At 46.6% G+C, this 60,948-nt stretch overlaps 1 long non-coding RNA gene across 3 annotated transcripts; it reads left to right on the top strand.

The window, feature by feature from the left end:
• The first annotated feature begins 4,794 nt into the window (after window positions 1-4,794).
• LOC148509489 (uncharacterized) lies at window positions 4,795-51,465 on the top strand. Of its 3 annotated transcripts, none has more exons than XR_015869427.1 (5): window positions 4,795-4,844; window positions 38,812-38,876; window positions 40,618-40,730; window positions 43,775-43,867; window positions 51,355-51,465. It is a non-coding gene; the product is annotated as an uncharacterized LOC148509489 (long non-coding RNA). The 3 variants fall into 3 exon arrangements; XR_015869428.1 differs by lacking the exon at window positions 51,355-51,465 and adding an exon at window positions 47,206-47,276; XR_015869426.1 differs by lacking the exon at window positions 51,355-51,465 and adding an exon at window positions 46,608-47,079.
• Window positions 51,466-60,948: the final 9,483 nt, after the last annotated feature.

The following is a 60,948-nucleotide window of genomic DNA, read 5'->3' as shown; positions in this document are numbered from 1 at the left end:
CAACTCAAACCATAATACTAACCCTAATGGCAACTCAAACCATAATGCTAACCCTAGCGTCTACTCTAACCCTAACGCTTACCCCGCTTACCCTAACAGCAACTCTAACCATAATGCTAACTGTAACCCTAATGGCTACTCTAACCGTAATGCTTGCCACGCTTACCCTGAAGGCAACTCTAGCCATAATTCTAAGCGAACCGTAATAGCTGCTCTAACCATACCGCTTACTACACTTACCCTAACAACAACTGTAATGCTAACCGTCACCCTAACTACTACTCTAGCCGTAACACGCTTATCACGCTTGCCCTGATGGCAACTCTAACCGTAATTCGAACCATAACCCTAATGGCTGCTCTAACGATAATGCTTACCACACTTACCCTATCGGCAACTCTAACTGTAATGCTAACCGCAACTCTAGCCGTAACGTTTACCCTAATGGCAACTTTAAACGTAATGCTTACCACATTTACTCTAACGGCAACTCTGACCGTAACGCTAACCTTAACTGCAACTCTGACCGTGACGCTAACCCTAATGGAAACTCTAACCACAATGCTAACCCTAATGGCAATTCTAACCATAACGCTAATCATAACGGCAGCTCACACCATAATGCTAATTCTAATGGCAATGCTAACCGTAACGCTAAGCCTAATGGCAATTCTAACCATAAAGCTGACACAATTTGCTATGATTATGTCATGGGGCAGGGCCACAATTATTGGCTTCACACCACCACTCCTTCCTTGACCTCCTCTCCCCCTTCCCCCATCCTCAATGGAATCGGTATGGGGTGTCAGCAGTCGGGATCCTGGCTGTTAGAACCCCGACACTGGCATCCCGACATGGCTATCATACCGACACTTGTTTGGTATGCTAACCCTCCCCCTCTATCTACCCTAACCCTCCCTCTTTGTCGCCAAACCCTAGCCTCCCCCTTAATGCCTAAACCTAATCCCTCCTCCTCGCACCCTAAACCTAACCCTCCCACCTTAGTGTCTAAGCCTAACCCTCCCCCTAGTGGCTAACCCCACACCCTAACCCACTTACCTTCCGTATCCCAGCGGTCGTGATGCGGCGCCAGGATTGTGATAGGCGTCGGGATTATGGCGCCGGTAATATCAGTGCTGGCAACGCAGCCGCCAGGATACTGCCTGTATCCCCTCCTCGAAATTGTGGGCGAGCTTCTGGCATAAAACCATGCTTTGCAACGGTTAATCATCACTGCATTCAAATTATTTTATGGTAGAACCATCACAACGCAAGAAACCCGTTTTGCGCATTGGGTGTATCATACTATCGGAAGACCATTGCTTCTATACCATTTGATGGTAGCTAACCTCAAAAAGACCCCATAGAATGGAGAAAACACTGCCATCACAAATATACCATCACCACCAGCTACTATCAGTGTCCATCCCTAGTAAGTGTGCCTGGGGCTGTAGTGGTGACTACAACTACTGATGAAGCAAAATAAATGTTTTGAGGAGCTGCCATGTGCTCAGGGCCGGTGCAAGGTTTCTTGGCACCCTAGGCATTTTTTCAGCCTTGCGGCCCTCCCACCCCCACCCTTGGATAGCTACACAAGCCCTTATACAGTGCCCCCAGCAGTGGTCCCCTCTATGCAGTGCCCCCAGTAGTGCCCCTTATACAGTGCTCCCAGTAGTGGTTTCCCTATGCAGTGCCCCTTATATAATGCCCCAGTAGTAGTCCCACTGATGCAGTGCCCCTTATATAGTGCCCCAGGTAGTGATCCCCCTATACAGTGCCCTTTATATAGTGCCCCCAGCACTAGTCCCCCCTGTGCAGTGCCCCTTATATAGTGCCCCCAGTACTAGTCCCCCCCCTTTGCAGTGCCCCTTATATAGTGCCCCCAGTACTAGTCCCCCCCTGTACAGTGCCCCTTATATAGTGCCCACAATACTAACCCCCCCAGTGCAGTGACCCCAGTAGTGGTTCCCCGATGCAGTGCTCCCAGTAGTAGTCCCCCCCAGCAGTGCCTCCAGTAGTCTCCCCCCAGTAGTGCCCCCAGTAGTAGTCCCCCACCTATGCAGTGCCCCCAGCAGTAATCCCCACCTTTGCAGTGCCCCCAGCAGTTGTTCCACCAGTGCAGTGCCCCCAGCAGTGCCCCAAGTAGTAGTCCCCCCCAGTAGTGCCCCCAGTGGTAGTCATGCCCGCAGTAGTAGCCTCCCCCAGCAGTGCCCACAGTAGCAATCATGCCCCCAGTAGTAGCTTACCGCAGCAGTGCCCCCAGTAGTAGTCGTACACCCGGTAGTAGCCTCCCCCAGCAGTTCCCCCAGTAGTAGCCTCCCCGAGCAGTGCGGTAGTGATACAGATCCACCGGCAGTGGGCGCAGCAGCCGATGAGAGACTGTCTGACTCTCATCGGCTGCTAAAACAAACACACAACTGCCGGTGCCGGCAGCTGCGTGTTTGTTCCTAGTAGTGTAGTGCAGGCTGCACTTATGTGCGGTCCACACTACACATCAAGCCAGTGGCGCCCTGCAGTGTCCGGCGCTCTAAGGCAGCTGCCTAAGTTTGTCTAGTGGTAGCGCCAGCCCTGCTGATGTGCTCTGTCCACAGAAACAACATAAATTTGTCTTATTTCAGTGTACCCCAAAGAGGGGGATGGGAGGTAGTGGATACTAATCACCCCAAGGGCATGTCTGTGTAGCTGTATAGGAGAAATGCCCCCCCATGGTTGCATGCATATAGTATTTTCATTTAGTGTTTTGAGAGGGGGCATGACCAGTGGGGTAACTAGGGCAGGGCGAGCGGGGTGCTTGCCCTGGGCGCCGTGGGACCAGCGGCGCGGGGGGGTGCCACCGGCCAGCCCTAGTTAGCCACCAGTGTAGCGCCGACCGCAATGAGGGCGGTCAGCGCTACACATTTACACAGGACCGGTGCTATGCTTCCAGCGCCGGTCCTGTGCTGCACACCTGAGCCCGTTCCCTCCCCCTGAGCGCTTGCCCAATAGCGCCAGGAGGCGGGCTCAGGCTGTGCATAACACACGCATCGCCGCCAGCGCTGGCGGCGATGCGTGTGTTAAACAGCAGCCAATGAGAGTCAGATAGACTCTCATTGACTGCTGCAGCACCCACTGCAAGAGCCGGACTTCCGTCCGGCTCCTGCAGTGGGTAATGGGACTGACGTTATGACGTCTGTCCCATTATGTTGAGTGCGCCAGCCCGGGAGGACTGGCGGGCCGCGGCGGCGTCGCGGACTGGAGGAGCAGCAGCAGCAGCGTGGATTCAGGTAAGTATGTTTTTATATATATATTTTTAAAAACCTGCCAGCACTACTGGGGGCACAACGGGGGTGGCTACCACTGGGGGCACCATTATTAGGAGGACCTCTACTGGGGGGGTATTACTGGGGGCACCATTATTGGGAGGACCGCTTCTGGGGGGGCTATTACTGGGGGCACCATTATTAGGAGGACCTCTACTGGGGGGGGGCTATTACTGGGGGCACCATTATTAGGAGGACTACTGGGGGGGGCACCATTATTGGGAGGACCTCTACTGGGGGGGCTATTACAGGGGGCATTTAATCGGGAGGGGGAACCTCAACTGGGGACCACTACTTGGGGGGGGGGGGACTACAACTGGGGGCATTATAAAAGGGGCCTACTACTAGGGGCACTGCACTGGGGGGACCACAACTGGGGGCAATAACAGGAAGGACCACTACAGGGACCACTGGATAGGGGGGGGGTCACTACTGGGAGCCTGCATCAGGGGGACCACTACTGGAGGCACTGCATGGGAGGGGGGGGGGGGGACTACTACTGGGGGCACTATATAAGGGGCTTACTGCTAGGGGCACTGCGGGGACCACTACAGGGGGCACTAGATAGGGGGGATCACTACTGGGTGCCTGCATAAGGGGGACCACTACTGGGAAACCTGCATGGGGGGGGGACTACTGCTGGGGGCACTATATAAAAGGCACTGCATAGGGGGGGGACTACTACTGGGGGCTCTATATAAAGGGCACTGCATAAGGGGATACCACTACTGGGTGCACTGCATTGTGGGGACTGCTACTGGGGGCACTGCATAAGGGGGAACACTACATAGGGCACTGCATTTGGGGGGACCACTACTGGGGGTACTGAGTAAGGGGAACTAATTGGGGGCTGTATAAGGGGAACCACTACTGGGGATACTGTATAAGGGGCACTACTATGGGCCTGCATAAGAGGGACCACAACTGTATACTGGGGGTACTGTATAAGGGGTACTACTGGGGTTAAGGTGCATATGGATAGGAATGTTCAGCGTGAAAATAAAGGGGTGTGTCATGTTGACACGCCCAATTTTTAAGTGACCACGCCCATTTCTTTCCGCGCGCGCCTTCGGCGCACGCACATATCGGGGTATTGGGGGGGGCTCCCTTTTCAAATTTTCCCTGGGCTCCAAATACCCTAGTTACGCCACTGGGCGTGACAAGACCTCACAGATTTGCCCATGCCCCCTGCATTAACCAGGCTCCTCCGTATCTCTTGTCGGCCCTGTCCACCATTGAAATACAGTAAACAAAAAAATCTATGGATTATTTGCTGTAATGTATTTACCTTAATAGAATGCTATGGAAACCTCAGCAGGACAGGTCAGCTGTTCTCCCTCCATATAGTAGTAATTTTAATTAGCTAAAGCAAGTATTTGAATGCTCTGCTTGTATAATAGCAGTTTCTGGCAGATGACATTGTGTTATGATTAGTCACATGTGGTGCACATATTTTGTTTACTTCTAACTCAGCGTACACTCTTCCCTCCATAGTGGATTACTTTAGCCCTGCAGGTGCTGCGGGGGATCCCTGCCAGCGAACAGGTAACACAAAACTCTCAGTGTCCCGACCTGAGCCACAATCTAGCTGGGTCGACCGCAAATACACGTGCCAACCTCTCTGCGCTCATTCCACGCCAAATCCCTGGAGCCGTTACAGACGATCTGGCAGGCAATTCATAACACAGAACAAGCCGTATCACAGTATGGAAAACATACCCCACTTACCCTCAGCAGCCGCTTGGTTTATTTCTTTTACAGGCCTCGTCTGATGAGGCTGCAGCGCTCCGCGTTAGGGCGTGCGTGACAGATCCTGCATTGTAACAACTGCCGAAATTATTTTATTTTTAACATTTTGATGTGGGGAGAAGGCCAGATGGGTTTGGAACCCGCTGCTGGGAGACACATTCCGTGTCCTGGAAGGTTTCAGATGTCGCTTTTGAAGTGGATGGGGGTCAAGTTTAAAATACTTTTAGTGGGTGTGAGTTTGACAGAACGTGTATTGTACTGCGAAGGCTGCTTTTTACATCTGATAGTAGGAGAGACAGCTGGCGTGCCGCTTCAGCTGCTGCGCCCATAAAAGCATCTTAAACCATCTCTCCACTGTCATTTGTACAAATGAATTTTCCGACCGAGCCGGTGTTAACAAATAGTAAATATCAGGGACAGATACGATGCAGCAAGTGTTGTGCTGAGCAGGGTTTCTTGTGTTAGAACGGCAGATTGGCTGGATGTTTGGAAGGCGTCCCAGCTGTACACGTGTACTGTTTATTTAGTCTGGCTAGGTTTGTGTGTTTGCGAAGGTTACGGACTAGTCCAGAGACGCTCTCTACAGCGTCTTCAGCCTCCAAGCCAATTTATTTGTAGCATTGCATTTGCAATCAATAAAAGATCGGAAAAAAAATTTAATAGTTGAAACTTTTTTTTTAACAAAGGGGACTGTACAGTATGTTTCAATTACATTTTCTGAGTACTGAAAAGCCTGAAGATTAGTTGCCTTATTTAAAAGAGTTGCCAGTTACTTTTTAAAAAAATCTATATGTAAAAGTTTCCCCTCTTTGATAGAAATATTGGGGCTGATATAGGTCCGGACGGTGTTGCGAGTGTTTTCGCAGTTTTCCTGATTATCGTAAAACTTTGCAACCGCATAGGAGCCTTTCTGTGCATCATGTGAGGAATGGGTCCAGCGATCTTGCTGTCAGATCCACCGAGCAACAGCATGATTGACACCCTGCGGCGTTTGGGGAGCAGAGCAAGGGCTCCGCTCCCCAAACATCGGGAGTGCCAAGGTCAGTCTGCGTCTGTGGATGCAGATTTCCTGGCCTTGTAGGCTGCCAGCCTGAGTAAGGTGAAGCTTACTTAGACTGGCCGCTGCTGCCGCCATCGCGGCTGTTGGTCGCGATGGTGAACATAAGCAGTGTCTAGGGACGTTACAGTAAGATCGCTGTCAGGAGGCATCTGCTGGATGGTACTGCCCAGCCGCTTCCATGAGGCTGTGCAATACCGTCCGGACCTGAATCAGGCCCATTGTATTTTGTATTTACGTATGCTTTGCAAGTCATTCTCCTGCCGACGATAAGCTTTGCCGGGTTTTGCCAGCGATTGATTCTGGAAGTCTGTTTGACAAGGATCTCAAGACGGCAGGGAAAAAAGAGCAATGGAAAGTAGCTAAGCTATTATTGCAGAGGCAGCTGAATTTCGCTCACTATTAATCTAACGGCTGCTCAGAATTCCTTTTAATAAAGGAAGCAGGAGCCACACAGCTGTTACCCATGGAGAAAGGAGTAACGTTCCTCCGCCTCTGATGTCAGATGTCCAGCATTGTGCGGATGAGGTCATGTGATGCGGAAATTTGATGCTCCAGACAAAAGAACGCTGGTTTATAACACAGCACTGCCTTTTACCTACTGAATACAATCTGGGTCATTATGGCTGACCCCTGGGGCACCCTCATGTGCTGCAATACCCCTGTCTCTTATCTAGAGGGCAGTTGGGGGTGGCATCGTTTTCTTCTTGGAGCAGGAGTGCGGTTTTGGGCTGTCACATCATAGTGCAGCGCCAAACTCCCCGCCGTTTACCGAAATGAAAGAGCAGCAGTCGACTGTTGGGTTAATAAGAACACTGAATGAGTGACATTATTTCATCCGCCTGCTTGTATTAGCGGTCAAAATGGGAGCAAATTCAGAAGACAAAAAGAAGGAAAAGGAGAAGAGTCCCCAGTGGGAAGGTGAAACAAGGAGACACCAGAAGATGCTCCCCCGTGGTGTGGGGGGTAGGGCGCCATTTAGCCCCGTCCTCTACCCTCAGACTCGTGATTCATGTTTTATCTCCCCCATTCTGCCTTTTACACTAGGAAGTGGGCAGGATGCAGGAGATCCGACTTCTCTTCCGGGGATGCGAGAGGCTACCTGGAAAATCGGAAACCCCCTGCAACTTCCGGGACAGTAGGTAAGTCATACATAACGACTTTCTGGCTGCCCCTTCCGGGAGGTGGCAGCTTCAGGTGGGTATGGCAGTGGCAATGGTGGGTGACGCAGGGGTGGCGATGCAATTGCGTCATCGCAGCCCCACCACCGCTATACAGTGCAGAGTTTTCCTGCATCATATAGCAGGGGGCGGGGCTACTATGACGAGATTCAGCTGGAATTTGTGACATTGGCCCCCCAAACGGAGTCTCCTTAAAGTTTTGCAACTGAGCTACATTGTGCTTACTCCTGGAAGAGCAATCAGCTGATTTATAATCATAAACTCTACGTATAGACTCTTTCAAGATCCTATATGCATATTTATTTGTGTTTTATTTTCATATACTTGATTGTATTTTAATCTTATTTTTATATATCTGCATTTTATTTCTTTACATTTTTCTTTGTATAATTATTAATACTCGCCAACTTATGTATTATTAAACTCATACAATTAAGCCATTTATTTTCATAAACTCCATTTCTATTTATAGAATATACTAGATGTGCGCCCGTTAAGACCCAAAACCCATAACCCACGTTGCTACTGTTAGTGATCAGGAAAGGGATCACTGTGGTCTGTGGCAGCCTCTTTATTTTCTCTTATTCCCCCTCCCTTAGCTTTGGAAATAGCGCAGAACACATCTCCTATACTTAAAATCTAGGCCCCCCCAAACCGCCCACTTTCACTTGTTAAGCGGGTGGCTTCAGGGAGGGTGGGAGGAATTTTACTGTGATGGCGGCTGCACCAGGAAACTTGCCCTTGCGTGCAGGTGGCCAGGAGCACCACCACCCAATTTTCAGCAGCCTCCGGCCATTGCGGGAGTGTTGGCAAGTATGATGTAAGTATGGTGCAGTGGCGTCACAAGCGGGTGCGGGGGGTGCGGCCCGCACCCGGGTGTCACCTGCCGAGGGGTGACACCAAGGTGCAGGATCCCCCTCAGTGACAGGAGCCGGGTGCTGCACTATAGGATTAAGTGCAGCACTCGGCTCCTGTCAGTGAGGGAGCCGGCACTGCCCATGCCCGCACCTCCTGCACCCCCCGCCGGCACCACCCCATTGATACCTAATGTATCATACATTTAGTTAACCACGGGCCGGGTTCGTGCCGCGAGGCCATGCCCCTCCCGAAGGCCCGACATGCGAGGCCACGCCCCTGACACACCCCCTCCCGAAGGCCCGACATGCGAGGCCACGCCCCTGACACACCCCCTCCCGAAGATCACGCCCCCATTTCGGCAGGTGCTGCGCGCATGGCATCCCTCCCCGCACCGGGTGTCACCGTGGGGAGGGACGCCACTGGTATGGTGCAAACCCACTGTGTCACCTGTGATACATTGGCCTAGAATGCAGTCCCCATTAGCTTACCTAATGCAGGCCAATGGGGTCTATTTAATAAACCTTGGATAATAAGGTGAATGGAGATAAAGTACCAGCCAATCAGCTCCTAACTGCCATGTCACAGGCTATGTTTGAAAAATGACAGGAGCTGGTTGATTTGTACTTTGGAGTCAATGTCTTGGATGAAGAGAAAGTGAACTAGATAAAGTACCAACCCATTATCTCCTAACTATCATTTTTCAAACACAGCCTGTGACATGGCAGTTAGGAGCTGGTTGGCTTGTACTTTATCTGCATCCACTTTATCTCCATCCAAGACTTAGTAAATAGACCCCTCTCTCTGACATCTCCTACCGTAGGCTTTTCTTAAATAGGCATTGTACTTAAATCTAGTGGAAACTGTGCTTTCTGCCTGATTTCCAGCTTAATAAACAGACCCCTAATAAAACAGCAGCATAATGGGCACCTCTGACTTATGTTGAAAATATTAAAAGACATTTAAATGTCCCATCCTCTCTTTTTTGTCACTAAGGGTTAATGTTTTTACTGAGCGCAGGAACAGTCTTAGCAAAAAAAAAAAGTTTACAGTAAGTTGTGGCTGGATGGCAATATTTTTGCACTGAAATGGGAAGTGATGGAGATGTTACATCTCAGTGTATTATTTTTTATATTTATAAATTTAAAACTGGTCTCATTTCAAAGTTTTTTAGTTTTACTGTTCTCCAGTGCAGCAAGAAATATTGGGCCTGATTCAGACCCACTCGCGAGCGGCTGTCCGCTCGCAAGTGGGTCGATGTTCTGCACTGAGCATGCGCACGACGGAGGGAGCTCCGTCGTGCGCATGCGCCAGACGCGACGAGCGAAGGAAAGTCCTTCGCTCGTTGTGTCTGATCAAAGGGGGCGTGCTGTCGATGTTGATTGACAGCACGCCCCCTTTGGTGGGCGTGCCGGGGGCGTGCCTCCCTGACGGGGGCGTTCCCACGGGAACGCCTCCCGTCAGAAGCCGGCCCACTGACATCACTAGTGATGTCAGTGGGAGTGATTTTGGCTCTGATAGAGCCAAAATCACTCCGGGGCTTGCGGTTGAAAACCTCAACCGCAGGCTCCGGCTCGCAGTTTCGATGGTCACGACCATCGCGGCCATCAAACTGCACGCTCTTATAGGCTGTGGGTGGTGACCCACAGCTATACGAGCGTCCAGGAGGACGCTCCATTTTTATGGAGGGCGGCCCTCATTCAGAGCGTGCGCTCTGCTCAGAGCGTACGGCTCTGAATGAGGGCCATTGTCTGTTACTATTGTGTGGGTCAGGGATGGTGTAGAGTGGCATGTAAAAGATGCCTGTTAGCATATGTCTAAATTGAGTCTATACACTAAGGGGCCTATTTATCATAGAGGATCAAGTATCTAATTCGATGCAAGTTGTGGTGATGGATACATACACAATGACGGAGCAATTCCGTAGTGCTCCGCAAAGCAGCTGTCCCCACGATCCGCTAACACTGTAGCAGTGTAAAGCTGGGTACACAATGAACAGATATATCTGCAGATGATGGTCGTTCATACACACTGACCAACCATCATCTGCCTCTGGCTGCGGGTCCCGGCCCCTCCCTCCCCGAGGCCTCTGCTGCAAGTGTACGGGCGGTCGGTAGGCCGACTGGCACCCAATATATTGGGCGATCAATTGATCGGCCAATATATCTGTCAGTGTGTACCCAGCTTTACTTACCCTTCTGCGCATGCGTGACCTAAGGTGAGTAGGCATCTCTGCAATGTTTTATGCATTGTGTGACTGGCTGCACCGGATCTACCACTGGAGAGGCCTGGAGGAAGTAACTTATCTAAAAGAAGTTGCTGTACCTTGCCTAGGAGGAGTCACCGATGGAACTGTTGCCAGGGAGGTAGGCCACTTGGGGGCAATCTGCTGACTTCATAACCCAGAGTTTTAAGTTCATCCAGTAGGGGGCAAAATCAAGCTCACCAGCAGCAGTTTCATTTTAGTTCCTTGAAGGGTCAGTGGTGACTCATACTCCGCGGCACACGCCACATCCTCCTGCTAATATTAGCAATCACAAGGGTAGCAAATTTAGAAGACACAAAGACAGAAAAGGAGAAGAGGGCCAAATTCAGATCTGCTCGCAAGCGGGTCGATGGTGCCCTGGTGCGCATGCGCACGATGGAGGGAGCTCCGTCGTGCGCATGCGTGAGACCCGCATAGCGACAGCCAAGCTGTCGCTATGGGTCTCGCACCAAAGGGTGCGTGCTGTCGATGGTGAGTGACAGCACGCCCCCTTTGGTGGGCGTGCCGGGGGCGTTGTTGCCCAGACGGAGGTGTTCCCATGGGAACGCCTACCGTCTGGGGCCGGCCCCACTGATATCACTAGTGATGTCAGTGGGAGTGTTTTTGGCTCTGATAGAGCCAAAAGCACTCCTGGGATTGTGGCAGCGAGACCCTACCGCAGGGTCTCGTCGCAAGCCCGATGGTCGCGACCATCTTTTTGGCCGCTCGCATAAGCTGTGGGTGGTCACCCACAGCTATGTGAGCGGCCAGGAGGCCGCTCCATTTTTAGGTAGGAGGGCCCTGATTCAGAGCGAGCGCTCTGGTCAGAGCGTCCGGCTCTGAATCAGGCCCAGAGTCCCCAGTGGGAAGGTGAAACAAGAAGAAGCCTGAAAGATGCTCCAACGTGGTACCAGCATTTTGTGACGCTAACATGCTCCAGTCTGGAACATGTGTAAGTGGCACAAAATGCTGGTAACACGAGGGAGCGACAATGCCACCACTTGGCCACCCTACAACTCCCACCCATAGTTAAGGCCCTGCTGATATAAAGTTTAGATAAGTCTCCCTGAGACCCAGCTATACAGGTTCCCTTAGTCAGGCACCTAGTAAAGGTAGTCTAGGATCATTGTACTGTTGGACCTGTAATTGCTGCTGCATTGTACTGTGCCTATGATATTGCAGCTACATAGAGCATTACACAATAACTGCTGGTAGTTTTATTGCATGCTTCAAATGGCCATATAGATTGTTGTTAGGATCAGAGCATGGGTTGCTACTGTTAGCATGGTGAGAACAGATAGTAGTATCAGAGAAGTATGGTGACATCTAATAGTAGTATCAGAGAAGTATGGTGACATCAGATAGTAATAGCAGTGTAGTGTGGTGACAGGAAATAGTAGTAGCAGAGTAGAATGGTGACAGCAGATAGTAGTATCAGAGAAGTATGGTGACATCAGATAATAATAGCAGTGTAGTGTGGTGACAGGAAATAGTAGTAGCAGAGTAGAATGGTGACAGCAGATAGTAGTATCAGAGAAGTATGGTGACATCAGATAGTAATAGCAGTGTAGTGTGGTGACAGCACATAGTTGTATTGTAGTGTGGTGAGAACAGATGGCAGTAGCAGAGTAATATGGTGACAGGAGATAGTAGTACCACAGTAGTACGGAGACAGCAGATAGTAGTAGTAGTAGAGTAGTATTGTAACAGCAGATAGTAGCAGAGTAGTAGGGTGACAGCAGGTAGTAGTAGTAGTAGAGTAGTATTGTGACAGCAGATAGTAACAGAGTAGTATGGTGACAGCAGCTAGCAATAACAGACTAGTAAGGTGACAGCAGATAGTAGTAGCAGAGTTGTATGGTGACAGCAGATAGTAATAGCAGAGTAGTATGGTGATAGCAGAAAGTATTAACAGAGTAGTATGGTGACAGCAGCTAGCAGTAGCAGAGTAGTAGGGTGACAGCAGATAGTAGTAACAGAGTAGTAGGGTGATAGCAGATAGTAGTAGCAGAGTAGTGTGGTGACAGCAGATAGTAATAGCAGAGTAGTGTGGTGACAGCAGATAGTAATAGCAGAGTAGTAGGGTGGCAGCAGATAGTAGTAACAGAGTAGTAGGGTAACAGCAGATAGTAGTAGCAGAGTAGTAGGGTGGCAGCAGATAGTAGTAACAGAGTAGTATTGTGACAGTAGATAGTAGTAGCAGAGCAATATGGTGGCAGCATATAGTAGTAGTAGAGTAGTATGATGACAGCAGATAGCAGTGTAGTACGGTGACAGCAGATAGTAGTTTCAGAGTAGTAGGGTGGCAGCAGATAGTAGTATCAGAGTAGTAGGGTGGCAGCAGATAGTAGTAGCAGAGTAGTAGGGTGACAGCAGATAGTAGTAGTAATAGAGTAGTATGGTGACAGCAGATAGTAGCAGTACAATAATAGGGTGGCAGCAGATAGTAGTATCAGAGTAGTAGGGTGGCAGCAGATACTAGTAGCAGAGTAGTAGGGTGGCAGCAGATAGTAGTAGTAATAGAGTAGTATGGTGACAGCAGATAGTAGCAGCACAGTAATAGGGTGGCAGCAGATAGTAGTAGTAGGGTGGCAGCAAATAGTAGTAACAGAGTAGAATTGTGACAACAGATAGTAGCAGAGTAGTATTGTGACAGCAGATAGTAGTAGCAGAGTAGTATGGTAACAGCATATAACAGAGTAATATGGCAACAGCAGTAGCAGAGTAGTAGGGTGACAGCAGATAGTAGTAGTATTTGAGTAGTATGGTAACATCAGATAGTAGTAGCAGCATAGTATGGTGAGAATAGATTGCAGTGGCAGAGTAGTATGGTGAGAGCAGATAGTAACAGAGTAATATGGCGACAGAAGTAGCAGAGTGACAGCAGATAGTAGTAATAGCAGAGTAGTATGGTAACATCAGATAGTAGTAGCAGCATAGTATGGTGAGAAAAGATGGTAGTACCACAGTAGAAAGGATGACAGCAGATAGTAGTATCAGAGTAGTATTGTGACAGCAGATAGTAGTAGCAAAGTAGTATGGTTATAGAAGATAGTAGTAGGAGAGTAGTAGGGTGATAGCAGTAGCTGAGGTAGTATGGTGACAGCAGCTAGCAGTAGCAGAGTAGTAGGGTGACAGCAGATAGTAGTAACAGAGTAGTAGGGTGATAGCAGTAGCAGAGTAGTGTGGTGACAGCAGATAGTAATAGCAGAGTAGTAGGGTGGCAGCAGATAGTAACAGAGTAGTAGGGTAACAGCAGATAGTAGTAGCAGAGTAGTAGGGTGGCAGCAGATAGTAACAGAGTAGTAGGGTAACAGCAGATAGTAGTAACAGAGTAGTATTGTGACAGTAGATAGTAGTAGCAGAGCAATATGGTGAAAGTATAGTAGTAGTAGTGTAGTACGGTGACAGCAGATAGTAGTTTCAGAGTAGTAGGGTGTCAGCAGATAGTAGTAACAGAGTAGTATTGTGACAGCAGATAGTAGCAGAGTTGTACGGTGACAGCAGATAGTAGTAGCAGAGGAGTATTGTAACAGCAGATAGTATTAGCAGAGTAGTAAGGTGACAGCAGATAGTAGTAGTATTTGAGTAGTATGGTAACATCAGATAGTAGTAACAGCATAGTATGGTGAGAATAGATGGCAGTAGCAGAGTAGTATGGTGAGAGCAGATAGTAGTACCACAGTAGAAAGGATGACAGCAGATAGTAGTATCAGAGTAGTATTGTGACAGCAGATAGTAGTAGCAAAGTAGTATGGTTATAGAAGAAAGCAGATAGTAGTAGCAGAGTAGTAGGGTGACAGCAGATAGTAGAAGTATGGTGACAGCAAATAGTAGTAGCACAGTAAGAGGGTGGCAGCAGATAGTAGTAACAGAGTAGTATTGTGACAGCAGATAGAAGTACCAGAGACGTACGGTGACAGCAGATAGTAGTAGCAGAGTAGTATGGTGAAAGGAGATAGTAGTAGCAGAGTAGTATTGTGACAGCAGAAAGTAGTAGCAGAGTAGTACGGTGACAGCAGTTAGTAGTACCAGAGAAGTACGGTGACAGCAGATAGTAAAAGCATAGTGGTAGGGTGACAGCAGATAGCAGTAGCAGAATAGTAGGGTGACAGCAAATAGTAGTACCAGAGTAGTAGGGTGGAAGCAGATAGTAGTAGCAGAGTAGTATGGTGACAGCAGATTGCAATAGCAGAGTAGTAGGGTGACAGCAGATAGTAGTAGCAGAGTAACAGGATGGAATCAGATAGTAGTAGCAGAGTAGTATTGTGACAGCAGATAGTAGCAGAGTAGTATTGTGACAGCAGATAGTAGTAGCATAGTGGCAGGGTGGTAGCAGATAGTAGTAGCAGAGTAGTAGGGTGACAGCAGATAGTAGTAGCAGAGTAGTAGGGTGATAACAGATAGTAGTAGCAGAGTAGTATGGTGACAGCAGATCACAATAGCACAGTAGTAGGGTGACAGCAGATAGTAGCAGAGTAGTAGGGTAACAGCAGATAGTAGTAGGAGAGTAGTAGGGTAACAGAAGATAGTAGTAGCAGAGTAGTAGGGTGACAGCAGATAGTAGTAGCATAGTGGTAGTGTGGCAGCAGATAGTCTTAGCAGAGTAGTAGGGTGACAGCAGATAGTAGTAGCAGAGTAGTAGGGTGACAGCAGATAGTTGTAGTAGAGTAATATTGTGACAGCAGATAGTAGTAGCAGAGTAATATTGTGACAGCAGATAGTAGTAGCAGAGTTGTAGGGTGACAGCAGATAGTTGTAGTAGAGTAATATTGTGACAGCAGATAGTAGTAGCAGAGTAATATGGTGGCAACATGTAGTAGTAGGGTGACAGGAGATAGTAGTAGCAGAGTAATATTGTGACTGCAGATAGTAGTAGCAGAGTAGTAACGTGGCAGCAGACAGTAGTAGCAGAGCAATATTGTGACAGCAGATAGTAGTAGCAGAGTAATATGGTGGCAACATGTAGTAGTAGTAGGGTGACAGCAGTGTAGTACGGTGACAACAGATAGTAGTATCAGAGTAGTAGGGTGGTAGCAGATATTTGTAGCAGAGTATAAGGGTGACAGCAGATAGTAGTAGCAGAGTAATATTGTGACAGCAGATAGTAGTAGCAGAGTAATACGGTGGCAGCAGATAGTAGTAATAGAGTAGTTAGGGTGACTGGAGATAGTAGTAGCAGAGCAATATTGTGACAGCAGATATTAGTAGCAGAGTAGTAGCATGGCAGCAGACAGTAGAAGCAGAGCAATATTGTGACAGCAGATAGTAGTAGCAGAGTAATATGGTGGCAACATATAGTAGTAGTAGGGTGACAGCAGACAGCAGTGTAGTACGGTGACAGCAGATAGTAGTAGCCGAGTAGAAGGGTGACAGCAGATAGTAGTAGCAGAGTAGTAGGGTGACAGCAGATAGTAGCAGAGTAATATTGTGACAGCAGATAGTAGTAGCAGAGTAATATGGTGGCAGCCTATAGTAGTAGTAGGGTGACAGCAGATAGTAGTGGAGTACGGTGACAGCAGATAGTAGTAGCAGAGTAGTAGGGTGGCAGCATATAGTAGTAGCAGAGTAGTAGGGTGACAGCAGATAGTAGTAGTAGGGTGACAGCAGACAGTAGTAGCAGAGTAATATTGTGACAGCAGATAGTAGCAGAGTAATATGGTGGCAGCATATAGTAGTAGTAGGGTGACAGCAGATAGTAGTGTAGTACGGTGACAGCAGCTAGCAGTAGCAGAGTAGTGTGGTGACAGCAGATAGTAGTAGCAGAGTAGCATGGTGACAGCAGATAGTAATAGCAGAGTAGTAGGGTGGCAGCAGATAGTAGTAGCAGAGGAGTAGGGTGACAGCAGATAGTAGTAGCAGAATAGTAGGGTGGCAGCAGATAGTAGTAACAGAGTAGTAGGGTAACAGCAGATAGTAGTAGCAGAGTAGTAGGGTGGCAGCAGATAGAAGTAACAGAGTAGTATTGTGACAGCAGATAGTAGTAGAGTATTACGGTGACAGCAGATAGTAGTAGCAGAGTAGTACGCTGACAGCAGATAGTAGTAGCAGAGTAGTATTGTAACAGCAGGTAGTAGTGGCAGAGTAGTATGGTGACAGATAGTAGTGACAGAGTGGTATGGTGACAGCAGATAACAGTAGCAGAGTAGTAGGGTGGCAGCCGATAGTAGTAGCAGACTAGTAGGATGACAGCAGATAGTAGTAGTAGGGTGACAGCAGACAGTAGTAGCAGAGTAATATTGTGACAGCAGAGAGAAGTAGCAGAGTAATATGGTGGCAGCATATAGTAGTAGTAGGGTGACAGCAGATAGCAGTGTAGTACGGTGACAGCAGATAGTAGTAGCAGAGTAGTACGGTGACAGCAGATAGTAGTAGCAGAGTAGTATTGTAACAGCAGGTAGTAGTGGCAGAGTAGTATGGTGACAGTAGATAGTAGTAACAGAGTTGTATGGTGACAGCAGATAACAGTAGCAGAGTAGTCGGGTGGCAGCCGATAGTAGTAGCAGACTATTAGGATGACAGCAGATAGTAGTAGTAGGATGACTGCAGACAGTAGTAGCAGAGTAATATTGTGACCGCAGATAGTAGTAGCAGAGTAGTGTGGTGACAGTAGATAGTAGTAGCAGAGTAGTATGGTGACAGCAGATAGTAATAGCAGAGTTGTAGGGTGGCAGCAGATAGTAGTAGCAGAGTAGTAGGGTGACAGCAGATAGTAGCAGAGTAATATTGTGACAGCAGATAGTAGTAGCAGAGTAATATTGTGACAGCAGATAGTAGTAGCAGAGTAATATGGTGGCAGCATACAGTAGTGGTAGGGTGACAGCAGATAGCAGTAGCAGAGTAGTGTGGTGACAGTAGATAGTAGTAGCAGAGTAGTATGGTGACAGCAGATAGTAATAGCAGAGTTGTAGGGTGGCAGCAGATAGTAGTAGCAGAGTAGTAGGGTGACAGCAGATAGTAGCAGAGTAATATTGTGACAGCAGATAGTAGTAGCAGAGTAATATTGTGACAGCAGATAGTAGTAGCAGAGTAATATGGTGGCAGCATATAGTAGTAGTAGGGTGACAGCGGATAGCAGTGGAGTACGGTGACAGCAGATAGTAGTAGTAGTAGGGTGGCAGTAGATAGTAGTAACAGAGTAGTATTGTGACAGCAGATAGTAGCAGAGTTGTACGGTGACAGCAGATAGTAGTAGCAGAGTAGTATTGTAACAGCAGATAGTAGTAGCAGAGTAGTATGGTGACAGTAGATAGTAGTAACAGAGTGGTATGGTGACAGCAGATAACAGTAGCAGAGTAGTAGGGTGGCAGCAGATAGTAGTAGCAGACTAGTAGGATGACAGCAGATAGCAGTAGATGAGTAGTAGGGTGACAGCACATAGTAATAGCAGAGTAGTATGGTCACAGCAGATAGTAGTAACAGAGTAGTATGGTGACAGCAGTAGCAGAGTAGTAGGGTGACAGCAGATAGTAGTAGTATTTGAGTCGTATGGTAACAGCAGATATTAGTAGCAGCGTGGTATGGTGAGAACAGATGACAGTAGCAGAGTAGTATAGGTCAGAGCAGATAGTAGTACTACAGTAGTAAGGGTGACAGCAGATATCAGTAGCAGAGTAGTATTGTGACAGCAGATAGTAGTAGCAAAGTAATATGGTGGCAGCATATAGTAGTAGTAGGGTAACAGCAGATAGCAGTGTAGTACGGTGACAGCAGATAGTAGTAGCCGAGTAGAAGGGTGACAGCAGATAGTAGTAGCAGAGTAGTAGGGTGACAGCAGATAGTAGTAGCAGAGTAGTATTGTAACAGCAGGTAGTAGTGGCAGAGTAGTATGGTGACAGTAGATAGTAGTAACAGAGTGGTATGGTGAGAGCAGATGACAGTAGCAGAGTAGTAGGGTGGCAGCCGATAGTAGTAGCAGAGTAATATTGTGACAGCAGATAGTAGTAGCAGAGTAATATGGTGGCAGCATATAGTAGTAGTAGGGTGACAGCAGATAGCAGTGTAGTACGGTGACAGCAGCTAGCAGTAGCAGAGTAGTGTGGTGACAGCAGATAGTAGTAGCAGAGTAGTATGGTGACAGCAGATAGTGATAGCAGAGTAGTAGGGTGGCAGCAGATAGTAGTAGCAGAGTACTAGGTTGATAGCAGATAGTAGTAGCAGAGTAGTAGGGTGACAGCAGATGGTAGTAGCAGAGTAGTAGGGTGGCAGCAGATAGTAACAGAGTAGTAGGGTAACAGCAGATAGCAGTAGCAGAGTAGTGTGGTGACAGCAGATAGTAATAGCAGAGTAGTAGGGTGGCAGCAGATAGTAGTAACAGAGTAGTATTGTGACAGCAGATAGTAGCAGATTATTACGGTGACAGCAGATAGTAGTAGCAGAGTAGTACGGTGACAGCAGATAGTAGTAGCAGAATAGTAGGGTGGCAGCAGATAGTAGTAACAGAGTAGTAGGGTAACAGCAGATAGTAGTAGCAGAGTAGTAGGGTGTCAGCAGATAGTAGTAACAGAGTAGTATTGTGACAGCAGATAGTAGCAGAGTAATATTGTGACAGCAGATAGTAGTAGCAGAGTAATATTGTGACAGCAGATAGTAGTAGCAGAGTAATATTGTGGCAGCATATAGTAGTAGTAGGGTGACAGCAGATAGCAGTGGAGTACGGTGACAGCAGATAGTAGTAGCAGAGTAGTAGGGTGGCAGTAGATAGTAGTAACAGAGTAGTATTGTGACAGCAGATAGTAGCAGAGTTGTACGGTGACAGCAGATAGTAGTAGCAGAGTAGTATTGTAACAGCAGATAGTAGTAGCAGATTAGTATGGTGACAGTAGATAGTAGTAACAGAGTGGTATGGTGACAGCAGATAGCAGTGTAGCAGTAGCAGAGTAGCAGCAGATAGTAGTAGTAGGGTGACAGCAGATAGCAGTGTAGTACAGTGACAGCAGATAGTAGTAGCAGAGTAGTAGGGTGGCAGCAGATAGTAGCAGAGTAGTAGGGTGACAGCAGATAGTAGTAGTAGGGTGACAGCAGAGTAATATTGTGATAGCAGATAGTAGTAGCAGAGTAATATGGTGGCAGCATATAGTAGAAGTAGGGTGACAGCAGATAGCAGTGTAGTACGGTGACAGCAGATAGTAGTAGCAGAGTAGTATGGTGACAGTAGATAACAGTAGCAGAGTAGTAGGGTGGCAGCAGATAGTAGTAGCAGACTAGTACGATGACAGCAGATAGCAGTAGATGAGTAGTAGGGTGACAGCACATAGTAATAGCAGAGTAGTATGGTAACAGCAGATAGTAGTAACAGAGTAGTATGGTGACAGCAGTAGCAGAGTAGTAGGGTGACAGCAGATAGTAGTAGTATTTGAGTCGTATGGTAACAGCAGATATTAGTAGCAGCGTGGTATGGTGAGAACAGATGGCAGTAGCAGAGTAGTATGGTCAGAGCAGATAGTAGTACTACAGAAGTAAGGGTGACAGCAGATATCAGTAGCAAAGTAATATGGTGGCAGCATATAGTAGTAGTAGGGTAACAGCAGATAGCAGTGTAGTACAGTGACAGCAGATAGTAGTAGCAGAGTAGTAGAGTGGCAGCAGATAGTAGTAGCAGAGTAGTAGGGTGACAGCAGATAGTAGTAGCAGAGTAAAATTGTGACAGCAGATAGTAGTAGCAGAGTAATATGGTGGCCGCATATAGTTGTATTGGAGTGGTAGGTTGACAGCAGATACTTGTGTAGTACGGTGACAGCAGATAGTAGTTTCAGAGTAGTAGGGTGGCAGCACATAGTAGTAGCAGAGTAGTAGGGTGACAGCAGATAGTAGCAGAGTAATATTGTGACAGCAGATAGTAGTAGCAGAGTAATACGGTGGCAGCAGATAGTAGTAATAGAGTAGTAGGGTGACAGTAGATAGTAGTTGCAGAGCAATATTGTGACAGCAGATAGTAGTAGCAGAGTAGTAGGGTGACAGCAGATAGTAGTAGCAGAGTAATATTGTGACAGCAGATAGTAGTAGCAGAGTAGTAGGGTGGCAACATGTAGTAGCAGAGTAATATTGTGACAGCAGATAGTAGTAGCAGAGTAATATGTTGGCAACATATAGTAGTATTAGGGTAACAGCAGATAGCAGTGTAGCACGGTGACAGCAGATAGTAGTAGCAGAGTAGTAGAGTGACAGTAGATAGTAGTAGCAGAGCATTAGGGTGACAGCAGATAGTAGCAGAGTAATATTTTGACAGCAGATAGTAGTAGCAGAGTAATATTGTGACAGCAGATAGTAGTAGCAGAGTAATATGGTGTCAGCATATAGTAGTAGTAGGGTAACAGCAGATAGCAGTGTAGTACAGTGACAGTAGATAGTAGTAGCAGAGTAGTAGAGTGGCAGCAGATAGTAGTAGCAGAGTAGTAGGGTGACAGCAGATAGTAGTAGTAGGGTGACAGCAGGCAGTAGTAGCAGAGTAATATTGTGACAGCAGATAGTAGTAGCAGAGTAATATGGTGGCAGCATATAGTAGTAGGGTGACAGCAGATAGTAGTAGTAGGGTGACAGCAGGCAGTAGTAGCAGAGTAATATTGTGACAGCAGATAGTAGTAGCAGAGTAATATGGTGGCAGCATATAGTAGTAGTAGGGTGACAGCAGATAGCAGTGTAGTACGGTGACAGCAGATAGTAGTAGCAGAGTAGTAGGGTGACAGCAGATAATAGTAGCAGAGCAGTAGGGTGACAGCAGATAGTAGCAGAGTAATATTGTGACAGCAGATAGTAGCAGAGTAATATTGTGACAGCAGATAGTAGTAGCAGAGTAATATGGTGGCAGCATATAGTAGTAGTAGGGTGACAGCAGATAGCAGTGTAGTACAGTGACAGCAGATAGTAGTAGCAGAGTAGTAGGGTGGCAGCAGATAGTAGCAGAGTAGTAGGGTGACAGCAGACAGTAGTAGCAGAGTAATATTGTGATAGCAGATAGTAGTAGCAGAGTAATATGGTGGCAGCATATAGTAGAAGTAGGGTGACAGCAGATAGCAGTGTAGTACGGTGACAGCAGATAGTAGTAGCAGAGTAGTAGGGTGACAGCAGATAGTAGTAGCAGAGTAGTAGGGTGACAGCAGATAGTAGTAGCAGAGTAATATTGTGACAGCAGATAGTAGTAGCAGAGTAATACGGTGGCAGCATATAGTAGTAATAGAGTAGTAGGGTGACAGTAGATAGTAGTTGCAGAGTAATATTGTGACAGCAGATAGTAGTAGCAGAGTAGTCGGGTGACAGCAGACAGTAGTAGCAGAGTAATATTGTGACAGCAGATAGTAGCAGAGTAATATGTTGGCAACATATAGTAGTAGTAGGGTAACAGCAGATAGCAGTGTAGCACGGTGACAGCAGATAGTAGTAGCAGAGTAGTAGGGTGACAGCAGATAGTAGTAGCAGAGCAATAGGGTGACAGCAGATAGTAGCAGAGTAATATTGTGACAGCAGATAGTAGTAGCAGAGTAATATTGTGACAGCACATAGTAGTAGCAGAGTAATATGGTGGCAGCATATAGTAGTAGTAGGGTAATAGCAGATAGCAGTGTAGTACAGTGACAGCAGATAGTAGTAGCAGAGTAGTAGAATGGCAGTAGATAGTAGTAGCAGAGTAGTAGGGTGACAGCAGATAGTAGTAGTAGGGTGACAGCAGGCAGTAGTAGCAGAGTAATATTGTGACAGCAGATAGTAGTAGCAGAGTAATATGGTGGCAGCATATAGTAGTAGTAGGGTGACAGCAGATAGTAGTAGTAGGGTGAGAGCAGGCAGTAGTAGCAGAGTAATATTGTGACAGCAGATAGTAGTAGCAGAGTAATATGGTGGCAGCATATAGTAGTAGTAGGGTGACAGCAGATAGCAGTGTAGTACAGTGACAGCAGATAGTAGTAGCAGAGTAGTAGGGTGGCAGCAGATAGTAGCAGAGTAGTAGGGTGACAGCAGATAGTAGTAGTAGGGTGACAGCAGACAGTAGTAGCAGAGTAATATTGTGATAGCAGATAGTAGTAGCAGAGTAATATGGTGGCAGCATATAGTAGAAGTAGGGTGACAGCAGATAGCAGTGTAGTACGGTGACAGCAGATAGTAGTAGCAGAGTAGTAGGGTGACGGGTGATAGCAGTAGCAGAGTAGTAGGGTGACAGCAGATAGTAGCAGAGTAATTTTGTGACAGCAGATAGTAGTAGCAGAGTAATATTGTGACAGCAGATAGTAGTAGCAGAGTAATACGGTGGCAGCAGATAGTAGTAGCAGAGTAATACGGTGACAGCAAATAGTCGTGGTAGAGTTGTAGGGTGGCAGCAGATAGTAGTAGCAGAGTAATATTGTGACAGCAGATAGTAGTAGCAGAGTAATACGGTGGTAGCAGATAGTAGTAGCAGAGTATACTATATATCAGTGGTGGTATAGGGGGCATTTGGCAGCATAGCCCCAGCTGACGATATCACCCATCGGCAGAGCCGTAACTAGACTTTTTGGTGCCCTGTGCCAGAAAGAGCATTGCCACCCCCCTCATTTTTCAAAGGGACATAATACACCCAAAAAAGGGCCATGGCTTCTTGGGGAAGGGCCAGGGAAGAGATAGGGGAGGCCAGGAGATGCTGAGGATGAAATAAGAGGAAGCTACCAGCAAGAATGATAATAAACAGAAATTTGATAGGCCCAAACAGCGCCCCCTGACCAGTGGTGCTCTGTGCGATGGCACCAGTGGCACTACCCTAGCTACGGCCCTGCCCATCGGACCTGCATGCCAGAGCGCGCATCATCAGTGACATAGCGGGTACACTCTGGCCAATATGCCTGATATGTCGTCTGATCCAACATATCGTCTAGTATGTACCCGGCATTAGAGTCGGTCCTGTCCTCATGGAAGCAAGAGAGCAAAGACGCACGGAGACGGAGCACATGTGCAGTAGTGTAAGTCAGATGACAGACTCCTACTGACTGCGCTCTGGTGGGGCCTAGTGGCCGCTAGGTCAGTGTAACTAACAGGATGCTGGAGCATCTAGCATGACCAATAACATATTCAGGACAGATTAAGCTTCGAGTGGCACCAGGGCTAGCGGCTTGTGAAGCCCCTGCCTTGAAGTCTAGTGGGTGTGACCGAGCAGAACTATAGGAGGCCGCAGGCTGTATGCTTACGGCTTTCAGTTAATCACCACCCTAATGCCAGCGTTGCAGACAGGGCTGTAACTAGGTATGTGAAGGTCCCATAGAAAAAGTCTGTAAGGGCTCCTATGTACCACCCAATGGTGAAAAATGAATATAACCCTACTTGCCTACTCTTCCGGGAGTGCCGGGAGCCTCACGAAAATCATGTGCCGCTCCCGGCACCCTGCAAGAGTAAGCAGCCCCCACCCTCCCAGCTGCACACCTTGCACCTATGGCTGTTACACCCATGATTGCAGCTAACACATTGCCTTTTTATGATAGGGACTAACTATTTTGCGGGGTGTCTTGTTGTGTGAGGGCTCTGAGTTTATCATGGTGAGAATCTGAGTATATCGTTGTCAGGGGTTGGCCTTGAATTTTAGCCTCCACCATTTCAGTATAAGCAGTAATTGTATTGTTGTTTGCATGTCTTTCCGGACAAATGTAGGGGGACACGGAGTACTAAATATACACAGATATCATATTAATACAGCCTAAAGTCTTACAAAGGCATTAGCACATGCACAGTTCACCTGACGCCGAGGGACTGTGTAAATCAAAGGCTGTTAGGCTGTTTTTGTAATGATTTATTATTAATAACTATACCTGTCCCCTCCAGGAATTGTACTTTATGCTAGATGTGTGAGCTGAAGATCACTGCAGAGGCTTTGCCTGAGCTTGGTTACTTATATAACCATACTACTTTTGAAAAAAACATTTCAGGGAGACTTGGAAAGTAACACACGGTAAAGTGGGCGTGTGCTGCTACATCTGAGAGGCGTGCCATAAACCTGACTTAGGGGGTCATTCAGACCCACTCGCGAGCGGCTGTCCGCTCGCAAGTGGGTCGATGGTCCCCACTGCGCATGCGCACGACGGAGGGAGCTCCGTCGTGCGCATGCGCGAGACCCGACGAGCTAAGGACTTTCCTTCGCTCGGAGTGTCTCATCACAGGGGGCGTGCTGTCGATGGTGACTGACAGCACGCCCCCTTTGGTGGGCGTGCCGGTTGGGGTGGCTGCCAGACGGAGGCGTTCCCAAGGGAACGCCTACTGTCTGAAGCCGGCCCCACTGACATCACTAGTGATGTCAGTGGGAGTGATTTTGGCTCTGATAGAGCCAAAATTACTCCTGGCCTTGCGGTTGAAAAACCCAACCGCAGGCTTTTACTCGCAGTTCCGATGGTCGCGATGGTCAAGACCATCGCGACCATCATTTTGCACGCTCGTATATGCTGTGGGTGGTGACCCACAGCTATACGAGCGTCCAGGAGGACGCTCCATATTAATGGAGGTGGGCCCTGATTCAGAAGGAGCGCTCTGGTCAGAGCGTCCGGCTCTGAATCAGGGCCTTACATCCAAATGTAAACGAGACCCAAAGCAGTTTGTAAGATCTACTTGTTAATAAAACCACACTTTCAGGGTTTTTCAGGGCTTGCACATGTCATACTTGCCTACCCTACCGAGACCTGCGATTTTTCAGGTAACCACTCCGCACCCCCGGGAAGGTAGACACTTCTCCCGCATTCTAGTCACTTCCTGGGCAGAATGGGGGGAATTTTTTCACAGATCGGAGGGGGTACATGTGCGTGTGTGTGTGGGGCTTAATGACGCGATTCTAGTATAATCGTGTCATATAGCCCCGCCCCCTATTCAAATGTGTGGGATTCAAATTAGATTTTTAACAAGAGGGGTGGGCTTAATGACTGAGCATCAGGCCCCGCCCCCAACACCTCCCACCTGCATCTCCTTCTCCCGGGGAGGAAATATCAGAAGTCGGTAAGTATGGCTCATGTATTGAGTTTTATAAGCGGTTCCATATAAGTAAGATAAACAATATGAAATTGAGCGCTTGTATGTGTGTGTATGAGCCACAATATAATTGTTAATAATTATAAAAAGAAAGTCTTATTCCTGGTAAGAAAGCCTCTCCTTATACACCAGTAGTTTATAGCTCTTTTTCTGAACATGGTATGGAGTGGAGATGTCCGTAGGCAACAGGGTGATTGCGGGAACTCAGCAAATACTTGGCTCCATTTACTAACAAAACATAACCCCTTTAGCGCTTGCTAAAGGGGTTATGTCACCTTTCTGCATTTAATAAACAGCGATAATCTAAGATTACCGGTGTTTTCACAGCATCGCTCTCACCATCTTTTAGATGGCGAGAGCGATGCAGTCCCCATTGCCGGCAGTGGAGACCCGGCGGTACCTTTCTGGCTTCAGCGATGCCTTCCAGGCACTGCCGGGTCCCCGCGTCATGCACATGTGCAGACGGACCATCGCGCATTCGCATAATACTGGAGCCCCGTTGCTGGCAGCATTAGGCTGCCAGCAGCCCAGCGGTGGACCTCGACGAGGACTTTGCTGGACTTCACGGGACCTCGCCAGAGAGTTAAGTATTAATACAGTAAATAAATACTAGTGGCATTTTCGTTTGTATCTCAGGGATACTAAACGAAAATTGCCGCTGGTATTTTCGTTAGTTTAAAATAGGGGTGAGCGGGTTCGGATTTCTGAAATCCGAACCCCCCTGAGCCCCCCCCGATCCGAAGCCGATCCGGGTCAGGCTCGACTTTTCCCGCCTGACTCTGATCTGAAATCGAGGCAAAACGTCATCATCCCACCTTCCGGGTCTCACGGGTTTTGGATTTTATATAAGGTACCCGCGTCGGCGCCATTTTCTCACTCGGCTGTGGACAGTGAAGAGGGAGGGTGGGAGTTAGGGCTGGCTGGGCTGTGTAGTGTAGTGTAGTGCAGAGTAGTGTAGTGCAGTGTAGTGTTGTGCTGTGCTGCGCTGTGCTGCTGTTGTCCATAGGGGCTGTGTCCACTCCAAAGTCCATAGGGGCTGGCTGGGCTGTGTTGGGCAGTCAGTTGTCCATAGGGGCTGTATCTTTTTTCTGTGTTTGTGAATTGTGTGCGCAGTAGCCGCACGTGCATCAACAAAGTAGCGCCAAACGTGCGCCTGTGTCATAAGTAAAGGGCCGGCTGGCTCGTCCGTTAAAGGGTGCTGTAACCCCCAAAGTGCACTCCAAATAATATATTTTTTGTTTCCGTGTTTGTTAATTGTGTGCGCAGCAGCCGCACGTGCATCAAAAAAGTAGCGCCAAGCGTGCGCCTGTGTCATAAGTAAAGGGCCGACTGGCTTGACCGTTAAAGGGTGCTGTAACCCCCAAATGCACTCCAAACAAAATAAAAAAATATTTTCTGTGTTTGTGAATTGTGTGCACTGTGGCCGCACGGTTATCAACAAAGTAGCGCCAAGCGTGCGCCTGTGACATACGTAAAGGGCCGGCTGGCTCGTCCGTTAAAGGGTGCTGTAACCCCCAAAGTGCACTCCAAACAAAATAAAAAATAATTTTCTGTGTTTGTGAATTGTGTGCACTGTGGCTGCACGTGCATCAACAAAGGAGCAGCACCAAGCGTGCGCCTGTGTCCCATAAGTAAAGGGCCGGCTGGCTTGTCTGTTAAAGGGTGCTGTAACCCCCAAAGTGCACTCCAAACAAAATAAAAAAATATTTTCTGTGTTTGTGAATTGTGTGCACTGTGGCCGCACATGCATCAACAAAGTAGCGGCGCCAAACGTGCACCTGTGTCCCATAAGTCTGTTAAAGGGTGGTGTAACCCCCAAAGTGCACTCCACAAAAAATAAACAATTCTTTTTTTTCTGTATTTGTGTGCGAAGTGTATGCGCAGTAGCCGCACGTGCATCAACACAGCAGCAGCACCAAGCGTGCGCCTGTGTCATAAGTCAAGGCCGGTTTGGACATCTGGTCCGGACTGAAGGACGCACCAACAATTTCTGACATGTCTACTGTCACTGCATATGATACTGTCACCACTGACAGAATGGTGGAGAAATTATTTTCTGTGTGTGTGAATTGTGTTCACTTTGGCTGCACGTGCATCAACAAAGGAGCAGCACCAAGCGTGCGCCTGTGTCATAAGTAAAGGGTCGGCTGGCTTGTCCGTTAAAGGGTGCTGTAACCCCCAAAGTGCACTCCACAAAAAATAAAAAATTCTTCATTTTTTTCTGTCTTTGTGAATTGTGTGGGCAGTAGCCGCACCTGCATCCTCAAAGCAGCAGCGACAAGCGTGCGTCTGTCTGTTAAAGGGTGGTGTAACCCTCAAAGTGCGCTCCACAAAAAATAAAAAATTATTTTTTTTTCTGTCTTTGTGAATTGTGTGGGCTGTAGCCGCACCTGCATCCTCAAAGCAGCAGCGACAAGCGTGCATCTGTCTGTTAAAAGATGGTGTAACCCTCAAAGTGCACTCCAACCAAAATAAAATAATTTTCTTTTTTTCTGTGTTTGTGTGTGAAATGTATGCGCAGTAGCCACACCAGCATCCTCAAAGCAGCAGCGACAAGCGTGCGTCTGTCTGTTAAAGGGTGGTGTAACCCTCAAAGTGCACTCCACAAAAAAAAAAAATTCTTCTTTTTTTTTTCTGTCTTTGTGAATTGTGTGGGCTGTAGCCACACCTGCATCCTCAAAGCAGCAGCGACAAGCGTGTGTCTGTCTGTTAAAGGGTGGTATAACCCTCAAAGTGCTCCACAAAAAAAAAAAAATTCTTCTTTTTTTCTGTCTTTGTGAATTGTGTGGGCTGTAGCCACACCTGCATCCTCAAAGCAGCAGCGACAAGCGTGCGTCTGTCTGTTAAAGGATTACATCGGTGACAGCATCCAAGTAGGCATGTCAGACAGTCCGTACCTGTACTGGCAGGAAAAAGAGGCAATTTGGAGGCCCCTGTACAAACTGGCTCTATTTTACCTGAGTTGCCCCCCCTCCAGTGTGTACTCCGAAAGAGTGTTTAGTGCAGCCGGGAACCTTGTCAGCGAAAGGCGTAGGAGGTTGCTTCCACAAAATGTGGAGAAGATGATGTTCATAAAAATGAATTACCAACTCTTCCAGGGAGACCAGCCTCCAGAACGTACAGAGGGACCTGTGGTGGTGGATTCCAGCGGGGACAAATTAATATTCTGTGAGGATGAGGATGTACACAACACTGAAGAGGGTGAGGAATCGGTGGATGAGGAGGATGAGGACGACATCTTGCCTCCGTAGAGCCAGTTTGTGCAGGGACAGATTAATTGCCAGCTTGTTTTGTGGGGGCCCAAACGAACCAATCATTTCAGCCACAGTCGTGTGGCAGACCCTGGCGCTGAAATGATTGGTTTGTGTGCATGTCCTGTTTATACAACATAAGGGTGGGTGGGAGGGCCCAAGGACAATTCCATCTTACACCTCTTTTTTTTTCTTTGCATTATGTACTGTTTGTGGCCTAGTTTTTCAAACTGCCATCCTGTCTGCCACTGCAGTGTTACTCCTAGATGGGCCACGTGTTTGTGCCGCCCACTCGTATCTCTTAGCATAGTCATCCAGCTACCTCTTGGACATAAAAACAATATTGTGAGGTGTTCAGAATAGACTGGAAATGAGTGGATATTAAGGTTATTGATCTTATAGGAGCAGAAAAACCCACAAATTCTGTGATTTTAGCTGTTTTTATGCTTTTTTCCAAAAAAATACAGATCCAAAACCCAGAACACGGAAGGGTGGTTTTGGCAAAACCAATCTAGATTCAAAACACGAAGAAAGATCCAGATCCAAAACACAAAACACGAAAAGTGGCCGGTGCACACCCCTAGTTTAAAATGGGACCCACTGACCCTAGACTTACCCTAAAGTGGTCCCTTTGGTGTCTGTAATCAGATGTTTGGACAAGTAGTCTCATGTTGCTGCGGCGGTGGCGTTCTCTCTCTATCCCTTCGGCTTAGTTGCTCTGTGCCTCTCCTTTCGTGGGATCGGTAGTGTCCTGCTCAGTGGCGTAACTTCATCCCAGGTGCCCGGAGGCAAGATACATTTTGGTGCCCCCCCCCAGCTTCCGCAGCCCCCCTATACAGTGCCCGCCTGTGTAGTACCCCCCAGTAATGGTCCCCCTATGCAGTGCTTGAAGTAGTGTTTCCCCTATGCAGTACCTCCAGTAGTAAGGCCCCTGTAGTGCTTCCAATAGTAAGGCCACTGTAGTGCCCCCATATGATGCCCCCAGTAGTAATGCCACTATAGTGTCCCCATATGATGCCCCCAGTAGTAAGGCCACTGTAATGCCCCCTGTAGTGCCCCCATATGATTCCACCAGTAGTAAGGCCCCTGTAGTGCCCCCTGTAGTAAGCCCCCTGTAATGTCCCCAGTAGTAAGTCCCCTGTAATGCCCCAGTATTAACCCCCTGTAGTGCCCTCAGTAGTAAGCCCCCTATAATGCCCCCAGTATTTAGCCCCCTGTAGTGCCCCCAGTAGTAAGCCCCCTGTAATGCCCCCAGTATTTAGCCCCCTGTAGTAAGCCCCCTGTAATGCCCCCAGTATTAAGCCCCCTGTAGTGCCCCCAGTATTAAGCCCCCTGTAGTGTCCCCAGTAGTAAGCCCTGTGTAATGCCCTCAGTAGTAAGCCCCCTGTAATGCCCCCAGTAGTAATCCCCCTGTAGTGCCCTCAGTAGTAAGCCCCCTGTAATTCCCCCAGTATTAAGCCCCCTGTAGTGCCCCCAGTAATGTCCCAGTATTAAACTTCCTGTAGTGCCCCCAGTATTGTGCCCCCAGTAGTGCCCCCCACGCGCGCACACATATACAAAAATAAAAAATAAATACCTTCAACCCTGCTCCAGAGCCTGCAGTCGTCCATCCCCGGCGCCCTCTCCTCGGAACTATTGGAGTGATGTCATGACGTCACTCCCATAGTGCACTGCGGGAGCGGAAGCTCAGTAGTGAGCTCCGCCTGGCGCCGGGCTGGTAACACACGGGCTAGGTGGGGAAGAAGGAGCGGGTGCCCGCTGGTAACACACTCAGCGGGCGCCCGGCAAATGAAGTGTGCAGGGGGTGCGACCACACCCCATGCATCCTCCGTAGTTACGCCACTGGAGGTGGAGCGCTGATCAGCGGCTCTCCTCCATGGGGCTCCAGATGACAATGGAGCCAGGTGCCCCCTTCAGGGCTGGCGCAGGGTGGCAAAAGACTCCACTGTCTCCGGGAGTTCCGCCACTGGTCCTGCTCTTAAGGGGAGAGTAGATCAGGGGGCACACAGATTCATCTCCAACACGTTTTGTACAGTTATGTACTTTTTCAAGGAAGATGAGAATTGTCCTAGGCGGACTGCTCTTCTGACAATTGATGTCTTCCTTGAAAAAGTACATAACTGTACAAAACGCATTGGAGACTAATCTGTGTGCCCCCCGATCTACTCTCCCCTTAAGAGTAGGGCGCTACTGATCCCCCGAAAGGAGAGGCACAGAGTAACTAAGCTGAAGGAATAGAGAGAGAACGCCACCGCCGCAGCACGAGACTACTTGTCCAACCAGCTGACTACAGACCCCGGAGGGACCACTTTAGGGTAAGACTAAGGACAGAGGCCCTGATTCAGAGCCGGACGCTCTGACAGAGCGCTCGCTCTGAATCAGGGCCGGTGTTTTTTTTTTTTTTTAGAACAGCCTCCTGGCTGCTCGCATAGCTGTGGGTGACCACCCACAGCTATAGCGAGCAGCCATGATGATGGTCGCGATGGTCAAGACCATCGCGACCATCGGGCTTGCGAGGAGACCCTCATGGGAACGCTTCCATCTGGGCAGCCACCCCCCAGGCCCACCCACCAAAGGGGGCGTGCTGTCACTCAACATCAACAGCACGCCCCCTTTGGTACGAGTCCCGGTGCGACGGATTGCCCGTCGCTATCCGGGTCTCGAAGATGCGCACGACGGAGCCGGCTCCGTCGTGCGCATGCGCTCTGGGCCACCATTGACCCGGTTGCGAGCGCTCAGCGCTTGCGACCGGGTCTGAATCAGGCCCAGTATTTGCTGAGTTCCCGCAATCACCCTGTTGTCTACGGACATCTCCACTCAACAACACATGTTCAGAAAAAGAGCTATACACTACTGGTGTATGAAGAGAGGATTTTTTTACCAGGAATAAGACTTTATGATATTTGTAACAATTGTATCGTTGCTCATACATACAAGCGCTCAATTTCATCTTGTTTATTTTTTCTGTTTCTATTATTTGAGCAGCTCACTTGACGCAATCACTGTAATTGTTTATTTTTGATTGTTGGTTCCATATAAGTGACCAAGAGAAATCTTATATGAAAATGCATATAGTCATAGCGATCATTGATTCAGACCCGGTCGCAAGCGCTAAGCGTTCGCAACCGGGTCGATGGTGGCCCACAATGCATGTGCACGACGGAGCCGGCTCCGTCGCGCACATGCGCGAGACCCGGCTAGCGACAGGCACACCTTTGCTCCAGGTCTCGCACCAAAGGGGGCGAGCTGTCAATGTTGAGTGACAGCTCGCCCCCTTTGGTGGGCGGGCCGGGGGGATGTCTGTCCAAACGGAGGCGTTCCCATGAGAACGCCTGCCGTTTGGGGGCGGCCCCACTGACATCACAAGTGATGTCAGTGGAGAGCTTCCAGCTCTGTTAGAGCCGAAAGCTCTATGGAGCTTGCAATGAACGAGACCCTACCACAAGGGTCTCGTCGCAAGCCCGATGGTCGCGACGGTCTTGACCATCGCGACCATCATCATGTCCGCTCGCTATAGCTGTGGGTGGTCAAGGGGCCGCTCCAAAAAAAAAAGAGCCCAACCCTGATTCAGTGCGAGCGGCTCTGAATCAGGGCCTCTGTGCCTTACAATAATAAATGCAGGGAAATTGCACTGTATATAACAGCTACATAATGGGGGTAAGTTGCAATCAGGGAGATTATTAGACTCTTCAGGGAGACAGGGAGATTGCTACTCTTTCAGGGAGTCTCCCTGACAATCGGAGCGTTGGCAAGTATGATTATAACACAACAAGTGGCAGCATCTATAGCTGGTCAGGCCAACCTGTGGCTCTCAAGCTGCTGTGAAACTAAAAGTTCCAGCATGCCTTGGCTCCGTATTTCTATTAGGAAATGCTACATTTGAGTATAGAAACAGCATTTATAATTGTAGCTCAGCTCTTGGAGATACAAACTTAGCAGGAAAATCTTTTCCGGATAATGGAAGCCTGGTGTAAAGATATGTGATAATGGTGATGATGACACCACCAACACTATGTAGCTGCCTCTGATCGACCGTTTGCTGTACTGACCCTTTATTAGGTTTATTAAGTTGTGGCTGTCTGTTTGCATTTCTTATTTGTCATTTGCATTGCTGCAGGAATGAAGATCCCTATATGATTTATAAAGTGGTAATCTATGGCTGTGTCCGTATTTCAGGACAGTTTAGCTTACTAATGAGGCATTTGAATTTATAACTATCACTGTCAATACACTATTCTCTGCCAACCAGGCATCTTACCTTGCTCCTGCAAGCGGGTCCCTCCATGGCACCATCTTCCCTGTGATATCCGGGAACATAGTGCATGCCCACTATAGAGCAAAGGCTCTGACACAGTGACTGAGTCTTTGCTGTCACTGCGCAGCGCCATCTTCTCGAACACGTCACTGGGAAGACGTTGCCACGGAGTTGTAACACACTTACCCGACCAAGGTAAGTATACTTTGGGGGCAGAGCATGAAGTGTCTGGACCCAAGGGCCGAACGGGGTAAGTCTGGGGCGCCCTTAGCGTTACCCACTGGGGGGAGGTTAGGTTTAGGGAGCATAGCGGGGTTGGGTTAGGTTTTGGGGGGGAGGTTAGGGTTAGGCACCCCTAGGGGGGGAGGGTTCAGGTTAGGCACCACTGGCGGGGTTAGGGTTAGACACTAAGGGGGGAGGGTTAGATTTAGGCACTAATGGGGGGGTTAGAATGCAGAGTGGGGAGGGCTAGGTTACAATAAGGGAGGGTTAGGGGGAGAAGGGGGGAGGGTAAGTATACTTACCCAGCCCCTGTCGGGATACCAATCGTTGGGATGCCGCTGTCATTATTCTGACAGGAGGCATTACATACCCATTACCTCCCATTTACATCTGTCTGTTACGTATATGACACAATCGTGTGGTATCCGCATTTGTTTACCCGTCGTGTGCCTGAAGCAGAATTACTGCTTTGTTATAACATGGACTGTGTAGAGATATGAGCTGCTCAACGTACAGACATAAATTACATTATTTGTGACAGGATTTGTAAGCGTCCTACTCTAACGAGGCCCACAATATGCATGGTCTGGCAAAATAAATACTATATACACCAAACATAATTGTCCATAAATATGCCTCCATATATCTTCACATACCACCATAAAGCCAAGATGTCAGGATATAACCAATACAGTATGTTACAATTATAGATTGATAGCTAATACAGAAGGATCCAATTAGTGAATATGGTATACATTATGAATATGGTATACATTGTGGGCTATTAACTTCTTTTTAGTTCAGTGTATCGATCCTACTTCCATTCAAGCTATTGTTACAACAACAGACCTCCTTATAGCCTGTCATGTCACTTCATAGACACATACAGCAAATATGTTCATACTGTACATGCCCACCATATAGTTTCCTAAGCTTCTCATACAGGGATATATAAGATGCTATGGAGTCATGCAAAACTGTATAATAATAGGGTAATTCCACCAGTTAATTTAATGTGAGCAGCTATAGGAGCAGCAACTGCCTCTATGTACCAACTCTATGACACTAACCCCACTCCCACCTTTTAGCGGAGCGTGGGAAGCAGTCAACATACAGATAACGATAGTTGTGGTTTGGGAGACGTGACTCAAAAAACAAAATGGTGTCTTAAGTTCACCGTGTAATGAACTCCAGTCATATTCGGACCGTGCAACTTGGAAAGTCTGTGTTGACATATCAAACTATTATTAACATTGGCCAACCATCCCTTCCCTATGGGAATATAATACATAGAGATTTTTACCTCACTCATGGATCCATGGGCCTGATTCATAGCCGGACGCTCTTTAAGAGCGCTCGCTCTGAATTAGGGCATCCCTTTTTTTTAAAGACGGCCTCCTGGCCGCTCACATAGCTGTGGGTGACCACCCACAGCTTATGCGAGCGGCCAGGTGATGGTTGCGATGGTCAAGACCATCGCGACCATTGGGCTTGCGACGAGACCCTTGTGGTAGGGTCTCGTGGCCGCAAGCCCCAGTGGACTTCCTGCTCTAATAGAGCAGGAAGTCCACCTGCTGACATCACGAGTGATGTCAGTAGGGCCGCCCACAAACGGCAGGTGTTCCTGCAGAAACGCCTCCGTTTGCCCAGCCACCCCCCCTAACCCGCCTCCAAAACGGGGCAAGCTGTCAATCACCATCAACAGCTGCCCCGCTTTGGTGCGAGACCTGTAGCAATGGAGCGCCCGTCGCTGGCCGGGTCTTGCGCATGCGCAGTGGGGGACCATCGACCAGCTTGCGAGCACTGTGCGCTCGCGAGCGGGTCTCAATCAGGCCCCATGTGTGGAGCCTTCTATTACCTCAGAGCTGCTTCCCTTCCTAGTTCCTACTGCTTGGCTCAGGAGCCGCTGTCATGTGACTCACGTCTACCCTTCTGCAATTCCTGTGTGCATCAGGAGCAGTGCATTGTGGCTCAATCGCTCAAATCTCCCCCCCCCCCTGGATCCACCACTGGTATGCTGCCCATTCAAAGCAAAGCTTTTAGGACCATCTTTACATGGCGTGAGCCCAGTACCTGTAATGGGCATGCAATCCCTATTCGGTGGGCTGCAGGACATCTCAAAGCACTTTTGCCACATTGCGCATGTGCAGCTGGAAAGCCATGCATGCGCAGTAGCCGCAGAGTGGTCCATAGCAGGGCCATAGGGAGGGGTATGTGAATGGTGCCACTGCCGTCATCTAGGATAAAGAGCCCTGGGGGCGGCACCGTCGCTGCCCCATGGCCTCTGCATCTGGCCCTCAGGGTGACTGGAAACGCACCCTGCAACCAGTAGCGCTGCTTCAGTGCTATCCAGATCATCCAAAGGACCCTCCAGTGTTTAAAACTGTTCAGAGCATCCCAACAGCTGTCCACTTTCTACTGCCAGCTGTCCGCTCCCTCACATGACGTCACACGCTTGGGGGCTCAGCTAGCACAGGGTGGCTGTGAGCCCTCCACCATCGCTGGTCCGTAGCTAGAAGTAATGCGGATGTGATCACTTTACTTCTTTCTGATAGCCGGGACGGGCTTTTATCGGAAACCTTGCCCCGCAATTGGAATTGATACTTTCATGTGGAACAAGAATCCTTATTGCCACGATTTGTGGCGATAAGGATACTTAATTTTCAGGGTCACACTGCATAATTTAATATTTATGCCCCTTAATTTTGACATGTCCTCATTAAAGTTAGACTTCGTGTGACCTCCCATTGCTGGCCCGTTACGCCCATTCATCCGCAAGTGGAGATATGACTGAAATGAGTAAGACTGTAAAATTCTGGTAGTTGCGTTCGCTCAGTGCGATATCTGACGCAGAATGCAGTGCTAACAATTGCAATTTCCGTCCCAAAATGGACTTGCTTGTCCCAATATTGCCAGAACTTGGAACGTTATGGTGAAGAATCAAATCATATGGGAAAAAGGGGGGTCTGGGGGAAGATTTAATGCACAGGATCTATTCAATGTGGTTACTAAATAATTGATAATGCTGAACCAACAGTGTTTATGATATCACTAGAGGAAATCTTTAAACATGTTGCAATGTTGGTGGTGCTCCCGGGAATAATATATCACTATATTACGTTCGGTATTGCACAGGCAAAATCAGAAGAAAAATTCCCTTTGCGGGGCACTCTTGTTGTATAAGTATGTATTTACAGTATGATATGGTAGTTGTGTCTAAAACATAAATTTTATTGAGAACATACCTTATAGAATATGAGATACCATTAATAGAAGTCATAAAATAATATATCAATACATATGCATAAATAGATAACTGTAGGCGAAAATATTAAATACGGAAGTATTACCTATTGTCATATAGTATACTGCCTGATGCATATTGATTCCGATCACAATAAAAATGTAATTGCATAACATATATTATAGGTTTTTCATTACAGTAAGATAATTTAAGGAAAAAACGTGATTAGTACATGTATAAATTCCTTGAGGTATAGAAAAAAATTCTTGCACACCCTCGTTCTGACATCAAATTGAAAATATCACATATAGGGGTCTATTTACTAAGCAGTGTTAGGAGAAGTGAAGAGTGAAAAGTGATAAGGTGACAGCCAATCAGCTCCCAACTGTCATTTTTCAAACACAGCCTGTGAGATGGCATTTGGGAGCTGATTGGCTGGCACCTTATCACTTTTCACTCTGTCTCCTAACACTGCTTAGTAAATAGACCCCAAAGTGTTGTATGCCTGATTAATTATATAGTGGTAATAGGTTAAATAGTAAGTTAATAACCTAATGTTAGGTATTTACATATGTCCACGGTATGACAGTCAGAAAGAAATTATATATATATATTTCACAAAAGCATGGAAAGCCAATATTGCACTTGTCCCAAAATTATAGCAGCAATGGAAAAAATAAATCTCCAAAAAATGATGGTAATAGGCTTAATTATATAGATAATAGTTAATTAGCCACAATGCATATTTTCTCTCAACAACTACCACACTGGTCAGAAAAATGAACATATATCAGCTATAATAGTCACAAGAATTTTAAATATAAACTCAATCATGAAACCAGTGCCTGTAATACTGTATATATAAGTCTATCAATTGTAATGACCATAGACGTATACAGTATATCCTGTGAAAAAAAAAGGGAGCAAGAAAACACAAATAAATGGCATCAAGTGTATCTGATTTTCATCCATATAGGTTATATTTCAGCAATGTAGAAAATGAATGATACAAGTCACCTATAATATTTATCAGCATGTATTAGTATTCCTTAGCTAGCTGCTACCATTGGTAGGTCAAATAAACACAGGATTTGATATAGAATAAGTAAAAGTAAGACACATAGGTGTCCCCCACTTCTGCTTTCACTCGTTATATCTTCTGCCTGGTATTGGACAAGTGATGAGAGAATGGGGGGCTGGTGTTTATGGAAGGTAAAATATAGTGGTGGGTTGTTAAAGATCTAATTTAAGGGAGTTAAATGATCCCTGGTGCCATTAGGTATAGCAGAGATTAAGTGCACCCAGATCAGTCAGGTCGCCACCTGGAAAAAGTAAAGACGTTACCTGTGCAGGACTCTGCCTGTTTACATCAGTATTGAGTCGGATTCAAAAGTTTTTGTGTCTATAAAAGTAAGTACAATATATCATGAGGTAGAATTTGTGAGATATTAATAAAATAAATTAAATATATAATAAAAAAATATATATTATTTTATACATTTTATATATAAAAAATATAAAATATACTTTATACAGAAATGAATTACAGCTGACAGGCAGCAGACACGAAAACTTTTGAAACCGACTCAATACTGATGTAAACAGGCAGAGTCCTGCACAGGTAACATCTTTACTTTTACGATCGCGCTGTGTATGCAGACGCCCACCAGCCTGTCTTAAGACACCCACTTATGCACGTCATCTCCAGGATGTGTATACAACCATCGGTAACATCGAGTACCATCGGTAGCGTTCACAGCACTTGTGGTTGACCATACCCTACCGCAAGCATTGCGAGTGCTTCAGTGTGTAAAACAACCATGTGACGTTTACTATGACGCTGCGTCTTAATTATGCACGCCTCTTAAACAGCGTTAAGACGGTCAGGCACGCCTGCGTTCGCATCACCACTCCCGTTTCTATCGACCATCCCGTCACCACCAACAAACGGCTTCTCCTGTCACTCATTGAGGTGGCTATGCGCAGCGAGCAAACACTTCCCGATCGATTGGACTGGTTCACGCACGTGTACTGCGATGAATACGCATGCGCACATTGCAAACATCGGCAGGCTGCGTGTGAACACATCCTAGCGAGTGGGTCTAAATCGAGCCCTATGTCCCAAGTCAATTACTTTCCAATCCACACTGTAAAAGGAGACATAAATAACCTTACATATTCCAAATACTACATGTTTGAATTAAAAAAGAAAAAGAAAAAAGTTAGACAATCACAGGGCTGGGAGAACTTGATGAAGCTGTTAGCAATTTACACTATTAATGGGGTGTTAGCCCGGGTTGCTTCCTGCCTGTAAACACCAGGCCATTGATATAATACCCCCTACTAGGGCAGGCACAAGTCTGTTGATTCCTCATGATCCCCCATCATCATTTCAATAGGGGGAGGTGTTAAATCCCTCCTTTACTTTGCACACACTTATAGCCAGGGGATTTTTGTTGACTTTTGTCTATTTCTTTTCGTAATAGGTTTAACACTTTGTCTGCCGGTGGGAGCCGGCATCCCCTTGCCTGACAAGGTCACCTGCCGCTGGGTAAGCAAGAAAAAAAACACTGAGCTATGATGGACAGCGACAGTGGTAAAGTCCTGTCACTTATATGCCTTCAGCAACCTCCCACCCTCAGCTGTCCTTGCTGGGTGGCCTTAGGGTAGCTCATTGGGGGTCTTCTAGTGACATCTGTCCTTCAAACAATCACCTCCCCTCACTCCTTTCATACGTTACCAGAGGGTAGAAGACATTTCTAGGGAAATGTAGACAGCCATGGCCTGTATATTATTAAAGCACTTCCCCGGTACTCTTCCCTACTTTATGGCTTAAGTCACAGGACCGAGGTTGTAAAACTGTCCCCAAGCAGATGCTAAAAATGAATTTACATTGAAACCTAAAGTACCTTCTGTCAGTCTTTCTCCAGCACAGGAAGCGTGGGGATTACAGCTATCCAGTAAGAGTCAATCATTTTTCCAAGTGTCTTCAAGTAAATGGCCCTGAATTATTACTGAGCACCACTTAGCAGTAATCCATAGAGGAAGCACAGACACTCAGACTTCACATATTTCTTCTAATTATTTTATTTTTGCTCCACTAATATTCAGAGACACAAGAGAGTGGCAGAAAAATGGGTTATTCAGATGTATCTCTGAGAAGTCAAGTTATCATGGTCATGGGTCTATTTATTAAGCCAAGAAAAGCCCTTTCTCCAGCATAATTTTTCAAAAAGTTTCAGAGATATCTTCGGTGCTCACTGATTTAGCACCTCATACCTCAATCCCCATAGATCTCTATGGAGACAGAGATTCAATTGTTGTTGCTGTTAGTAATGAATGGGTGCCCAACTGTGAAATTGAATTGTTGCTCCGATCGGGCACGAATGCCGTGGGTGCACAGATTTCTGCTCGCACCCTCCTGAGGTGGTAAGTAGAAATCCTGGCTTTGGGCACCCAAACTGCAGTTTGGACGCACTAACCTGGACTTTAGACGGGTTTTGGCGCGACATGCGCAAAAAGGCATGGGCACCCAAAACAATGGAATATCGTACCATGTACATGCGCCCGACTGTATGCTCTACCTCCACTTAAGTGCATCCTCCATGGGCAGGATGTACTTCATGTGGATCTATTCATACTTGAAATATCATACTGCCACACGTGTCAGTCTTCCCATATATGCCTTGGATCCTTGTACGGCTTTTCTCCTACAGTGTACCCTTTATTAGTGCGCCCAACGTGGCTGCTTCACCTGGTACACTCGTCGATGGGATGAAAAATACATGGACCTGACTATTATGGTGGGACCCTACTCCTAGCGTTAGGTCGCTGCAACCAACCATTTTGTACCATCTTTTCTAGGCGTAACATATTACACATAGAGTAATCATACGAAGTTCGCCCAAGATGGCTGCCTCATCTGGTACCTTTTGTGGGTGGAATATATAACCTGTGGAAGTTATTTTCCAAAATGTCTGCACCAACCCTGCAATATGCTTATTGTGCTCTCTAGGTATCGGTTGTTTTTAATTATCTCTGTGTGGTTTTCTATTTTCTGCATTACCAAATCCCTGTACAATACCATGTTTTCTGATGTCTGTAGAGCGACTTTGAGTCCTATGGGAGTAAAGCGCTATATAAATAAAATTATAATTATTATTACTATATATCGATCTCGTGTCACTTTAAGCGGGAAATTGGGTGCAAAAAAACTATTGAATTTCCCCCCAAAGGCTTTACGCATTATGCAATCCTGAGGTAGCATTACGACTTTGTTTCATCCCTAACAGATGGAAACGCTGCACGTTTTGCTGGGAACCTAGCACTAGGCTGGTGGAGAAGAAGAGAAAAGTCTTGCAGAGGTGCAGGCTTTTGCTGGAGCTTGGAAAGGAGCCTTGGACTGGTAAATTGCAGTGCTAGCAAACTCTGTATTGATGCGATAATCAATACATAAATAGACACCTTCGTTTATTTAAATTGCTATGACACTCTCTTTAAAGGGGCATTATAATTTATAATATGCAGACATTATATTGTAGAGCTTAATTAAGAAGGGTTACTCCAACAAATGAGAGAGGCTTGTTCACTTCATTCAAACAGAACTTTATTTTTCAAGGTAATTTGTTCCCTGGGGTAATGTATTCCATTCGAGTTTATGGATGGTACTTAATTTTACCACAGCCAAGTGGGACATATTATCATCATCATCAATATTATAGTTAAATCTCAGGAGTATGACCCCTGGCTACCCTGCCTGCACTTCCCTGGTGTTCATACAATAAATTGATACTGACAAAGGCACCCCAAACAATTCATATATTGTCCAGAGTGCCAAACATTATCACTAATATATAATATATATATATACTGTATATAATACTCACGCTTCCTTTGTTACTTTTAAATACACATATGCTTCTCTGTGTGCCAAAGGGTGTTCACTGCTGCCTCATTCCCTCCATTATCAATCCAATGAGAGGGACAATATACAAAGGCAGGGAGCGCAGGAGGGGGCCTGTTTTATGACCCAGGTTTCCAAGACTCCCAAATCTCATGAAAACCTGATCAGAGCTTCAGCTATCTGCGGCTAGTGTGTTTTATTTGCAGGATGGCAGGTTAAAGGGACCGTGCCCTTGGACCATTCATAGAGAGTTCAGAGATAAGAATCCTTTCTCCTATATATCAAACCCACAATGTCTCTAGAAAGTGCAAAAGGGCAAATAACAGAATGCAGGAGATTAAGGCCACTGATTTGTGGACAACATTGAATGTAAAATCATTAGTGTGGTCACTAGGGAGTAGGGATTTTTTTTCTTCTTTATTTGACAGTTTGCAGGTTACAAAGCACAAAAAAAAAAATCTCTGAATTAGTTGTAGGGTAATGCCAAGGTCGAGAATGGGTCATTTCAAGCCTGGTTCTAGCAGATTCTGGAGGATGTTCACTGCCATCAGCAGTGTTTTCGACTAAATATAACTAAAATAACCAAATAAACCCATCAAAATTACCAGAAGAAACTATGATTCCCTACCTTATTTATGTGTATTTGGAGGCTCATGTTTAGGATCTTCTTGTTTTATAAAAGAAATTAGACTAATGGCAGGATGTATCACGCACTGCATATTGCATGCCATACATCCGACACTTATCGCAGGCATAGCGGCGTTTATTAACATCGTATGCATGTACTGTACAATTGCGATGAAAAAAGCAACGGACAACTCTTCCAATAATCGCTGTCCTTTGCCAGAGCCGTAACCAGTGATCCCGGCGCCCGGTACAGGCCACGCCCCCAGTGTGATGTCATACGGAGGGGGTGGGGCCATGAACGCCAGGAGTTATAGCAATGTCCGGAGCATCCTCAAGATGCTCCAGGAGGCTGTAGGAGCAGTGGTAGGCAGGTCTGAAGCATCCTAAGGACGCTCCAGGCGGCACTGCTGCAGAGCTAGCCAGCTGCAGGTGGTGTGAGTGAGTGGTGGTGCCACCCACAGAGCTCTGTGCGGCCGCACTGCTCGCACACCCCTAGTTACGGCCCTGTCCTTTGCGATGTACAGACTCCAGGTTTATGACCATGAGGTCCTGTTGCGCAGCACTGGCATTGGGTAGTGTACACGCTAGCTGCAGGGGACACAAGGAGAGATCGTATTGGATCCTTCTCTGGGATTTATGCGAAAAGAAGCCCATGGGCTTGTATAGGCAACGCTAGCTATAGATGACGTTGCCTATCGGGTACAAGCATCAGAAAGTTTACTGCCATCTATATATCTAGATCAGGCTTGCCGACATCCCCCTCCGGGAGGGAGCAGCCAGGTCAGACAAGTAGGGGGCGTGGCGCAGTAGAGGGTGCGTGACAGGGGATACTACCCGGCAATGGGGGCTGGGCGGGGGCGTGGACACAGAATTGCGTCATTTTGGCCCCGCCCACACTACACAATGCTGAGATTTTCGACATTGTGAAGCAGGGGGCGGAGCTATAAGATGCGATTCAGCATGAATCGTGTCACTGCCCCCTTCCCCCCCCCCCCTGCTGCAGGAGTTTTATTTTAATCGCAGGGGGGGTCTGGACGAGTCGGCGGCCACCGGGAGACTTGCCTGCCTTTCCGGTGAGCCGGTGTGATATCTCCTGCCTTACCTTTTTGATGGATGGCCCCAAAACTTAATTAAGTGATAATGAATAGACCCCACAGAAACGGTATTTATTCTGACAATCCTATTTCTGGGTGGGTTCTAGGAGAGATTACAAGCCGCAGTGAACATAGTTTAACCACTTGCACCGTCTCCCGGCTATCTGTGTGGCATGGCAAAACAACAAATGTCTATTTTATTTCAAGCTGCCGTTGTGAAGAGGAACAACTGGTGAGAGGTGTCTTATCACAAGACAGGTGACGGTCTGAAAATAGTACCAGGACACATTAAGAAGTCAACTTTAGCCTTAGAAGATTGCTCCTGTAAAGGTTGCTAAACCGAAAATACAATTTGTCTAATGAAAAAAAAAGCATACTATTTACAAGCATAAACATTCAAGCAAAAGTTTTTGAAAATGTCCACTTTTTTTTGTATATATTTCTCCCTAGCCCAGCTGAAAGAATTAGGGGACTTTTACGAACCTCTGTGCAGTGTCACATCAGAAAAGATAACATTTTAAGGGGTCTTTTATCAAAGCCACCTAAACCCTTAATCCTGAGAAAACTGTAGTTTTGCAGGATATAGGTCTCCTGGATATTTATCAAAGCCCCCCCTTCTGGTGATGACAGTCACTGGGGGCATCCTTTAACGGGGCCTCCTGATATGTACAGGGGCAATACAAGCATCTCTGCTATCCTCTGATACCCGCATGAAGAAATGGTTTACAATATATTGAAATATAGCATAGTTTTCACCTTTATTTTTATACATATATTGTACCATTTTTTACTTTTTTGTAACATTTTTTTTTCCTATTAAAATAGGAAAAGAAGGAAAACTAGAAACCAGCTTAGGCTTGCGCTGATTGACAACAGGCAGACTTGGCGTGAGGAAAGACTCCTACCACTGCTGGACAGGTGACTTGGGTTTTGTTTTTGTATTTTTGCTTTTAATATGTTGCCCAGACAAAGACATCTTGATAAATAGACCCTTGAATCTCTTAGGGTAAGGCCCAAAGCATTGAATATTATGATATTCATGCTCATGTTGGACTCATACCTAGGGGGTCTATTCATCATTACACCTGCAATTGTAAACTTCGGGCCATTCATCAAGAAGATGGATAAGATGGAACTTGCCTTCACTCCTCCGATGGTAATAGCGAGTGGTCACAGGTACAAGATGGTTCCAGTTACCAGGTATGAAGTGGCTTTAGAAAGTTCCAGCTAGTTGCAAAATATTGCCAGGTCCAAAAAGGTATAACAAGGTAAATCCAGTCACTTGCTTAATGTATTTTGAACCTCCAGGGTTCTTCATCAGAAGCATAATGGGCAACATAGTGAAGGTGCTATTTATCCCTCTAGTAATTGATAGGCACTGCCTCCTAATTGCCACTTCCTGTTTCCCGATTGGCGCTAAACCGCACTTCCGGTTGCATTCCAAAGCGGCTGTTTGCATTCCATTGACATGCATACGGAATGATGACGTCACAGGACTTCCCGTCTGCATTCCAAACGGCCATCTTTAATATGGGAAATAGATTTTTATGGGGAAAAGGGCTAGCAGCAAGATATATTAACATAGAATACACTTTCTGGCAAGAAGTGTGCCGCATTATATCAGATACGGGTATACCACAGAATATCCTCACTCCAGTATCCTGTATCTTAGCTAATATTGATTCTATTGGTAAATATTTTGTAAACAACATGTGTACACTCGCCAAGGTATGCATAGCGAGGGAATGGATGGCATCTAGTGGTCCGAACATCAACACATGGCTGTCGTTGGTAAATTCAACCGTTGCACACGAAAAGTATGTATATATAGCCAGGAAGTCAGAAAAGAAATACATTAAAATCTGGTCTAGATGGCTTAAATCGTCATATGCCCATCATGCCAATTAAATGCTTGCTGGTGATTAATGATTGCTTACTGAGACCTGACGTTATATGTCAAATGTTTGATATAATAAGTCGTTCTATGTATGATGTTAAAGATGTGATCTAGGGTGATATATTTACTCGTGGCTCGCTTGATGGATATTAAGTGTAAATGACCATGCCTGATCCCTTCAGAAATAGTTTTTCTATATATCACAAGTTGATGTTTTAAATCCCAAAGAAATATGAGACCACATCCTTGTCCTCTTTGAAAAAGTATATAGAAATGTATTGTAAATCAACAAATGTCATTACATTGTTTTCAACAATTCAGCACTGTAACTTTATGTTTGTAACTTTATGTTTGTAAATGTTTATGTTTATACAATAATCAATAAAAATGTATTGAATTAAAAAAAAAACAGAATAAAGGTAAACAATGACATTCTACAAGGGAAGCGGATGTAAACAGGCAACTTCATAGCATCTATTAATACAGACATCACGGGCCAAATGTAATAGGGTGAGAGTTTAGAAAATGTGAGAGTTTAGCAGTAAAATCTCACATTGGTTGAGTTTTATCTTCAAAATGGGAAAACATCTGAATGAGATTTTAAATCATTGGTTGAGTTTTATCTTCAAAATGGGAAAACATCTGAATGAGATTTTAAATCATTGGTTGAGTTTTATCTTCAAAATGGGAAAACATCTGAATGAGATTTTAAATCGTGAGAGTTTTTTAAGTCTAAAAAAACATGCAATTTCGCTCTGTTACTTTGTTTTTGGACTCTATTACATTGTCAAGGTTTAAAAAGTGTCAGAAACTCTCACTTTTCTAAACTCTCACCCTATTACATTTGGCCCCACATCTTAAAAACACAATAAAATATATATGTATTTAAATGTTTTGTGATTAATGTCCAAAATTTATTTACAGAAAAGCACAATCCTTGAAGTATAATTTAGTATGCAGTAGCATTGATCACAATGTTAGATCCAGTATTAGATCAAAGGGATTTTATCGCTGTGGGTCCTTCCTAATGTGCAGGACCGTTAAAGGCGATTCGATCAGAAAGATGAAGGACTTTGTTATAAATGGAGTAACCTACCCCATTAAGGAATTCATAACATGTAATACCGAAGATGTTATCTATGCTCTAAAATGTAGATGTGGTCTGGTTTATATGGGAAAGACCTCAAGAAATTTGAAGGTTCGTCTTTCTGAACACATTTACAATATTAGAAAAGGGTTGGAAACCCATAGTCTATCTGCACATTTTAAAAGTATTCATCAATGCAAAGAATGTGAGATTGACTAATTTTGGGGTATCCACTGTATTTTTCCTTCTTGGCTAACGAGAGATCTAGACATTAGATTATCTCAAGCAGAAATGTACTGGATTTTTAAACTAAAAACTATTATCCCAAAAGCTCTTAATGGATAATTTGAATTAAAATGTTTTCTTTGACATGTTTTAATTATTACCTCATATTTTTTTTTTCTTGTCTATGCACCCTCTGGACCTGTACATCCATTCAGAAATCATGGAGAATATTTAATTTCTTGGACCTTAAATAATGTTTTTTTTATATTTAAGTACATATATATTTTATTGTGTTTTTAAGATAAGTGATGTTTGTATTAATTGCTGCTATTAAGTTGACTGTTTACATCCACTTCCCTTGTAGAATGTAATTGTTTACCTTTATTCTATGTTAATATATCTTGCTGCTAGCCCTTATTCCCCTAAAGAATCTATTTCCCATATTAAAGATGGATGTTTGGAACACAGGCCGGAAGTCCTGTGAAGTCATCGGCGGACCCGCTGGACGTCACTTCCTGTTTGCATGTCAATGGAATATAAACAGCTGCTTTGGAACGCAACCGGAAGAGCAATGACATCACCGATGGGACACGATGACGTCACTTCCGGTTCAGCGCCAATCGGGAAACAGGAAGTGGCAATTAGTAGGCAGTGCCTATCATTTACTAGGGGGGTAAATAGCACCTTCACTGTGATGTCTAGTATGCTTCTGATGAAGAACTCTGGAGGTTCAAAATGCATTAAGCAAGTGACTGGGCTTACCTTGTTATACCTTTTTGGACCTGGCAATATTTTGGAACTAGCTGCTACTTTTTAAAGCCACTTCATAGGACACCTGGTAATCGGAACCATCTTGTACCTGTGACCACTCGCTATTACCATCGCAAAAGTGAAGGCGAGCTCCAGCTTATCCATTGAACTGCCGGCGAACCCATTATGTGGTGATATGCTTTTATATCTGTATTAAATATGAGTGCAATGTTAAAAGTAAACCTTTATATTATTTGAAGTTTTTTTGCACTATGGTCTTTTCTTTTTGTTTATGAGTTTTTATAGTTACTCCATTTAAAGAAATTGACTTTCTGAAAAGCTACGGTGATTTGGGAAATGAGAAGGAGATCTGATCTACCTTAATTAATGTGGAACTATCTTGGACATTTTCTTGAGTAAGAAATCAAGTTTATTATCCTAAGGAAGTGGGACATCACTCCTGTTTAACCCTAGATCCACCATCTGGGTTTCCTATGCATATTGGACAATTTTTATGTTTTTCAATATTTGACTTTAGGGAATTGGGTGAACTGTTTGTCTCACTAGCAGCTTGCTTTTAGTTTATTGCGAACTTATTGGTATCTGTTTTTCTTATTATTAACATTCATCAAGAAGGTAAAGCAGATATCACAGATATCTCCTGCTTACCTTCCTCTGGCAGAATGGCCCGCTAGCCCCATACACTAGTATCACAGCTATCTCCTGCCTACCTTCCTCTGGCGGAATGGCAAATTGTTCCCATACACTAGTATCACAGATATCTCCTGCTTACTCTGGCGGAATGGCCCCCTGTCCCCAGCGAGTAAGAATATTAATTAACATAATGAACAGAGGGCTTGATTCAGAGCCGGACGCTCTGAACGAGCGCCTGCTCTGAATCAGGGCGTGTTTTTTTTTTTTTTTTTTACGTCCGGCCTTTTGGACGCTCACATAGCTGTGGGTTACCACCCACAGCTTATCCGAGCATCCATGATGATGGTCGCGATGGTCAAGACCATCGTGACCATCGGGCTTGCGACGAGACCCTGCGGTAGGGTCTCATTGCCGCAAGCCCTGGAGTGATTTTGGCTCTATCAGAGCCAAAATCACTCCCACTGACATCACTAGTGGGAACGCCTCCGTCTGGCAGCCACGCCCATGGCAAGCCCACCAAAGGGGGTGTGCTCTCACTCACCATCGACAGCATGCCCCCTTTGGTGTGAGACCCATAACGACATCTACCAACGCCGTTATTCGGGTCTCGCGCATGCGCACGATGGAGCTCTCTGTCGTAAATGATACAGTAGGGACATAAGTTCCCCTTTATAAACCTGATATAAGTAAACTACTGTAGCTGTTTAATAACACACATGTTCACAATTACATGGTCATGCCCTCTAAGCAGGGTTGCACACCATTTCTTGGTCGGAGAGCTATACTAAAGGCTTAGTTGAATGGGCCACGATACAATTTTATCTTGCTTATAAACAGAAGCGTAATTGGGGTTGGTGTCACCCAGTGCGCCTACTCACCCTTACACCCCCTCATCAGTGTACTCCATGTGCGTGGAAAAGGCATGTACACTTGTGAAAAGGGCATGGCTTCCACCACAAAGCCAAGCCCTCTGATGAATGCCATTTTGGGGGCGTGACCTTGCACTCAGAATGTCATTTAATTTTAATTTTTTTTTAACTGACATCTCGTTGATGTAACTTTCTGTTAGAATATTTTTTAGCATTGCCACTTCTTGTTGCTAGTAACATTGGGCCTGATTCAGACCCACTCGCAAGCGGCTGTCCGCTCGCAAGTGGGTCGATGGTGTGCACTGCGCATGCGCACGACGGCGGGAGCTCCGTCGTGCGCATGCGCCAGACGCGACGAGCGAAGGACTTTCCTTCGCTTGTTGTGTCTGATCAAAGGGGGCGTGCTGTCGATGTTGATTGACAGCACGCCCCCTTTGGTGGGCGTGCCTCCCAGACGGGGGCGTTCCCAAGGGAACGCCTACCGTCAGAAGCCGGCCCACTGACATCACTAGTGATGTCAGTGGGAGTGATTTTGGCTCTGATAGAGCCAAAATCACTCCGGGCCTTGCGGTTGAGAAACTCAACCGCAGGCTCCGGCTCGCAGTGGCGATGGTCGCGATGGTCAAGACCATCGCGGCCATCAACCTGCACGCTCATATAGGCTGTGGGTGGTGACCCACAGCTATACGAGCGTCCAGGAGGACGCTCCATAATTATGGAGGATGGCCCTCATTCAGAGCGTGCGCTCTGCTCAGAGCGTCCGGCTCTGAATGAGGGCCATTGTCTGTTTAAACCTTAGTAAAGCAGATTCCCAAGCAGAAAGAGTGACTTTCAATTTGCCGATGGATACATTTATTATAAGGACAGAAGAAGAAACTAAGGGGTATAGGGGCCTATTCATCAACACCAAAATAAAGTTTTTAAGGACATTTTCATTAATTAACGTTATTTTAGTATTCATGAAGATACTTAGCACAGGAGATAACACTGATATCTCCTTGCTAAGTCCCCCTGCGTTAATTTCCACACTCTCCATACATTAGTACATTAGTATGGGGATATGGAAATTATGATATTCATCAAATTCCGAAAATTATGTATTTTCGGAATTTGATGGTGTTACTATCCACCACTGTGAGGTGGCGTATAGTAGGTGACACTTACCTGCTTCCAGCTGGACAGGTCCCCCGGCGTCTCCCTCCGGTGCTCTGGTCTCTCCTCCGGCTCCGTCTGCTATGCTGTCATGTGTTCTCCCAGCAGAACACAATAACATTTAGAGAAAAAAAACGTTTTTTGTTTTTTTTAAACAGTACTGTGCTCTGCTGGGAGAACACATGACAGCATAGCAGACGGAGCCAGAGGCTGCTGCACGGGCAGGTAAGTGCTGAGCGGGGGGAGGGGGGCAGGTGAGCAGAGGGGGGGACACAAACTTACAGCAGGTGTAGGCAGTGCTGTGCATGCGCTGGTTTTACAGATGTAACAGCGCATGCACAGCTCTGTTTCCAGCTGCAGTAAGGTAGTGTACACGGGGATAACAAGCTATTTCCCGAAAAGCTGTCATCGCAAAAATGACAGCTTTTCGGAATAGACAGTTATAGGGAGGAGGAATGATGAATTCCTACTGTAATTAGGTAGAACTCCATGCGAGTTCTAAACTTAATTACCTCCTTAGAAACTTCAGGTATGATGAATAGGCCCCATAGTTACCAGGGGCGTAGAGAGCCACGCCGGGCCCCGGTAAAGAGGGGGTGTGGCCTAATTTCAGAAGGCGTGGCCACACCCCTTGAGAAAAAAAAGTTTTGCGCGCCGGGGAGGGGACGCTGTGAGCCCCTCAGCCCAGTGCAAAGCCAGTGGGGGGCGTGATCAGTGTGATCGCTCCCCCCTTCAGGCATAGGAGATTGCTGTGGCTGCTACTTAGCAGCCGCAAGCAATCTCCCGCTGCAGCCCAGCACACGCTGTGTGCTGGGCTGCTGCAGAGGGAGGGTGGGAGGAAGTGAGGGGGGCGGCGCCAGATCCGGGCCCCCGCCGGGCCCCTCTGGAAGCCCGGGCCCGGGTAAACTGTACCCGCTCCCCCCCCCTCTCGGCGCCCCTGATAGTTACTAAGGTGCGGGTTTTTAGAAGTGGAGATGTTGCCCATAACAACCAATCAAATTCCAGATATTATCATAAATGTTAAGTAGAATCTGATTGGTTGCTATGAGCAACATCTCCACTTCTAAAAACCTGCACTTTAGTAAATATACCCCCTAAGTGTTGAAACAATTCTTCAGATTGAGAGTGCATTGAATAATGAAATGTTATGTTTCTAAAAGGATCACACTAAGGACTCTGGGCCTGTCGGGGAATAACTGGTGCTTTAAGTTTATTTATTTTGTGTTTTTTATTGTGTTTTTATACCTACACCCTCCCCTCCATAATGAGGGCAACTGTACTGTACATTTGCCGTTACCATCAACTCCAGACCAAAAAATATGTACCCATTTACCGCACTTCCAGCCAGCTGTCACTTGTAATCCCCCAGGGGACATTCTGTCATTGCTCTCTGTGCCCTCAGTGCTAACTTTCATCTGCTTAAATAAAAGATCTAGTATTTATCTTGAAATTAACAGCATTCTATATTCATAGAGCGGAATCCAAAAAGTACTCTGGATATAATACAGCCATGGTCCTCTGTTACCAGCTCAGACAGTAATCAAATGACTTTTGGTCAGAGTGGCCACTGTCTGTAGCATCAGCTATGCAGCTGGCACTCCCAGCAGCTGCTGTGGCATCTTATACAGGTGGTGCCGTCCAGCAAGACACATGTCTGTCTGTGTCAGGGCTATTTTGTTTCTTGCCGTTAGCACGCACTTACTGTGCCGTCTATGTTTTCATCTGTAAAATGTCATTGCGTTTATATTGTGTTATTTTTGTGTATTTTCAGTGCTTGCGTAAAAAACAAAAAACATCTGTGCATTGAATGCAGGACCTGTAACAAGGGAGACTGAGGAGTATATATATATATATATATATATATAACAGGGCTGGGAGGAAAGCAATTAAAAGAAAAAGGTACATTTTGTAAATTAATGGATGTTCATCTGTTTATGATTGCTCTATATAAGGTGATATTTGTTTCCTTAAGCTAGGTACACACTAGACCAGTGGTTCTCAAACATGGTCCTCAGTACCCCACACGTTTCCCGTTTTCCAGGTCACCCAGCAGGTGCACAGGTGTATTCATTACTCACTGACACATTTTCAAAGATCCACAGGTGGAGATTATTAGTTCACTTGCGATTCTGTGAGGAGAACTGGAAAACATGCACTGTTTAGGGTCCTGAGGACCGAGTTTGAGAACCTGTGCACTAGACCACATGCGTCGGAATCGGCCAAATCGTTTGAAATATCGTCTAGTGCGAAGGGGCTTTAGAATAGTATGCCTTGGAATAAGTACCGATATGGTCTGTGTGATAAAATAGATTTATTGTAGTTATGCCCTAAAACAGCCGATTATATTTAAGAGATAACAGGGTTCAGTGTTGGAACTACGTTGGGTTACGGAAACTATGGGCAAGGGCACAAATCGAGTGTGGGGGGAGGGAGGCTGACTTGGTCCAGGGGCTCAGAGAGGGTGGTGTACTATTTACCTGGCTCAGACTTGTCTAGAGGGCCAGACAGGGTCCCAGGCCAGTAATTAGTGTAGAAGGATGTCCCCATCTCCACGAGCCGGGCTTGCCGATGCTCCCATGCTTGCAGGGCATAGGAGAGACAGGGGGAATGGCCATATTTCAGGAGCCATAACTTTGCCCCTTCATGAAAAAAAAAAAGCACCCTTGCCGCCATGCTTGGTCATGTCTCCTCTCTAGCAGTGAGGTCCACCAGATGTCTTGGCCTGACACTTTTCAGGATTTTCCTGGCTAGGAAGCCTGAAGGCGAGGTGTCCCGCCATCCCCTCTGAGGCCCTCATAGCTGAGGCCCCCCACTCAAAGAACAGAGCAGCTCAAAAGTTTTGTCGGAGACAAACAATCTCATTGCCGGTCACAAAGAGAAAATGTATGTATGACATGAGTAGAAAACAGTCACAAAACCGAGAGCAGTAAGTTGTGAGAGATAATTCCATTATACATGATCCCAGAGACACCAACACATTGGCCAGGTCTGGGTACTGAGGCTTAAGGCTATTGGAGGGAGCATGGCTAGGCCCCATCATGGTTGATATCAGAATGGTGCTCGCTGCTGCTTCATGTGCCACAGGTGTGGTTGCATCACTGGGGCGGCAGGGGGTTTTGCCTCCCCAGTACTCCTGGTCTCCTAGAGAGGCCCAGTCTCAGGTCATTTGTAATTATTATGTTATAAAGAGCAATAATAAATACTTTTTGGGTATTTGGTTACTACATTCTCTGTACGTATCACAAAGATTATGAGGCTAATGTTGACATTATCTAAGTTTTCCTTAGCAGTATATACTAATGGCAAGTTACCCACTGGCGTTGAATAAAAAAAAAAAGCTTTTACAAGCATTTTTCAATGCAAGTTAAATCCCTTAAAGAGGTTTGCAAATCAGGCTTTAAGAGATGAGGAGGGGGTCCATACAGCATCCCAGTGCGTGTGTTGTCATCCCACTATACTTGTTCACGGCAGTATGATCAACCTTCCCGCAATCTATATATATATATAAAAAAATCCTGACTCACTGACTCATCAATGCCCAGCCCAAATCCATGGACCTAGAAACATGAAAATTGGGGAGTATATTCCTTCCATGACGTAGGTGCCCACTAAGAAGGGATTTTTTTAAACTCAACTCCTAAGGGGGTGAAAAGGGCTAAAATGATTCCTCCCCCTGTGCAATGTCCTGTCTGCCAAACATCACTGGCAGTTAGAGTGGTTCCCCTATTTGAATAGTGAGGGAAGGGAATGTGTTACTACACAGGTGGGAGAGGATAATGTGTTACTACACAGGTGAGGGAGGGGAATGTCAAATGTGTTACTACGGGGTGAAGGAAGTGAAAGTGTTACAACACGGGTGAAGGAGGGGAATGAAGGCCACAAAGCTGTACTACAGGGGTAATGTGTTACACCAGAGGTGAGGGAGGGGAATGTGTTACTACAAAGGTGAGGGAGGGGAATGTGTTACTCCAGAGGTGAGGGAGGGGAATAAGTTACTACTGTGAGTGAGGGTAATGTGTTGCTACAGGTGTGAAGGAGGGATTGTATTTCTACATAGGTGAGGTTAGGGAAGGTCAAATGTATTACAACACGGGTGAGGGAGGGAAATGTGTTACTACAGAGGTGAGGGAGTGGAATGTGTTAGTGCACAGGTGAGGGATGGTAATGTCTTACTATAGCAGTGATGCATTACTATAGAGGAGAAGGATTAATGTGTTATTGGAGTGGTGAAACGGTTGATCATCATCATGCTGTCAAGATGATGGGCCTATTTTTATGTGGTGGCCTGGAGTTGTCGTCCCGTCCACCCTATTGTTAATTGGGCCCCGGAAAGGGTGCTGTCTGGATAGCGACCTTGCTGCTTCCTTGTCCTTGTCAGCAGCACCAATCACACCCTTGGGGATACTGGCAGACTAACCAAAGAGCACCACCACACCCTGCAACAAAGGTGTACTAGGGGGATACCTGTACCAGGCACTGAGACTTTGAGGGGCCCCGACCACTCAGGGTCTAGTCCAGAACCTGACCATTATCGCCTGCTCGGCATTCCTGTTCTGTTGTTTTGAATTCCACAGGGCACAGGCATGAAGAGAGAACCCGTCCCCAGTAGTCAGTGCAATAACATTTTAATTTGTTTTGACGTCATGATGTCACGCTGCACCACTGACCGGAAAGGGAGGTCCAGAAGACAGACAAGGTAAGTGTAGGGCCTGGGAGACATGGGGGTTGTGCTGAGCTGGAAAGACATTGGGGGGGGCATGCTTTTGCCGGCAGCCAGAGAGGCACAATGACAGGATGGGAGGGAGGGCCTGGTGCACTGCAAAGACATGGATGAAGCTGGTGGTAGAGAGACAGACAGGGGGATGAGGCTGGAGAGACGCATGGGGAAGGAGCTGAAGATACTGTGATGGGTTTGGAGAGACACGGGGGATGAGCCGATGGGCAACCAACCTGTACCGTTCGAGGTACTAGCCTCTGAAATTTCTGTTGCCAGCCCTGAGCAACAGGAACAATGGCTCCATGGATTAGCCTTCTAGGCTTTACGGGGGTGGGAGGGGGCAGGCAGTGTCAGACTGGAGCACCGGGGGAATGCAATGGTAGGGACCCATGCTTTGGGCAGTGGTCAGTTCATACAGGGGATAAGGCCAGCCACCACAGAGGCTTAGACAGATGGACAATCATTAGAGACCATATAACTGACTCTCTAATAGAGTAACAATCTGGAACCTGACATTAGAGCAAGTGGTGTGGCCCTCAGGCAGTGGGGCTCACCAGAGAATTCCCCTGTAACCCTGTGGGCCAGTCCAACCCTGGGGACAACCCTGTGGTAGTGCAGCTTTATCACATCACAGATTGAGCAGTTATAAGAATATCCTGAAACATCCTGAAACAAAGCTTATAAAGGGAATGCAAGCGCAGAAATGTTCTTCAGCTTATTATGCAGACATCGTGCATCCAAAAGGCAATTAAAACACACATACATGTGACAACCCAAGAACGAAAGTCTGGCAACTTTTTATTATTATTATTGAATGCTTTTTTAGGGCAAATACAACACACTATATATATATAAATATATATTGTCCTGTGGTTTAACATCCATCCTCAGTTCAGATATGTGTGGGATGTTTACATGTGTGTAATTGGTTGTACAGTGATTTTTGAGTCCGTTTCCGGAGCAGGTGGCAAACATGGATCTTTTGAAGATACTTGTAGGACTCGTGCAAGTTGAGCAAGTGGCAAATATTGACCTCGTTATTATGGCGGAGGTGCTATGTGCTGCTGACAGTCCTCTGTTCATGGGCCAGTTCCTGCTACTACAAGAAGAGGATATATCACCTTGTGGACTTACACACAGAGCAAGCCTTACAGTCCTTCTCATGTCAATTTTCACCTCCCTGATAATCCCTAGATCTGGGTCAGCCCATAAAGGGGCAAACATAGCAGGAGAAAGTGAGCGGGATGTGAGATGGAAACTCTCAGATGCTACTCTGCAAATTTCACACCTTGCTCTCAGCACTTGTCCGAACTGGCAGCTGTTCATGCCGAAGTCTAAAATCCCAAAACACACAGGCTGCTGATTCATCCCTCAGAGACGTGACCGGCTGACACATGCCCAGCACCAAACCACAATTTCTCTATATGCATGCGTCAGACTAATCCTGTCATATATTGTTACAGCACAGTCTCTTCACCCGTCTTCACCCCTGTACTGAAAACACTGCCTTCAGGCACGCGTGAGTGTTGTAATAAAATTAAATCTGCTCGTATGTACTCAGGCTTTGTGACATACTAATTGTATATTGTAATAAGATACATAGTAGCAATATTTATTATTGCCGCTACCTTGAGCAATGCAATACACTGTAAAAGATTTTTTTCCCCATAGGTAGGCAACTCCAGCATGCCCTGCCATAGGTGTTACGGTATGCTAAAACTGGCGCAGGGCATGTGGCAGGGCAGCTGGAGTGCCGGAGTTTGCCTACCCCTGCTCTAGCTATTAAAAGTCCACTTCTGCTTACATCTGAGGCTGGGAGCGATGGCTACACAGAACCATCTTTTGGATGTTGTGCCTAATCCTCTAATCACCCACATTCTTATATAATACACCTATTTTAAAAGGTCAGTAAAACATTTTGGTATAGCTCAAGGGGTGTGCAAGCAACGACGTTGCACAGAGTGTAGGGTTCCATGGGCGGCACCGTAGTTGCCCCACTGCCCCTGCATCTGGCTAGCAGGGTGCCTGTAATAGCACCCTGTAGCAAGGATCTTTGCTTCAGAATAAGTAGGATGTGTGCTACAAGAAAATGGCCACTGCTATCCAGCATGCTGCTGACAGGTAAGGAGGAGGGGGTGCGACGGACCCGGGCACCTCCAACAAGCACAGGCCCGGGTAATTAGTACCCAACCTCTCGATGCCCCTCCAGTCTCCAGGTTGTTTTGTGCCAATGTCTTGGAAGCTAAGGTCATACTAACTGACATTTTGACAGACCCCTTTGGGAGGGGGCTGCCAGATCGGTGCAGCAGGGAGGGTGGGGACGGTTTAAGTAGACAGGGGGGCGTGCTGGTGCGATCGCATAATCGCAGCCCTGCCCCCCGCTCTATAATGCCGTTAGTACCGGCATTATAAAGCAGTGGGCGGGGGAATGATGACGCGATTCAGCGCTAATCGCATCTTCGCACCTCCGGACCGTCCACTTTCGCATCGGGTGTGGCGGGGTCTTGGGGGTCGGCCACCATTTTGGGGGACTTGCCTACTCTTGCGGGGTGCCGGGAGCGGCACCTGATTTTCAGGAGGTTCCCGGCAGTCCCGGGAGAGTGGGCAAGTATGACCACACCCCCTTACCACAAGGCCATGCCCTTTTTTTGGAATGTTGGAGGGTATGCCACTCATGTAGCTGTTAGTGTGCTTGAGATTGGTGGCCATTTTGTTGTAGCACATATCCTCCTTATTCTTTGCCTCCGTGTTTCCTCCATGGTAGGCAAAGAGTGATGATGTCACCCAGCCTAGTGTCAAGGACATTGCTAGATTATTCAGAAAGTCAGGGGCATCACTATTTCAGCAAGTATGGATTAACTTAATATGGCCCTAAAATAAACTGTTTCTTTAAATATCAATTAATTACTTATGGGGACTGGTTTTACTGAAAAAGAATATGTGTTTTGGTAAGAAAACCCAGCTTTGGCATGGGCAGGGCCCAGTTCAAGCTCTCTTGTGGTTAGGGGTGCCCTTGAGCCTAGTGACAAAACAAAATGAGGGACAACCTCATAACTTGCCCCCCAGGCCTAGGTATCTCATCAAGTGGTGCAGGCGTAGCACCTACTGCACTATCTATAACGTTGTTGGTGGACTAACTTCCATGGGGGCCACAAAGCCACATCACATGTCACTCCTCAATGGGGGTACAGGCCTAATGCCCAAAATAAGTCACCGTAGGGAGACTGAGGGCCTGATTCAGAGCTGGATGCTATTTGTGCTCGCTCATTCAGAAAAAGGGGCTGGCTATTTAAATTGAGCACTCGCTCTTTGCGGTCTGTTGACGCCTCTATGTCTGAGCGAGCGTCCGAAACATGCGGTCGCTATTTTGTAAAGACGCCCCTTGGCCGCTCGCATCATACGTTATCTCCGCTATTTATTTGATTAATCGAGTACATCGAAATGCGTATGAACTGCTCGCAGTGCTTGTGGTAGCATTTTCCTACCGCAATCATGCGAGCAGTTTAGACTAAAAGACAACCAAGTGACGTGGTCGATGACGCTGCTTTGTTAATTATGCACACCCTTAAAACGCCCGTTTTGACCGTTTGGCATGCCTGTGTTCGGATCTCCACTCCCCGTTTTCAAGCACCTTCCCCTATTACCACCCACAAACGCCTCATTCTGTCACTCAAATTAGCAGGCACTCGTTATTTTGCGAGCACACGATTTCTGACCGCACTGACTGGTTGGCGCATGCGCATTACGACCCATACGCATGCGCAGATGTGCGAACATCGCTCGGAGCGAACAAGCTGCCGCTTACGAGCGGCTCTGAATCAGGCCCTGGGGCCTAAGGCCCGCAGTGTACTACTTGCAATGGCATAGAGGCAGGTTGACCTAACACATGTGTTGCCTATATCATTGCTGGCCGGTGGGACAGAAGATACTGAGCAAGTGCCCACCAGGGAATTACCTGGGGTTGCTTTCTAAAGGTCTTGTCACTTTGCCTCTTGGTCTCTTAACTTGGGCAGTGGAGGGAACGGTAAGCTCTTTAACTAAAGGGCCCTAATCTCTTTCCCATTGCACAGAACATACTCCGCTTGTGTCAACTAACATAAGCCAGAGCACTGGGGCAGAGCTAGTCATGTGCAATGCTATGATTGGCTTGCCATAGCATGTCAATTCTAAATCCCTGCAGTAAGCACTGGTTGACGTACCAACCTGCCATTCTGTAGGCTGACCATAAATCTTCACAGGTTCAAGCTCACCAATGCTGGAACTTGAAGATTACTTACTAGATATACCAGATGCGGATCCAGCAGGGGCATCTACCACAACTCCTCTGGGATGTACAACCTTTTCCAGGTGGTCTGCTTCTTCAGGCCTCCTCCAACACCGGCATCCCTCTCCGCCTAGTGCTCTCCTGAGTCCAGTGCTGGGCGCAGCTCCTCATCTCCAATGGGACCATTTGCACAACTCTCTCCTCTAGCCCCCAAGCTACAGGTTATCCTTGACTTCTCCCTCTCCTTCAAACCGCACATTCAGTACATCTCGCTGTCCTGCCGCTTCCATCTCAAAAATATTTCCAGGATCAGACCCTTTCTCACCTTGGAGGTAACTAAGACCCTCATACACTCACTGGTCATCTCCAGATTGGACTATTGTAACCTCCTGTTATCTGGCCTCCCTGGCACCCACCTCTTTCCACTCCAATCTGTCCTCAATGCTGCTGCTCAGCTCATCTTCCTCTCCAAACGTTCTACATCTGCTTCCCCTCTCCTACAAGTCCTACACTGGCTTCCCTTCCCTTCAGATCCCAATTCAAGGTTCTTACACTCACTTACAAAGCCCTCACCCATTCCTTTCCCATTTACATCTCTGATCTCATCTCCATTCACACTCCTGCCCGCCCACCCACTTTGCTCAACAAATGCACGCCGCCTCTCTTGCCAACTGATTACATCCTTCCACTCCCGCCTCCAAGACTTTACCCATGCTGCTCCCTACCTCTGGAACTCTCTCCCTCTCCCTATCAGACTCTGCGCCTCTCTACAAATCTTCAAAAGGGCTCTCAAAACTCACTACTTCATCAAAGCCTTCCAGCTCTCATCCTAATTTGCTGCTCCATGCTCCATGTTTCTTCCTCACTGTCTACCCGATCTGTGTCACCCCTGTCTGTTTGCCCCTCCCCTTTAGAATGTAAGCTCTCACGAGCAGGGCCCTCTTCCCTCATGTGCTTCTCCTTCCCTCACTCATACGATCATCTACTCCAAACTCCCCACGAGGGCACCTAACACTTGGTAGCTGACGCCATGCTGCTTATTCTGAGAGATAAGATCGCTATTGCAGCAATTCTTATAAATGTCCTTGTCCTTCATTGTTTTGTACTGTAAGTCAATGTTTTTGTGTTTGCTCATTTGTTTATGTACTTTGTGAGGCGCTGTGGAACCCTTGTGGCGCCATATAAATAAAGGATAATAATAATAATTTCCAGACTTGATGTTCTTTATGTCATTAAACATGAAAGCGCATTGACAGGATCCAGGCGACTACATGCTTTTCTACTGGTGAAAGGCGAGAAGGAGAGTCCCCATATAGAATAGAACAATGGTCTTACAGTACAGCATTACGGGGTCTAGTTACTAAGCAGTGTTAGGAGACAGACTGAAAAGTGATAAGAAAGTGATAAGCTGCCAGCCAATCAGCTCCCAACTGTCATTTTTCAAACACAGCCTGTGAGATGACAATTGGGAGGTGATTGGCTGGCACCTTATCACTTATCACTTTTCACTCTGTCTCCTAACACTGCTTAGTAAATAGACCCCTATGACTCTCAACATATTGTTATGCTAAAGACAAAGGTCTACCCATCATGCCTCAAGACAAGAGGCATCACCAGGAACAATCTTTACTCCTCTCCTAGTGTGCTCACTGCCTATAGATGCATTTTTTACTTGAATACACTCATGCCATCTTTGTCCTCATATGGAATAAAATGGCTGATGACAGATGACTGTAGAAATGATCGATAAATAATTGACTTTTTGGGCATGCATAGCTATAATCATTCTGAATAGGCCAGTTAATCGGGACCTTTTGCAATAAATAAAGCAACTATCTATTTCTGAATGTATAGGGGCTTATTCAAAGTTGTCAGCAACAATGTGTGCATGGAAATAGTTCAGTTGTTGGCAGAGCTGCACGTATCTATGGTATGCTGCCACACTGCCCCATCCGTGCACTTGTGGAACCAGCCATCATCACAGTATTTATTTATTACCAGTTATGTATATAGCGCACACATATTCCACAGCGCTTTACAGAGAATATTTGGCCATTCACATCAGTCCCTGCCCCAGTGGAGCTTACAATCTATATAGTGGAAGTAATGAGTGAGGGGCCCGGGTGTGACAATATGGATTGAGTCCCCTGGGCCCAAGCATTAAATCAGGGCATCTTTGTTCCTGCTTTTGGAAAAGGGGTGTGGCCTTATGAGGCAAGGGGCATGGCCTTGCTGCCATAAACTAGACAGCATTAATGGCCGCCAGGGCTGCCATCGGAAATTGTGTGGCCCGGTACTGACAAAGTAGACAGTGCCCCCGCCCCCCCGTAAATACGTTGAATAAGCTAGACCCACATAAAAAAGCCAGGAAAGTCTGACAGGAC

Source organism: Taudactylus pleione, unplaced genomic scaffold, assembly GCF_031769625.1.
Source record: "Taudactylus pleione unplaced genomic scaffold, aTauple2 ptg000324l, whole genome shotgun sequence".
NCBI classification, from domain to species: Eukaryota; Metazoa; Chordata; class Amphibia; order Anura; family Myobatrachidae; genus Taudactylus; species Taudactylus pleione.
Note: the sequence above shows the minus strand (reverse complement) of the source record. Positions and strands in the feature narration are given on the sequence as shown.